Source organism: Thermobia domestica, chromosome 5 (assembly GCF_964235325.1).
Source record: "Thermobia domestica chromosome 5, izTheDome1.hap1.1, whole genome shotgun sequence".
NCBI lineage: Eukaryota > Metazoa > Arthropoda > Insecta > Zygentoma > Lepismatidae > Thermobia > Thermobia domestica.
In genome coordinates, this window is record NC_137458.1 from 268,563,427 (window position 1) to 268,635,515 (window position 72,089).

Here is a 72,089-nt window from a genome sequence, read left to right on the forward strand (position 1 = left end):
CTAAGATTTGAGTGAAAATGAATTTCGCTTGGAAGAACAACAGGGAGACTGCTTCGATGAAGCCAGCAGTAGTAACTAGAATGCAGTGTCTGAAGCTGCTTCTTCGAATAAGAGGAAGGAAACAGATACAGAAGTTTCCAGAAGTAATCAATCAAATGTCTTTATAGCAGATCATGGGACACGTTGGAGTAAAATGGACAGACAGAACAATGCTGGGTGTACTGCCTCACACGACATCCTTCGCGAGAAACCTGTTAGTTATATTATGCGTTACATCATGCGTTACATTTTATGCGTTACATTTTATGCGTTATATTATGCGTTACATTTTATTTTGATGATGTGCTCGGACAAGTTTGTTATTATCAGGTACCTAATGAGAATTTCCTGATGATATTCGTATTAAACACCATTAGATATGCATTTTTTGTCGTCACTTTCTCCGTTATCATATGAGAGAGGTATCAACTTTGGTTATCAACCCTTCATGTTGGAAGGCATGAAGGAATGATTATTACCTGGCTTTGAAGCATTGAGGTATTTATTTTTAAGCAGTGTTTTTATTTACAAAAATGATTCTAAGAAGTCGTTCTGGCGTATTTCTGAGCGGCCTGTATTCAATACTGGGGTAATTTTAAATTATCACTTTACCATCATTCTACTCAAGAGATCACTTACTGCCTCTTAATTGGATATCTGTGAAATCATTGGGCTAGAGGCATCGAAACTTGGCGCTGACAACATCACAGTCCGCTTTCTATCAAAGTGCTGAAAATATGATATCTCCTGAGGACTATTGATGTATTCCAAATGGGGAACCGGCACCTTTATTCTTTGTCGCCGCAGAAAAATAAGCCTTTGTCGCCTTTCTATTTTATTTTATCTGTCCTAGCCAATTGTTCTTATTAGTTCTCTAAAGAACCATCTCTACAATATATGTATTCATGGTCTTGCGTAGCATAGCCTCTAACGCTCTTGCTTTTGGTTCGATTCCCTGTGGTGACACTTGGTCTAAAAAGTGTAAAAGGTTTTTCAGGTCAGACATCCTGAGTGAGGATTTCTGTGTTTTCCTCATTCAGTCAGGCTAAATGCCTGGATGGCGTCTAATAGTCTCAGGCCTTTCTTTCCTTTCTCTCTCGCCAATTTTTCGGGCAGTGTGATCGGCGAGTTGCGTCATCCCTCATATGTATGAAGGCCTAATATGCGCATAAATGCCGAAAGTCCAGATATCTAATTCCTAATCATAATCCTAATCTACATTACACTCGTCTCTTTTCGGACTATTCACCCTTATCGACTCTATACGTACAAGTGTTTCCTATACGAGGGATGCCTCTATCTCATCTTAAATTATGATATTGTACGTCATGGGTCCATTGAAGAGATTAACACTGTGAGATCTGCTAAAACATCATAAGTTTGTTTATTGTTGCAGCAACTATTATAACTATAATTTGTGACAGTTGCCTCATATTCATTTTTATATAATTTTAAACAAATTATTTTAATTCAATTATGCATATGATTAAAACGAGTCTAGCGAATGTCATTTTAAATTTTGTGTGTTAAGAAACAAAGTTAACTGAAGTAGCATTCTTTATTTTCTTTCCCTATCCAAGAGTAAGATGGTTTTTTTATTCCATATACCTGTCGTCGTGGCAAGGACATTTAAACTACTCTTCTTTTGTCCCAATAACAATATTCGCTGAAAGTCTGAAGCCACACAAGACCACACATACAGAGGACTCTTCATGAACCCAAGGAAAGAAACAGAAGAGTTTTTAACATCTCTCTGTGAAAGAGGAGAAAAATATTAAAGTCTGGTCAAACTGAATAGAATCGTAGTTCAAATTAATCTCTATGAATTTGTGAAACACATACCTCCGTCAGGATGTCTCCACGTACAACCTAGATAAAATTTTGACACAGGTTTGTAAGTTGGTCCAAGAGCACGAACCAGACTAAAAGTCTCCAAATGAACTTCCATAAAAATTTTAAATACGATTTGCAAAATTTAAAGAAATCACGTACTTTGGAGAGACGACGCTAGAGCACCGTAAGTGGGCGGATACGGATAAAATAAAATTGAGGACACCAAAATTATCTGACGAATGAGAGAAAAAGGAGGAAATCAAAAACGCAGTTAGAGGCGTGCCCTAAAGATCGGCGAGTTGAGAATTCAAAATTCCAGATCAGTAGCAGTTAGTCGGAGACCGGGAACAAGTGCGATACAAATTCGGTCATACACAAAAATTCCACACACTACCTAGGTACACTCAAGTATATACAACACATATCAACTACAACGATGAGCAGCTAATTTAGAAAACAGCCCAGTGCCGATTTTCGACAGCACTAAAATATAGACATTTATACGTAAATTTTCTTAATCTGAAACGCTAAACTTTGGAAAACTTTGAAGGATTCACATACATTTTGTGTGGGTGAGACATTTTCATATATTTGCAAACATTCCAGACAAGTCAGGAAAACAAGCTTAGAAGTTGATTTCATCCTTCCGGAAAGCACTTAGACTATTCTTAATCATACACCATTAGCTAGCATTTATAATGAACACTTTTTAAAAACACTTCAAGACAAAATAAAATTAATCTGCGTAACATTACACCCGAACTTGAGGCAGTGATGGTGGTGCAGTGTAATATTTGAAAATGCTGGTGTAGGAGGTGCATTGTTGAAGTGATGGATCGACGAAAGCCCTGTTTCGGTGGAAATGGACAGACCAAAGCGCGTCGCCCCTGGCAGTTTGGGAGGAAGGCACAGGAGAAGTCCGAGGAGAGAACTCAGGACCCAAGACATTCGTCACGCAGTCACGAAACAAGGAAACGTAAGAACCTCGGCGCAGTGGCAACTTCGAACGCTAGGACCCACCTAAATTATTTTATTGCGTTGAAAGGCCAATTCTCAGCATTAAATAAAGATGCAAGACGTTCTCTACAGAAATTAAAGCAGAAAATAGTTGATATTTCAAAACATGATTTGATCGCATTGAGAATAGGTGCTTTAATTCGAACTTTAGCTAGCAAAGATTAGAATTGTTACCTTAAAGTAGGCTTACAGTGAACTATAGAGACACTTTCGTAATTTTATTTCTATATATGTTAAGTGATATTAGTGGCCACATCGTTCTCATTCAAGACAGATTAATTTCCATAATTTTTCCTCTTGTCAATTATGATTCATAATTGTGGATAAGTGGATAAAGAAAGAGAAACTGAATGTAAACAAAATGACATGTAGATTTTTAGTAGTTCGAATTGCAAATTTTTGAGAAAAGAAGACAATCTAAGTATTTAATTTAGAATATTTACACCCTTGCATGAGGTGAAATTGCGTCATCTGCGCTATTGACAAGCACTCTTTGAGTGTGAGATAATTAAAAACAAAGCTGGATATATTTTCTAGAAGTGCGATTAGTGTATGGTTTAAAATTGTATAAAATCACTATGTTTATAAAGTTATGCACCTAGGAGTTGGAAACTTAATTAATTTTGTTTCAATATGCTAATAGGAATTTAAAGAACGATCTGCTGTCATGTCTCAATAAAAGTATTTTACGTAGAGAGAGCTCAAAGGTTAATCAGTGATTAAAGAAACATCAATGATCTTACGATCAGTCATTTTTTGTTAGAGGTATGGAATCTGTCAATAAAACGGAACATATATTATATTGTCACGAGGAACACGTTTTGGCTAATAACCATGAAGTAGGCTAAGCAAAGCCGCATATAATATATCATTTTGACCCTCTAAACAATAGAGCGATCGGAAATCTATGCGCATAGATCACATTAATGACGACACCCTACGGCTAGATGCATGTGCTACTGTTGCAACATAAGAAAAATCATGAAAACTAGACACATTTGTCTGAGAGTCTCTTAAAATACGTCTTTGCATTTAACATGAATATTTGAGTATTAATTGTATTCTGTGTATGTATGCATGCCTATATTTATAATTTATTTATATATATTTGTGTCTTGATATTTTTCATATTCGCCAATGTGTGTGTATATGTTATGCATGGTTAAATAACAAGATTACTCGCATTGATATTAAGTATGTATGATATATTCTTGTTGTTTATGTTGATATCTGGTGTAATATTATCTCCCAATCTCAGTTATGATTACAAACGATTAGAAACCAGGCATAGGCTTACTTAGTTTTCTTAGGTCATTCCATTTTTCTTTCAAAAATTTCTCACTAAATCTTAAATCAAAGTCATGACTTATTTCAGCTTATTTCGACTTATTTCACCTTATACACGGATTCTAGATTATTCCACTTATATTTTTTTACGCAGCCTAAATCGTAGGTATTTAAATTCAGATCCCATCAAACTATTAATAAATCTTAAATTCATAATCCTGGAAATGTCATTAGTCATAGAGTATAAGCTGATCAACGTTAATCGTGTGTTTATTATCCAACGTCACGTAACTAAGTATTTCAAATGTAAGATTGTAAATTAACCAATTAACAAAATTATAAGAGCTCATTATGTAAGGATAAACAATCATAAATTTCACCTAGGAGTGGTTATGGATATTGGTTTCATTAGTTTGTTTATGTGTGTCAGGTTGCTTATAATAATTCATGCAAGCTATGAGTCAAGAAAGAAAACAGAAATGTAATTTACTTAAATTGATTTTGGTGCTAAGGCCTTGCCTTATTCTTCATATCTGTTATCACAAAATTCCAGATTCAGTATTAGTTTTCGTCATACTTGATTTTTTATTTAAACATTTGTTTGTTCTCTACTCATTAAAGCTTTTATTATATTGTTAACCTAAATTCGTGAACTTTTTCTTTCATGAACAAATTGTATCCCTAACCTCAGGAATAACATTGGTTTTCAAGGGTCTGTTAGGCTAAACTAATAAGGCAATGTAGGCAATTTTCTAATTCTATCTACCATGGACTGAATTGAACTGATTTTCACGGTTTTCAATCAAAATTTTAAATTCAAGATGTTTGTTCATTTCTTGCATTATTATTATTATTATTATTATTATTATTATCCATTTTTTTATGGAAAGTGAAAATCAGTCTAGTTCGTCCCTACAAATCAGAAATTAGAGCAAAATTCTTTTTCAGAATTTCAGCATGTAAATATATAGAATACAGGTGCGAATAAAATAAATTTTCATTTGCTCTCACGGTTTAGGGGGTCTTATTTCCCTAAAACCCTGGGATACCGCGGGGAGATAGGATTTTCATTACCGTGAAATCAGTCTTCATCGAGTCATAAATCATCTTAGTTTGAAGAACGGAGACTTCAACGGTGGGGCACATGACAAATTGTGGCACCTGGAACACAAACCCAACATCCCACTAATTTTTCTTAAGTTCTACAAAATTTGGCGCTCCGAACAACCTCCCATACATCTCTTTATATTTTTAAATTTTCACAAATATGGCGCTCGAACAAACCATTTCTAATTTTAAATTTTTCACAAATTGCACAATGCATATTCAATGCATCCGATACAAGTTGACATTGTATCTAGTTAGAGTTACACACACTGTTGATTTTAATACCATACTAAATATATCCCATTCTAATCTACAATTTTATTAGCCTTAACAAAAACACCAACAATATAGGGTTATAATCGTGATCTGCATTTAATTACGAGTTCTGAGGAAGTTCAATCTGAAGTTACATAGCACGTAATTCATGAGAATAATGTTTGTACTAAACTCTTACCTGGAAATTTAATATCCAATATGTAGAAAATAACTGATGCTTATCTTTGCCTATTTAATTAGAATATCATATTTCACCTTAATTCATATACTATTTAGAGTTAGCATTTGCATCCTGTACTCTGAAGGTCATCATACAAGTAGAAATTTTAACTAAACAAATGTTTCATTTTATCAATATATATATATATATATACATCTCCAACACCTATAGACAGATGGAACATTTAGAAAGGTTGATAATTATGAAGATAAAGTTCAATAGTGCAAATTAACTTTGAGTTGAGCCTATCTAACTAGATGTGAGGGTTAGAAACTTGGAATGTCATTGTCGTAGAAACTTTAGGTAAGATTCTTCCTGTAAGAAGCTAATCCAGCTAAGATTATTATTACTCACATGCCGAAGACCCAGCTTTGGCAATCTTTTCATCTCTTTCTTAGGTCACTCATAGACACTTCTGCACAGTTTTTTAAAATGTATTTTAGATTACAAATCCAAATCCTTGGACTCACTTTCCATTTAATTGCCGCACTCTAAACGTAAACATTTATGTAGAATGACCTGTAGTAGATAGGTTGATATCATTAACTTTGTCCATTCGTACGTTTCTGTCATCTGCTTTCTGGCTTTCTCAAACCTTTGTTTTCTACATTAGTTTGACATCTGTGGCGCACGCAAAGGAGGTTTCGGAGTTCACACAATCCCTGGAACAAGATATTATGGAAAAAATAAAATACTTGCTATATTAAGTTATAGGCTACAAAAATCACTATTGTCGTGAAAATATATAAGATTGAGTCCTTGAACCCTCACACTTAATGACATTCTGGATACGCCACTGTTTGGCATTATTTAACTGTGTTCATTCACACGTTTGTAGTCTTCCAGTTTTAGTTTGTTCAAACTTATGGTTTCTAGATTCTTAGTACTAGCTCATTTCTGGGAATTAGGAGGCAGCTTTAGCATCCGGGAATCGAAAATGGGGTACCATGCAGCAGAGGTAAGCGTTCTACAACTGAGGCACGGTTCCCCGGTTCTCACGGTTCACGGTTCCCAACAAATATAACTTTTCTCTGATTATAATTCTTCAAACTATGACCTGTCTATTTAAAATTGGAATGCCAATGTCACGAATTTATCTCCGCAATGCACTATTTCCCTATCTTAAGTCCTCTTCTTGCTTGGCTTGGCAAATAGTTGTGTCAATATACTATCTTCATTTCAATGTTTCAAAAGCAAGTTTCTGAATAAGATTGACAGGCGACCGGGTGTGGAACAAAGGAGTTAGGCGAGAGGAATTATGCGGGAGTGACCTTTAACTGTTAACTCTAAAATAAACCAATATTTCTAGTATAATGATACCCATATTTAGTCAGCTCACAAAAAAGGTTTCTTTATGTATTAATCTACAGGCAGGGTATAAATCACCCTGAGTGCCTTCCAGAAAGAAATAAACTTTTCAAATACATCATATAGACATCCACCACTAGCGAGAATATTTTCGCACTTAATGTATTAAGAATCGATAATTCCTTAAGTGTTTTATATATCAAAATATGCATTCTGTGATAACATAACACCTCATTTACATTTTTATGGCCTTAATTTAAATCAATGTGTTCGAGGAAGTAAAATTAGATCAAGCTACTTTAATTTCAGAGCAAAATTAAATAAAAATGATAATGAATGTGTCTGAAAACTTAGCTGACATCTAGTAGCTGCAGCTGAACTTTGATTCAAAGATAGTTTATTACATAGTACTCGTACATTACTGGACATTAAAAATGCAAACCCTAAAAGAAAGTATATGTTTATACACTAAAATCTCGCAATCCCTTTTGTACATAATCTTTTTTTTTTTTTTTGTTGCACTAACGATTAAGACCATTTTGGCGCCAATCAGCGTTAGTGGAGGTGGGTTTGCTATCGCTTAAACTAGATACGGCAATATCTCACACTATCTGTTGTGCAAACGAAAATTTTGCGTGGACAAATATACACAAACGATTCATTAACGATTGAGACCATTTTAGCGCCAATCGGCATTGGTGGAGGTCTGGCGTCTAAACTAAATATGCCAATATCTCACGCTTCCTGTTGTACACAAACAAAACTTTTGCATGGACAAATATGCACAAACGATTTACTAACGATTGAGACTGTTTTGAAGCCAATAGTCGGGGATGTGGGGGGCTGCCGTTAAGACACACCCTCCAAATTAATTTTTAAGTATCTTAAACGCCAGTTTTGCGTGCCTAAAGTGTACAAACTATGCACAAACATTTGAGGCTATTTTGGTGAAATTGGGAAGAAGTGGGACTGTTCAAACGGACGTAATAAAATGTCTAAGAGTGCCTCCACGACACATCACTTGAACCATCCATATCCTCTTCAAACAGCAGGCAGTTGGCAGCCATAGACTCACGGTTCGGTATTGGGCAAGTGTTGATTGACGTGAGTGCGTCTGGATGATCTACCAAGGTCTTATCGTCAAATTCAGCAGCAATTCTAGCATATTTCCGCCCTTGGTAGCAGCTGATTATTAATTTTCCGCGACTTTGGTATCCATGTTGAATATAATTCTACCACAAAGATGAGAATATGACATCAAATCGATCCAGGAAGACCAAACGTTCTTAGTCAAACCACGGATCAAGAACTGTCTCCTATATTTGTGGATGCTATCTCATTCTTGATGTTTTGCAGTTTTAGTGACGAATAATGTATCTAACAAGACGCTACTCTAGAATATTCGTCTTGTCAGCATGTCTATGCACGTACAACACGATAATCCCAAAATTATTAAAGACTTATTCTTATTTTAGATTCAAGTAGCCCGAACCCCAGAGATTAGGAGCGGGTTACAAGAATTTATAATTACGGGTCTTTAAAGCCACTATCCCCAAATAGCTTCTACACGGCGATATAGTCGAATCCTTTTTTAATAATAGCTCATGACCCAAAAGAATATGGAGTAGAAACTTTTGTGTGGTGGTATTAAAATTTCGCGATAAGATAATACTAGTAGCTCTTCAAAGCCTTACTAAGAACACATTCTCATAAGGTAAGAAAGATCGTACATTATACAAGCCAAAAACACCGAATTGTAAAGATATTGTAAAGAAACACCGAGTCATTGTCTCCTCTATACATGGGGTGGTAACTGGACAAACTCATAGCGTGTTAAAAGATATGGCACCAACACGAATATCATCGGGACAGCCATTGCTAGGTTTTTATATGCACTAAATATGTACTTGTATTTAGAAAATTTGTTATATGAATATATTAGTGGCGTACACAGAATTTCTTGAAGAGGTTTAAGCCATTCAGTTTAAGTTCATATATTTATAGGATGAAAGTATAAATGTATATCTTAATATTCAATGAATGTATTTGGTAATATCCTGTTAAGAGGTGGGTTAAACCCGGAACCTCTCTCTGTGTACACCACTGTATCCTATCATATACTTGTAGGATATCAACAAAATTTAGAAATTGTACTAGCAACAAATGCCTGTAAGTACTTATTTTTTAATCTAGGGTTGCACAACAGTAGATTTTGAGCCAAATACGTCTCTTATAACCGAATTTCTGCTTTCCATAAGACTCTGAAATATAATATTTTGGTACATGGAAAAAGAGAAATAACACTCAGCTATACGCTTCAGTTGAACAGCTCACTTGAATTAAAACCCCATCCAACGACGCGTGGGACGAGACATGACTTTTCCTAATACGATATATCATGGAAATATTAAAGCGTTTTCAAAAGTGGACTAAGTAGTGATTTACACATAGCAGAAAGTTTTATATATAATCCGATAGCAAAATGTTGGTTACCCTTGTTCTAGTTAATAATAATTCTCTTTAGGAAACTAAGAATTGTAAAACATTTTGCTAAAAGGTATATGCCTCAAACTCTAATAGGTTCAAATAGTGATATTCTTTTAGAAAATAACAAGTGTACCATTCGAAGATACGTAACCACGATAATATCAATTTGCTGTTGTAAATATTTAAAGAGTTTTGTTTACATTTCCCGGTGTTCGTAAAATAGTTGGATAAATCAGGAACTCATACTGGGTGTTCACCAACAAGAAGGAGCCACATTCTGGGTGGTATTCTGCGTGAGATTCAGAAGGCGACACCAAAGGTTCTGGCAGTCACCTTCGGAAACATTTAATGTCATATTCATTTGTGTTTGGATGCTCAGGGAAGACATTTTCAGCACCTCCTCTGACAATTAAATTTTTATACTTACAGGTTTCACATATAAATGTTTTGTTCCCTCTTGTACGTTTACTTTTTAGAACAAAATCCTTCGAATGGGGCACTTGTATCATCGTTTTCCAAAAGCTCGCAACAAAGAGCGCCTTTGGCAAGCGTGAAACCCCTACCACTGAGTAGGTAAGACATAATCAGACATGATAAACCTTTTTATCATTATGTTTAGTGATTCTATGACTAACTTCATTTTTGTTAAATTAATATGTTAGGATTAGAAATGTGTTATTTATTTAGATATTGTTATGCAGGCCATAAAGTTCTATGGTTTATCATGTCTAATTATGGGGGACGGGTAGCCAAATTGATTCTTATTCATATGTTTTAATATAGAAAGTACGCAAAATTTTATATCATTATCAAATGGCTCATATTCTTTGAGAAGTAAAATTGACTTTTCTGTATTTGCAGTCTGTATTTTAACCTTCTTTCTCAGCACATAGCTCACATTATGTAAACATAGTCACCCACATATTAATTTAAGACCCAAACCAAATCAACTTACACGAGGAACTCAAGGTTCTTTGGCGGCAAACTGATAACGAACTAGTTTTCTGTGCGCGTGATTCCGGAATCGATTCTTGGAAGAAATATTTCTACAATCCGTATACTAGTTCGGATTCAAATTTAATCACTAGATCTAATCTCACAAAGCTTCGCTCCAGTCAATGGGTGTTGAATTGCAATCAATCAATCAAACCAGGAATAGAAACAGTGTTTCTAGCATTAAAGCAAAACGTTACCATTCACCTACGACGAATTTCGTTATAAATATGAAACATTCCAATAAAATTAAGACATAATTATCTAATTACATGGTAATTAGCATAGTTATCGTAAAAAATAACTAATACAGCCTGCAATATCGTGCAAAACTAACAGTTTTGGTAGCTTCTGGATCGAGTTACGATACCTCTACACGACAATGCCATTTTTGGTTTCTATGAGGGAGCAAAAGGAGATGCAAAGGTAAATTTTGGGGTAGAGCTATTTTTCCTATACCGAAAAGGATAGCAATAGATTACTTGACCTACATTATAATAATATGTCTGGGGTCAGTTGGGAGCAGATATTGCGACCAGTAGTATGTAACAGCGTCATGCACTGTAAAGTTACACATAATGCCAAATGTTCGCTCATTAGTCAGTGTGTGGTCTATTTTCCGTTTTGCTCCCACTTTGTTGCAGTAGATGAAAGATAGGGGCATTATAGATAGAATGGTATACCGCAGCGTAATCACCCGCCAATAACGACAAGCTGTGGCATTGGGGCTTTTTTTAATGGGCCGGTAATGGTAACCACACTTACTGCGACTCATACTCAGTATATAAAATCTTATTGCATCTTTATAAAAAAACAATTTCCGTCTACTGAGCACATGTTTGTTTCTGTTTGTTTTTCTGTATCATAAAGTAGCACTATTTTCTATGTATGATTCAAGTTTCACCAATCTATGTTACTTGGGAGTGGGACAGCATGTGAAAATTACGTACTTTCGTCCCTAAAATTTCACGGCGGTGTAGTATATTTAAGCAGTTTCCTTTTTTTTTTATTTCCAAGCATTCTAGTTGAGAAAGCTATAAGTTGATTTGGTTTTGCAAATTTCTGTAGGTCACTATTGAAAACAAAAAGAACACGTGATAAGTAGTATAAAAACAAATTTTTATTTTGGATTTAACTTCTTACGTTTATGCTCCGAGGCTAAGTGACACAATGGTGATGATAATGAACAAAATGGTACAATGAAGAAAGTGGGAAGAAACGTGAGAGTCCCAAGAGAGTTCATGGACACGGTTTTTGTCCACGACAAGTCCCACTTGGCAGGAGCTAGGATCGAACCAGCGACCCCATGCACTAGAAGCAATCGCTTTACCAGTGAGCCACGGTGGCCCACTTAACAAACAGAACCATTAGGGCTGACGAAGTTATATAATGTTATAAGAGACATTAAAGAACAATGTTTGGAAGAGAACTTAACATTTTGTTTTAAAGATAAGTTTTAATTAATTCTCAAGCCGGTTAGTCAGCTCTCCGATTAATAGCTAGTTGACTATATTTATAATATTAAACGAATTAACACTTGTTTTAAAGGCCTTTGTATTGTGGAGAAATTTGAGTACCAGAAAATGATGCCGTCATAAACTAAACACTTATACTTCTATTCTATAATAAAACACATGTAAAAAAAAAATAGTATATCTAGTAGCATTTTAGGGAGCACGATGGTTCAGTGGTAGAGCGCTTACCTCTGGTACGTTGAGTCCCTGGTTCGATACCTGGCCAGGTAAGTTTATGGTGGACAACATTGTACTCGTGGGTTTTCTCAGGATACTCCTACTTTCTCATTCCACCAATTCTTCCATCATCATCATCAACAACAACAACAATAACAACAACAACAACAACAACTTGCTTTAATCATGGTCTCTCTTAGCCTCAAGGGCATATTCGTAGGACGTTAAATTCAAAGATTTCATTCCATTTATCTAGCAGTATTTTCTAAAATATATACTGTATAGTGTATAGTATCTATCTTGCTTTCTGAACTTTGTCATTTTGTATTTTCTTGAAGTTATTCAGTAAAAATAATTGAATAAAAAACGTTGGGTACATGGTCAAATGTTCTAAGAGCAGTGGCGTAACGCAAAAATGTAGCCCCCCCTGAAAGATTATTTTTGGGCTCCCCTTCCCATGCACATTAACTTACCACCATATTATGTCCCTGTAGAAGACAATGGTTCATAAATCATAATTTGCATATTGACCACAGGAATTGTAATTAAAATTAATATTCACCGAAAAAGGCACACGAACTGCTCAATGTCTAAGTTTACTTGAAGCGGTGTAATCTTCTAGCATTTTTTGCTGCAAATTTTTCTATTATTTCAGTTAGATCTATTGCTTCTGCTTTCTCACATTCAACACTTAAAGTACTGAGATTGCTCAAACTTTATTGAGACATGGAAATGCGTAAATAGTTTTTTTTTAATCAAGTTTAATTTTGAAAATGATCGCTCCGCTGTAGAAACAGTTACTGGTAAGGTCAGAAATAACAAAAAAGCTGTGCATACGTCTGGAATACTAGAAGCCAAGGTATAGTTATCTATTAATAGGAGATATGTTAGTTTTCGAATTGTTGTTCAACTATCTCATTGTGTAAAACCAATTTAAAACTTTGAATTTGATATGCAAAACCCTCTGTCAGGTCCTCTTCATAAGTTAAAAAAAAAAGAAAGAAAGAAAGAAAGAAAAGAAAAGAAAAAGCGAATTGGTTTCCGATGTAACTCTTCATCTGAAGCAGAAGACAAGAACTGGGAGGTTAGAGCCTGTCTATTCTACCTGTGCCCTCGGAAAACATGCTAAGAGAAAAGAAGTGAATGACCTCAGCTGTGTTGCCAATTTGTCATTCAGTCGTCTGGCCTTGACAAGTGAAGATCGTAGGCTACTTAGAATGGTTAACAAGACCATGGAAGCGAAGTCCATGGAATAATTCATTGTGGCAACGCTTCCGCACCCAATAATTATAATTGAAAGATCTAGGCCGCAATGACGAATAATGTATCTAACAAGCTTGTCCCTCCGTATGAGCAGCTTGTCCCTCCTCTTTCGAAGGAAGTACGGGAAATCACGGGTGGGACAGCAACGCCAGCAAGGGCACAGTTGAAATAGAAAGGCTCTTATATAATAAGTAGCTCACTTAGTTCTTTCATTGATTCAAATTAATTTGGATTTGTTGTATAATGATGTCTAGAGTATTATTAAATACAGCTACTTAATAATGTCTTTCCAGGTTTGTCAAACGCTCGTCCTGAACTAATTCATCGAAATGTTTCTTGACTCTTGTTCTCAAATGTTATGCCGGAACCCCATTGTTTTCAAGTTCAGTAGCTGACAACACAGCATCTTGGAAATTATTTCTGCAATTAGATAGTGTATCAGTAGCATTCTGAAGAAGGGCTGATGCCTTGTAAAGATCAACGTCGTTGGTCTGAAGAAATTTTGAAATCAAGTTCATAGTTTCAAGTATTTTAGTATGAAGGACAACTTGTAAAACTAATTCAAACTTTTGCAATTGTTTCTTTAAATCATTTGACTCATCTACTTCGTTAGAGTTTTTGGACTGAAGCCTAAGTTTTGTTAAGGCTCTCACAATAACTGAATATGCATAGACCTCTAACGTAAAGCTCTATGAACCAAATCTTGAACACCAACACGTAGTACAAAGTTTCTTTAATGAATGTGAAGACGTTGAAAGCAATTCCCATTTTATAGTGTTATGTAAAAGTTTTGTTTTCCTGAACAGATGATTCAGCGTCATTCCAGACTAAGTTCAAATTATGTGCAGTGCAGTAAACAAACTTAACATTCTTTTGTTTTTTGAATTCCTGTTTTTTAGTCCCTATAAATACCAGACATATTTGCCGCCCCGTCATACCCCTGGCCACATTTTGACAATGGAAGTCCATTTTCCTGCAACATTATCAAAATTTCAGTTTCTAACCCAACAACCGTATGATCGGTAATATTTTTGAATCCTAAGAAACTCTAATTAACTTTGATTAATAAGGGCTTTTCAGATGGATCCCTCAGAATAGTAATATATCGATATGTTTGACTTAATTGGTCCTTCTTAGTAATATCTCGAGAAGTGTCCATAATTATAGAGAAAAAACTGAGCAGATTTTATCTAATTTAGTATGTCGTCTTTTACTTTTTTTGAATAGAAGTTCGATTATTTCATTTTGAAGTTTTGGACTACGATATTTCTCAGACGACTTTGGCCCGCTGATAAGTGGCTCCGAAATAGTTTCATGATTAGCCAATAATTCTATAGCAGATATAAAATTCCCAATATGTGCTTTCCCAATTTCTTCTCTATGACCTCGAAATGCTGGCTTGGACGCTGCTAGTGTAAGAGTAACGTTAACAATACGATAAATGATGTGTTTTTACTTATTTACTTCTTTTTTACTTCAGATTCCATATGCTCATCTATTGTATATTTTCTTTTTTCTGTATAATGATTATAATACATGCATTTAGATTAGATTTGTCTACTTTCATGCTTTAATATTTTCTTTGATAACTCTTGCCAATCATGAATTTTTTTTTTTTTTTTTTTTTTTACTTAATCTAGTTGAAAACCTGGCAAACTACGATCTGCAAACAATCAACATGGTTGGCAATACAAAAATGGTAATTTTGAAACCAGTCTTTGTTGTTTTTTCAGAATTTTTGGAGAATGATCTATTATTCTGTTCTGGATCTTTAGGAAACGGTTCTTGTGATCTACATGGTTCATGATGAACAATGAATTCCTTGGTTTCATTATCTAAATTATCAGGATAGTAAGCACGGTCAAAGGAAAATTCTTTTACATTTGATAATTCTAAATTTAGATCGTTATTAGCGGTAGGAACTGTTTCGGTAACAGTAGGCCCAGTACTATTAATAGTAGCAGTAGTAGTAATAGTACTAGTCATAGTAGTAATAGTAGTAGAAGGTGAAGAATCAGTTTCGATGGGAGTGGTATTCACATTTTCTGATAAAAAGTGAAACAATTTGACCAATTTTGATAAAGATTTTTCAACTTCTTTTCGTTCCTTTCTTTTTTGGGCACCGCTACAATGTTTGTACTTTGACTTAAACGGTTTCATATTTTATAAATACAAAATACTCAGTTCACTAAAAGCAAAACTAAGAAATAACAAAATTAAGAAACACCTGTATAGGCCTATGCGGACTGAAGTTCACTATAACAGATGAAGTATTAAATAAAAATGTAAGAAAGAGCATTGATATACAGTAATCGTTTTACAGCACTTACGGAAAATTTAACTAAACACCACACCAATGTTTATCGATAAACTCGTTCGCTGAGTCAAGTCACCTTTAAGAATTAAAAAAAAAAAAAAAAACTTTATACGAATAACTGACCAACAAGAGTACTTGGTACACATCGTCGTGATAAAGACGCAGTTCACACTCATAATCGAGAAAGAAAAAGAAAGTGTTTGTTGTCGCATTGATTGACATGTTTTCTTAAAGAAACCAAACAATGTAAGTCAAAGTGACCAGAACTTTTACTTTCGAAAACGGGATGCATACGAATCAACGACGGGGGGTGACTTCCACATTGCATTTTGGGAATCAGCAGTGTTTTCAATTTACAAAATACACAAGTAAGAATGATAACACAGCGTTTCTAACTTAAGTATTACCCAACAATACTTTTAACTACTTCAACACTCAGAATTCCCACTCAATTCCCACTTGAACCACAGAACACTCAATTCTCATTTGAATATTCAGAAGTTCTAGGCACGGCTGAACCTTCCCAATGAGTGTTGGTACGGAAGAGTGTAGAATTAGCATTGATCATTTATATTTTGAATAATAATTACGGGACACCTGGGTCATGTTTGCTTAAAAACGGGACATTTAGGCGTCCCGTTTGAGAATCATAAAAAAACGGAACAACGGTTGAAAATAAGGGACTGTCCCGGCTAAAACGGGACGTTTGGTCACCTTGATGTAAGTTATAAAGGCTCTGAACTGAATGAAGTAATAGGACTACGTATTCTTTCTGGTTAAATTTTTGCACCACAAGGAAGACATTTACAGCACGTTGTACAGTGGGCAGCAAAATTATTTAGTGCTAAGATGATTTTTAAACTGATATTGCTAGAATGGATGAATTTTCACCCAGAACACATTTGTATTTTCTGAAGTAAGTAATGTTGTTTAAGAAAATGGATATTCCGTTTTCATCTCCTTTTTGTAGCCCATAGTTCTTGACATTTGCTTCGCAATGGGCTCCAAACTCTGCGGACCCCCCGCACTGCAGATCTCGCGGGCCCCTCAGTTACGCCACAGTCTAACAGTTTTATATTAGTAAAAGCTATCAATATTATCATTGAGTGCGGATCCTGACAATACCTATGATTTGAAATTGTTTCCCTAACAGACTAATCTACCTTCATCATCGACGATACGTTATCTACTTAGTTAGGAATGGAACATAATGGCATCTTCTTCGCTATTTTATGTATATCTTAAAATCACTATTATTATAGACAATAAGATCTCCAACTTATTTTGTATTATGCTTTGGTTTAAATGACCATTAAGCTATTTAAAACTATAAAAATATTAACTTAAAATATTTTAAGCGAATAAGTTGAATGTCATTCTTAAAATTAACGGAAGGATGAGTTTGTAACCTTTAAGACTGAAATAAAGTTATTTTTGTTATTGGTGTGTTGTAAATTTATTTGGACGTAGAGACGCGTGCCATAACAGAATAAAGGAGCTCTTAATGATGTTCTATTATTATTATATCTTTTTTCTTCCTTTGCTGCAAAGCACAGATTACACGAAAGCAAAAGTTGTAAAAATCAACTTCGTGCTGGTCTGTAGCCAACAAACTTGACCAACATTTCCCAATTATTACCAGGATTTGCAGGATTTGTTCTCAGTAATTTGTTTCAAATTTATGATGGGTGCTCGATCACATTTTATTTTGCTTTTAGGCAAAGAAAACAAAAATATAGACTTGTTTTTCTTCTGTTGAAATTTCTTGTCCATTTGTAACTTTTTTGTTTATTTTTAAATACAGATGTCACGTTTGACCTTATTAAAATAAGATATTACGAATAATGTGGTTTTTATGTTTGCAAAATTACCCTTCTTTATACTTTTGTGTGTAATAAATGACGGAAAAATCTTTTGACATTGTACAGTTTATACGCATATACACAATATGCCAATGAGTTGTTAATAAAGGATACACCACAAAAAATCCTGAGAGGTTATAGATAGTAAAAGCTTCGTGAATTGTTTTAATAGTAACAATAATTCCTAAACATGTGTTAGAATAAGGAAAGAAAACTCATGACAATATGTGACCTTTACTGCACATATATATTTGTGAATCAGTAGCAGAGACATTATTGTTAACTGTTGCATTTGTCCGTGCAGCTGAAGACATGATTTGTATTCTATTGGTAAGTAAGAAAATACTAAATTACGCTAGCTAAGTAGTATAAATTTCGTGAACTTCACAGAAACTAAGTTTCTCTTAACGGAATATGCTCTATCACTTGACGATGAAGTGGAAAAAGCTGGTGCCGGTAAGAGAAATGATCCCACTAATCGGTTTTAGACTTCCAAATCTATGCTATGTTTAACTATGAAAAGTCTTATAAGAAGTTGGGTTGTTAGATTTTCAGAGAGAGAGAAAGAAAAAATTTAGGATTTTTAGTAAAGAAAAAAGAAAAGAAAAGAAAAAGACATTCTGAATTTGCATATAACAAATATGTGGTTTCAAACAATAACGTCAGATAATTGTAACTGCAAACTGGGGCAGTTTCATTAAAAGTAATTGTAACTCATAAAACACACAAAAAATTATATTACAATTCCTGATGGGAGCTCATGTGGTTGGGATCCACATTGAAAAAGATAAATGAAATTTTTCAGTTTTACATCCCACAGTTATGCCGGCTAGGCTAAAAGGAGACAGTGATGATGAAAAATGAATGAAATGTTGGAATGAAGAAAGTTGGAGGAAACGGGAAAACCCCGAGACAACCCACGCACACTGTGTTTGTCCACCACAAATCTTACTTCTAGCGGGCTGGGATCGAACCAAGAACCTCATGCACCAGAGATGAACGCTCCACCACTGAGCCACGCGACCCGCTATGATTTCACATAGTAACATCGAATAATTGTAATTGCAAACTGGGTCAGTTTCATTAAAAATAATTGCTACACGTAAACAATATATATATATATATATATATATATATATATATATATATATATATATATATATATATATATATATATATATATATATATATATATATATATATATATATATATATATATATATATATATATATATATATATATATATATTACAATTCCTTATGGGATCTCATTCGGTTCGGATCCACGTTGAGCTGTAAGTCTTCGTATCATGTAACCACAGTGCTGCAAGAACACTAAACTCAAATCATAATCATCAAAGGCATTCTGCCATTATTAGCAGGTGACATGCCGCAACTGAAATGCTTCCATGCTCCTCGGTCTTCCGCTAACTTCTTTGTCTTTAGGTATGATTTTTCTGTTTTGATATCATTTATCAATTGTAGTCTCGTTTTCCCCCTACTTCTCTTTCCTGTCACCTTACCCTCTAGCACGTCCCTCATGATACAGTTCCTTCTTAGCTAGTATCCCAACCAGTTTCTCTTCCTTATCTTAATAATATATAAAATTATTCTTTTGTTCTCCACCATTTCTAACGTCCTCTCATTCATTTTCCACTCGGACCAGGTAATTCACTCCATTCTTCTCCACATTCACATTTCGAAATCTTCCAGTTGTTATTCATTATTTTTGCGTAATGTTCATGTTTCTGCCCTTTATAATACAATACTCACACCAAGCACTTTATGAGTCTTTTTTCTCAGCTCTTTCCTCAAGGTCCCACAAAATAGATTTCTATTCCTCCTAAAGGTTTCTATCGCCATTCCTATCCTTGCTTTTATTTCACGTTCACACTTCATTTCATGACTAATAATACTACCCAGCTAAAGTCAAATGCAATGAACTAAATATATCACAAATCTTTGTTGCATTTAGTTGTATTTTAAGCTCTATATGTTCTCTCTATGTTCAAAAATTGATTGCAGGACACATCGAAATTTACGACTTGGAGTTGTGCTCTTGTTAGTTCATAGTAGCTTCCCTGCCGCAATATATATCATGATGGATCGAAAATGCGATATGATTGAGGCGGTTTGACAGACGAAGACTAAGATGATAAAATCAAATTATTCTTAATCATAAGATTGGGTGCAGGTTAGATAGAAGCTAGACAAGCAACCCCGTGCATTTTGTCTTTCTATACTAAATTACATTGTTGGATTGCATTGTTAACAATTTGTGAGAAATCAGTTCCTCTAATTAACAAAAGCGAATCTGCTTATAAAAAGCATTTTCAAAGTGCCCAGGATTATTATTTCTTCTATTTATTTTTTTAAAAATAGTTTTACGGGAAAGATAAGAACGTATAATGTAAAACATACTACACAAACGTAGAACTTACGGGAAAACGTAAGATCTGGCAACCCTGGGATGGTTGTGTTAATCTGTCTATCAGTTTGTCTGTTGACAAGTATTAGAGCAAAAATGATCAGAGATTGTGATATTTTTGTTTAAAAATAAGGATTCAAAGAAATAAGTTTTCATCTCCTTTCTTAACCCTCTACTAAAACTAGGTGTGGTAGAAATCAACTATCAACTTCTGATTTTAATGTTGGTCCATATAGAGTATGAACGATCAGAGAAAACAAGTATTAATACTCAGCATACCAAGAATAGGTTTTCATCTTAAGTTCTATCGGTCTATTCAAACCGGAAGAAGTAAAAATTAACGATTTCTAGTTTCAATAGCGATCGACACAAAGCTTTATAGCTGCGCACATGGTAAAATGTAATCTTTCCGTTTAAAGTCCCACGCTTATGTCCTTTAGGCCAAGGGAGACGGTGAGTAAGGCAAGAGAAATGATATTGAAATAATTGGTGGAATGAGAATATAAGAGGAAACGATAGTATCCTGAGAAAACTCACGGACACAATGTTGTCAACCACAAATTTACTTGGTTGGGTTTCGAACCAGCGACTCCACACACTTGAGCTACTGTGGCTACCTGCGCTCATAGTGTTGCTACTGTTTTCAGTGAAGTTAAATGGATCAGAATTGTGCTGCAAGGTGTTGCTACTATCGATAGTAAAGCAGTAGGGTCATTTCACGGAGAGGGGAGGGAAGTTTGTCCATTGACATAACGGTTTCATGTTTCTTAGTATATTAGTATACGATATAATAAAATCATGCGTTTCTCAAAATCAGAGGGAGGTATGATTACCTTTCCCCTGCCCTTCTCAAATGTAGTAGTAAAGGTAAATGATCCAGATCTAGAGTTTCAGTTTTCATTGTATTCCAACAGAGGGGTTATATATGTCTTAACAACAACGGGTAGTCATATATGTAGCATGCTATAGTGATTTTTAAACACCATTCAATTGTTACTATTTATAATTAAGTTAGAATGAGGTACATATTTGAATTTCAAAGTGTGTAACTTTGCATTCATTGAAGCGATTTATTCTTTGTATGCACTATGGAAGTTTACTGGTGAATACAGAAACAAACATAATCAATTTTAAGTTACTTAGTTGGATTGAACTTTCGGTGCCCTTTTCATCATCGAGGCTGTATAAGACGTGAATTTACAATTTAAATGTAATGCGAACCATCGTAATACTTTCAAAATTTTCAAGGTTCTCCAACCAAGAATTGAATTCGGGACGTCGTGCTTCAAAGGCTAGCCAGTACACCAGCGAGATGGTCACAATACATGTTCAGTTAAAGAAGTCAGCAACTACAATTACGTGTATGATACTTATAAAGGAGATTCAAATTTTGAAGTATTTTCCATTCAAACTTGATTGCATTGCAGGGGCGGATCCAAGGAGGGGGCAATCGCCGAAGACTTACTTATTTTATATATAAATAAAACCCATCCCAGAGTTTGGAGCTCTTAAAAGTAGCTCTAAGTTCCAGTATTACAGCCCACCGCCCCCCAGAAGTCCGTCCTGGATCGGTCCTGGAACCCAGAGATGTAGTTTTGACTTCTATTGTCCCGAATATCCATAGATACTTACCGCACTCACTGTGTATTTGTGTAGATCATGTTATATGTGTCTTGGAAACATAATAATCAGTATCTATAAGAAAGAAAATCCAAGGATTCAGTCATTACTAATACGAGGGCTATCCAGAAAGTAGATTACGTTTTGGAATAAAAAATAAACAAAGTATAGGAAACAAATTTTATTATATACAGATGAAAGCCACACACAAATACTACTTTTCGACATAGTCACCATTCAAATTAAGGCATTTATCGTAGCGATGTACGAGCTTGGAAATTCCTTCGTCGAAAAATTCGGCCGCCTGCGACTTCAACCACTTCGTTACCTCTTCTTGCAGCTGTTCGTCGTCATCAAAACGCTGCATAGCCAGCCACTTCTTCATTGCTGGGAATAGGTGGAAGTCGCTCGGTGCCAGGTCGGGACTGTACGGCGGATGAGGAAACAACTCCCACTGAAAAGATTCAAGAACTTCACGCGTGACATTTGCCGTGTGGGGCCGGGCGTTGTCGTGAATCAACAAGATCTTAGAGCTCAACATTCCTCTGCGCTTGTTTTGAATTGCTCTTCTGAGGTTTTGCAGAGTTTGGCAATACCTTTGAGCGTTTATTGTAGTGCCTCTTTCCAGGAAGTCCACCAAAATCACACATTTTCTGTCCCAAAAAACAGTCGCCATCATCTTCCTTGCCGACATTGTTTGCATGCATTTCTTGGGTTTTTGGGGAGAACCTGTGTGCCCCCACTGCATTGATTGCAATTTCGTTTCACAGTTCACGTGTTTCACCCATGTTTCGTCACCAGTAACGATGCGATCGAGTAAAGAGTCACCATCCTTATTGTAGGCGTCCAAAAAGTGCAACGCTGCAGCCATTCGCTGATTTTTGTGGTCCTCTGTCAAGATTTTTGGAATCCATCTTGCACAAAACTTGTGGTAACCAAGCTTTTCGCTGATGATTTCGTGCAACAAACTTCGCGAAATTTGTGGAAAACTCAAAGAAAGTTCCGTTATTGTGAACTTTCGATTTTCACGGACTTTAACATCGACTTTTTCGACAAGTTCGGCAGTCACTTTGCTGGGTCTCCCACTTCGATCTTCGTCGTGAACATTGGTTCGGCCATTTTTAAATCTTATGACCCACTGTCGCACTCCACCTTCAGTGATAATGTTGTCCCCATACACTTCACACAGCTGCCGATAGATTTCTATCGGTTTACAGTTTTTTGCTGTCAGAAACCTTATTACTGCACGCACCTCGCAGCTCGCGGGATTTTCAATTAACACAGACATTTCAAACCGTCACAGTATCTTAACGGAGCACAGCACGAACCTCTCACTAGCACGGCTAGATGCCGACTGAGCTGCGCAATGCTCTGACCCCAAGATGGCCGCGCTAGCCCCGCCCCTAGCGGACACAGACGAAAACGTAATCTACTTTCTGGATAGCCCTCGTACTTCAAAATATTTAACGGTATTAATGAAGTATCCGTGCTATTTTTATTTTTTTTATCTGGCTTGTAATTAAGAGGTAAAATAAGTTACCGAGGAATGTAATCAATTTAAATTTTTGCGAATTTAAAATTTAATCATTTAAATTTTTCAGAAGTTAATTTTTAAAGTTAATAATTAAAATTTTAAAAAAAAATATGGTAACAATTGAAAAATTAACCTTTTTAACTTTTTCTCAGAAACCACTTGGAATGATTTTTTTAAGTATCGTAATTTTACTGTTTATCAATGATTAGTTTTCTTTGAATACACTAACTTTTCATAAGAGTAGATTAATTTTTGCCTCAAGTGGCCTTAACTTTAGTCATTTCACAACTTAAAACAATTCTCATTGCATAGTAGTGGAAGTTATAAATTTTAATTTTAATCAATTTTAATATTGAAGTTAATTTTTAATTTTAACTGTTACTTTTCTCTAACGTTAATTTTTAATTGAATTATATTTTCATTAATTTTTAATTTTAACCGCGTTAATTTTCTCTAATTTTTAATTCAATTTTAATTTTAAAGTTTTAATTTTTAATCCATAGTGCATTAATTTTTTAAATTAATTTTTTCAACTATGCTTCTTACTCATTGATATACAAATGGGGAGTATTCTTCTTTTTCTTTTTGAAATGAAGACTAATTTTTTTTTTCACAGATTATTTTTCTTTTAAGTCTAACTAAATGCCACTTGTTTCATCAAAATACATTTGAATTATATACACATTTATTATTACTTAATTTAAATTTGAGTTATAAATATCAAAATTACACTCCCCTAGAATTTAATTTTCATGAATCAAGATTCCTTTAAATATATTTAAAAAAAGAAATCACTAAAACAAATCGATTTAAATTTCAGTTTGTTTCAAAGAATATAAAGCGCTGCTTCTCTATATGTCATGAGACTAGAAAATACTCAATACCATTAAGTTAATGTATTGGTTCGGTCCAATAGGAAACAGTCTTCTATAACGCAATCAATGAATGAAGTGAAGTCATGTGCACGATGTCACAAACTCCGTACATATTCAGAAAGAGGATGGGGTGTCCAATCCGCCAGGAAGCACAGTATTTTTAGACAAGGTAGTGTGAAAATGCACGAAGGAGAACACTTCCTTTATGAGTTGAAAGTGAGACATTTTGCACATCTACCCAGGAGGAACATCAACAATAGTGCATTTGGGTTAGGAGTGTTGAATAAATACCACCATATCCCCATCAGTTTATGGAATTTCGTGCCGATGACATAACATTGAGAAATAAACCGCAACGTTTCCTACCAAAATTATGTTCTGATCAGTTCATCAGAGGCACCATGGAAGCGGACCTTGGAAAATTGTTTGTTTAGCTACAGTTGACTGTAGTATAGAATTAAGAATACATCACACTACTAACTGTCAGTGGTTCGGCGCAATTGGTAACATGAGAAAGATAATTTTTTTGGAGAGGGATTTGAAAGTGGCATACATAGTTTGACCATTTCAATTGCACCAACCCAATACAAATAAATCAATCAATCAAAGGAGAAAAGTCAAACACTACTACTGTTGGATGGTATTGAAACAAAAACGAGGTTTATATCCTCATATATAATACTAAAGAAAAAAAGTGGAAGATGAAAAGTTATCTGTTTCGCATTTGGTGACTGGATTTAAATCCCAAGGGTGATAGCCAGCTTTTTTCTTTCTGTTTTCCCTCAGTCTATTTAGTTTACAAAGAGAATCTGGGTAAGAATTTAACTTTTGAATATAAGTGACCCAATAATACCTCCCATATTTTAAAGGTTAATAAAACAAAAAGTATTGCAGATAAGAAGTTGTTTATTCAAAAATATAAAATGTATTGAAAACAGTTTGTAATTAATTTGCTCCGATTTGAATTACTCTGTTTTATTGTGTGCTGAAGTGTGTTAAGTATCTCGCACGAAATCTCAATATGGGTGAAACGTCTCGTTGTAGAACATTAAAATGCATCTGTAAGGGGAGAAATTGTTGTTGATGCGTTTAACACATTAATGATAGACGACGAAGGCACAGATTATAAGAATATTGAAAGTGATTTCGGCGATGACTCATTGTTACCATGAGGAGCGAAGCTGATATCAGAACGAAGTTCACCGGTCGTTGATCACCACGAAATCTGTAGTTCGTCATATGTTCCATCACCACCAAAGAAAACGTGTACAAACTTCCGGTACAATTACTTGGCCGATGCATAGAAGATCTCATGCAAGCAGCCCAGAGGCATGAAGCCTTCCCAGTTGTGCTTTCTTGGATTAACGACTGACATGTGACTGTATCTGAAGACCATTCTAAAAATTAAAAAGACACCCACAACGTCTTGCAGACGCTGACATAACTTACAAGCACGATTTAATAATGCTGTACCTGAGCTTTTCATCGCAATGAGACAACACCGTGCAATTATACAAGACCGCACCATACGGATCTGGGTAATGAATATCAAGAAAGAATTTGATCCACATAACAAGTTATAATTCACATCATTCAAATCATGATCAAATTCTTCAAACAAAAAAAGAATGTTTAGCAGAGGATTACACATGAAGTTAGCACGGGAGTTGATATTGGTGCCACAGCTATTCACACAACCACCGCAGACGTTGTTAATAAAATTAAGTCTTTCATTACAGAGCACGAGTTCACTTCAGATCAAATCATTAATGGAGATAAGTCCAGACTTGATGAAGAATTAAGTTCTGGCAGAACTCTTATCACTAAGGGCAGCAATATGATCTTTGATGCCATAGCTTCAATTGCCGCCACGATGCATTCATATATGATTATGTTGGTGATTGGAATTGATGACATACTGCTTCCACACATGTATATTCTTGTTTCAGAACCCAGTGGTCACTTTCCAGCGAGCGTGGTCGCTGTATTTCTAATGTTAAAATTTTTTAAGTAGATAACGATTATGTCCAAACGCGGTTTTGCATTTTTTATTGGAACAAATCTTGTAGTACGATTTGCAGGGTAAGAACTGTGTTTACTCCCGGACCGGAAACAAGGATAAACTTTATACGCCACAGTTCCTGACGGTGTTTATAGGTAGTTCTATAGTTCCTGACGGTAGTTCTATAGAAAGCAGATTCGTGAGAAATGCACAGATCTTGTATAACCTGCTGATATGTTATTCTTTCATACATTCTTTTCAAGAACACTGTTAAATGGGGACGCGGTGGCTCAGTGATAGAGCGCTCACCTTCAGTACTTGGGTTTCTGGTTCGATCCCAGCTCGCGCCGTGTGGACTTTGTGGTGGACAAACACCGTGCTCTTGGGTTTTCTCGGGGTTCTCCCATTTCCTCCCACTTTCTTCATTTCATTCATTTCTCATAATCACAATCTTCTTTAGCCTAACCGGCATAACCGTGGTACGTAAAACTTAAAGATTTCATTTCATTTTCAACACTGTTAAGTTCATCACCGCATTAAATGTGGCAACGCGAGATCTTACTCCTTCTTTAGTCATTTGTTCATTATCAGTTTTCTGCAAGGCAATTCAAAAACATGATGCGCTTTGCGTTCTTCAAATATGGCTATTCCAATGAACATCCCTGGCCATTCAAAACGCCTTCCGAATGTTATTTCGAAACAGTACTCAGAGGAATGTTGCAAAGACGCGTGTGACAAGCTTAATTTCATCCTGTGTGCTCGCTGTGATAAATGTTTATGTGTTGGCCACTCATTCTTTATCGACATTTGCGTCAACTGCAGCTAAACTAAAACGGATGAGCATTGTTTTATATTCGTTTCCTCTATTGGTCTTCTCTCGTGTGCGATATTCGCGCACGAAAACCGTCCACTTTCTTCACACACATATAATCAGTCTTCTCTTTTATCTTTTTGGTGTCCAAATTGCTAATGTGTTGCGCTTTTTCTGATATGAATTTTCTGTTGAGTTGGAAACACTCTGATTCAGATGACAGCCTTGTTTATGGGGTTTTCCATAGTCCTTGCTGTCCCTCTTATGGTTGGTAGGTTAATTTTGGTTTGCTTACTTTCACTGTTAGCAAAGTGTTCAGTTTCACCGTCATTACTGCTTTCTCTCATTTCGACGACATTCAAAGTTTTTTCTTCCTTAGCTCCGCTCCCTATGGTTCATTATTATTATTATTAAGTATTCTGCTTTTCGGTAGGTCCTGGGACTAATGAGGATTTTTTTTTCAATTTTAGATTTTGGCCTGGAAATGTTTCTTCCACTTTTGTCGATCTTCGGTTTCCTCTTTTAACTCCTAATATTTTCTCCTATTCTTCAAATCATCGATTAGCTGTGTTCTTCTTCCTTTTCCTCGCTTCCCTTCCATCTTTCCTTTTATGGCGGTGTGAAGAACACAATTTCTTCGCAAAATGTGTCCAATCCAATTGGCCTTTCTATGAAGGATGGTGGCTAGAAGTGTCCTCTTTTCTTCTATCCGTTTTAAAACATCTTCGTTTGTTGCTTTCTCTCTGTCCATTTTATCTTCTCCATCTTCCTCCAACACCACATTTCAAAGCTCTCCAAATATTTCTTCTCTAACTTCCGTAATGTCCAAATTTCTGAACCATACAGTCCAATGCTGCATAGAATATTAAATTTTGGTAATCTCCAAGTTTTTCATGCTCAATCAGACGCCGTATGTTTGCATCGGATTTAGGTGAAAACTTTGAGGACCTTTATCTGTCAGTGTGTCAACCAGATACTTTCGAGGATGTAGTCAGATAGTGGCAATTATTTGAAGGGCGTAATATGCCTATTTTCTCTACTGGTATATTCTATAGCACTTACGACCTACCTGGATCTCCGGTGAAGATGTGGTTCTGTCTTGAATGAGAGTCGAAACCTCAAATAAGATTTACTGATCTTAAAGCATTATTTAATCATAATTTTATCAAGCATTTATTATTTTTGTTTAGCTAAGAAATGACTGTAGAACATTCTCTTTACAGATTGCAACTTTGGTAGCGTCAACGGCATGCTCTGGTGTCGCTGACCACCATCATCCAAATGCAGTAGCACCTATAATTCCTGCACCAGTGGCACCAGTTCGAGCTCCATTGCCTGTTACGCCTGAATATCCTGAGGTAATAGCCCTATTACTTTCAGACTCTCTAATTATTCATTAATTATTTGCAAAATATCAAAATAATAGAAATTAACTGAAAGAAAAGTCTAATCAATCACTATTGAATTTATTAAGAACAACTAACACTATTATAATACATATATTGAGAGTTTATATATCCATTTTAGTCCTATACTCCATTTTTGTGCTAGTTTCCCGTCAATGCGAACTTAATGTCAGTATTAATTAGGAAATGATAATCTTCCGTTAGATGCTGTAGTAGACTTCTTTGAGTGTGTTGTGCGTTGGTTGGAATAACCAATAGAAGTATCTCAAAATTTGTGTTTCGAAGTTAACACTCGTACCTTAAATTATTTTATGAGAGCTACTGATCGCTGTAAGAATCTAGGCGATTGAGGATTCATTCCTTAAATTAATTTACGAGATCTACCGATCGCTGTAAGAATCTGTGAGAATCATATGCGAGTGAGGCTTCATTCCTCCAATGATTTTACGAGAGTTACCGATCGCAGTAAGAATCCGCAAGAATCATAGGCGATTAAGGCTTCATTCCTTAAATTAATTTACGAGATCTACCGATCGCTGTAAGAATCTGTGAGAATCATATGCGAGTGAGGCTTCATTCCTTAAATGATTTTACGAGAGTTACCGATCGCAGTAAGAATCCGTAAGAATCATAGGCGATGAAGGCTTCATTCCGTAAATGATTTTACGAGATCTACCGATCTCTGTAAGAATCATAGGCGATTGAGGACTCATTACTTAAAATATTTTACGAGATCTACCGATTGCTGTAAGAATCATCGGCAATGGAGTCTTCCCTCTAAGATATTGAGTTGATGAGAAGGCTTAGCGATCGGTAGATCTCGTAAAATCATTTAAGGTATCGATATTAACTTTCGAAACGCACATTTTGAGATACGCGTATTGGTTATTCCAAAGACGATTAGTCTACTAGCTGATGAAACACACGGCGTTGGTCGAGTAAACTATAAGAAGTTGTAGCTATTTTAACTGTTTTATATATATTTTTGGCCTGCTTAAAAGTAGAATGCTCGAAAACTCTGGAATTCGTTTCGAATTATTTTCAATGAGGAGATTATGTATCAAGTTTCATCTTCCCTAACTTGAGGGACTCCTAAGATACTATATCGTTTAGGAGAATTAAAATATTATAGAAATTTCCCTCTCCTCCCATTAGAAGTGAAATTTTCTTTATCGCTTGGTTAAGTATATGCAACTGTTGTTTCTAAATGAGGGGTTTATGTACTGAGTTTTATCTCCCAAGTTTGAGGAGCTCCTGAGATTTGCTATAGCATAATTCTCTAATCGTCTGCCCATTAGAATCACTTTTAACCAAAGTTACATTATAGAAAGTTCGAGGTAGATACTATCTATGTTCAAATATTTACTTCAGATTTTCGATCCGAATTCAATTCCTGGCTGGAGCTCATGTGTCTTCGGATCCCATCTTAAGCGGTAGGTTCATGCTTCATATAGCCCTACTATTGAAATGGACACTGAACCTCAAATCAACCAACCCAAACTGTTCAGCCGTTTCTTTTGATGATGAGATACAATAATTTGAGCTCCTCTGCCCCCTTCCTTAAGATACATACAAAAAACTCTAAGTAGCCTAAGATCTCTTATAGCCTATGATCTCTTCCTTACAGTCATCTTAAGTATCTCAAGCCAAAGCAGGGATTAAACAAATAAAAAATTCTGCTTTATATATAAGATTTACATTCATACTTCAAAAATATATTTTCCTTTCTTTAGGCCTATCCAGCATATTCTTTCTCCTATGATGTGGCCGATCCAGTGACAGGTGACGTGAAGAGTCAGGCAGAAACACGAGATGGAGATGTCGTCCAAGGTGTTTACAGTTTGGTAGATGCTGATGGAACAACAAGAACTGTCCGATACACCGCTGATGCCATTCATGGGTTCCAAGCTACTGTCGAGAGGTCAGGAGAGCCTGTTGCTCCAGCTCCTGCTGCATCTCACCCTGCTCCTGTAGTAGCTCCTGCACCCTTTCATTACAATCATCCTTTGGCTGCTCTACCATCTAATATAGCTACTCACCATCATGTAGCTCCAGTACGCTCAGTTCCTCATCCTCTAGTAGCACCTGAATATCAACCAGCTCGTATTGCTGAACATGGTACTCCAGTCATTCCTAATTCTGCCAGGTACTCAGGATATATTCCACCTAATCCAGGATATTTGGGAGCACCTTTCCGCTCTCCTTATTCGTTGTTCGGAGGTTACAACTATCCTTATCTTTACTAAATGGTGAACCAAGATCTTACAAACGCTATCAACAGAAAGGTGATATTTTTCTTGCAATGAGTACGGTATGAATAAAGACAATGCTCGCAAAGTATATTATAGTATTTTTATTTAAATCTACAGTAGACAGACTGACTTATATTAAGTATTATTTAAATTACAGAATCTTAATCTACTATCTATATTATAAAAGAGAACGTACAAAACCTTTGTTCCCTCATCACGCTAATACGGCTGAACCAATTTCTTTTATTTTTGGGGGGTTATTAGGATTTGGACCCTAGATGGTTTTTATCATATCACTTTAATTTTTAATTACCAGTGTCTTGAGATAATTGACCATTCAAGTGTCCATACGTACAAATCCTTTGTTATTAGTTCATCATAGGTATAAAAATAAACGTATTTATATGCAACCCGCATGACCGTGTCACTCGGCGGGTTAACATAAATGACAGGCGTTTTAATGTTAACATTTACTGCAATTTGAAAGCGAAAAAGTAAAAATTATCTAAGTAACAAAGTTTATTGCGTTCCGGGGTGACCGCAGCGAAGCGGGTCACTCGGCGGGTTAACATAAATGACAGGCGCTATAATGTTAACATTTACTGCAATTTGAAAGCGAAAAAGTAAAAATTATCTAAGTAACAAAGTTTATTGCGTTCCGGGGTGACCGCAGCGAAGCGGGGTGAACGCTGCTAGTATATATATAAAATTGAAAATCACTATGTTTGTGACTCTAAATCTCCAGAACCGCCCGACCGATCTCCATCAAATTTAAAACATGGATGAGGTTCGAGACTGGGCTGGTTTTAGGCTATTCACTTTGATGGTAGAACTGAGGGGCGGAGGAGGAGGAGGTGGAGGTGGTATAGAAAAATAAATAAAACTTAACTCCCGAAACACTCAACCGATTCTGATCAAATTTTCAACATAGATGAGGTTCAGACCTGGGCTCGTTTTTGTGATTTAAGTTTGACGAAGCAACTTAGGGGAGGAGAAGAAGGGGGAGATATATAAAAATCAATTTATATAAGACTGAAAGTACTATTTTTGTAACTTAATAACTCTTGAGCTATCTGATCAATTTCAATCAAATTTTCAAGATACATGAGATTCGGATCTGGAAACATTTTTGTAATTTCATTTTAACGGTAGATCCTAGGGGAGGGGGACGTATAAATAAAAACTAATAAAACCTAATAATTTTTGAACCACAAAAACAATCTCGATCAAATTTTCAACATATATGAGGGTTGGGTCTTGGATGTTTTTTATCGTTTTACTTTGACGAACCAATCTAGGGGTGGGGGAGTGAGAAATATATGTAAAAAAAATATAATTAAAATGACTGCCTTTGTGACTTCATTACTGTTGAACCACCAGACCAATCTCAATCAAATTTTCAACATACATGAGTTTAGGGGGCATCGATTACTTTAGGCTATTAACTTTGACGATGCAACGTTGGGGAAGGGGAAGGGGAGAGAAATTTAAATATGATCAAAAATGACCGATATTAGTGTTGAATCTATAGTTTTCTTGGTCGATGAGAGAAACAGTGACACTTCTGATGCTGTTTCAATCCAAATTCAACCTGATAGTTGGGGATGGGGAGGATACAACGTAGGGGAGGGGATAAAGATTTAAAAATGATCGAAAATGACTAATTTTAGTGTTGAATCCATAGTTTTAGGAGTAGCTGAGATTAACTTCTGACACCGTGTGCCGCAGCACGGTGGAGGAAGAAGGGGAGCTATATATAATAATAATAATCGAAAATGACCAATATTAGTGTCTAATCCATAGTTTTCTGGATCATTCAGATGAACAGTGACATTTCCGATCCAGTTTAAATCCAAAATCAGCCCCGCCACTTGGGGGAGAGGGGGAAAAGATATTTAAAAGTGATTGAAAATGGCAACTATCTGTGTCTAATTTATAGTTTTCTGGGTCGCTTAGATGAACAGTGGTACTTTCGATCCCGTTTAAATTCAAATTCAACCCGGCGAGGAGGAAGAGATATTTAAAAATGATTGAAAATGGCCGATATTAGTGCTAAATCCACATTTTAGGGGCGCTGAGATGAACGGTGACACTTCCTATGCAATGGATCGCAACATTGGGGAGGGATATATATATATATATATATATATATATATATATGTGTGTGTGTGTGTGTGTGTGTGTGAACCAAAATGACCAATATTAGTGTCGAATCCATGGTTTTCGGGGCCGCCAAGATGATCAATGATCTTTCCGATACTGGTTAAATCGATGCCATTTAAAACGAAAACAGCATATTTCACGGGTACTACACACATGAGATACGGAGTTGTGCGTTTAAATTTTCATTTCAACGCAGCGAAGCGGGTAATATATGCTAGTACTAGATATTTCTAACTATTTTTCTTGCTTAAAACAAAACTATTATCAATATCAACCTCACTTCGTTACCTTCCTCAAGAATCTTTATTCTCTATTATAACAAGACAGAGTGCCTTATTATAGGAGGAAGGTTAATTGAAGTAGATAGATGGTATTAAGTGACTTCAAAAGAAGGAAGTACTTAATTCAACCCTTTTATACATACATGTTTTGGGTATGTTCACACACAACTTCGAAACTGTACACGATTTTAATGATTTTTTTTGTTTGTTTGTTTGAAAGAATATGCATACGTTTTCGTTGATCTCATTTAAATTTCTTTAAGACCTTATAGCAATCTATAGAGATAGACTACGAAACATCTCAATGGATGCTGGATTTGTTATGACAAAGTAACGTGCTTCTAGGCAACGTCGTATTCATTGGAGTGATTAGGGTTGCATAACAGAACAGGGTGAAAGATGTCGCTCATGGGAGAAATAGTAAGAAGTGATTACCCTTCTTAGTTTTCTATGTCCTATACACACATATATATAAATAAACTAAAATAATTTTTCTGTTCTACATATGTTTCATTATTAGTTATATGGGGCTTCCAAAGAAAAAAAATAAGTGAATTTATTGACCGCGTTTATAGCGACAAATCCCAGTCACGACTTCTCTTCAGTTTCATTTAAAAGTAGGAAAGACTGGAAAACAGATATACACCCTCCATTCCGAAAGAAACCGAACTTTTGAAAACAAATAGTACCACTAGTGCCATCTGTTGTAATATTCTACCGGTAGATGGCGTAGTCCCTCATTGACAACTGGTATAAATGTCATGACATTTGGATGCACGGCAACAAAGTTATTGCGTTTCAACTGTCAGTGTGTTGTGTACATCGGTCGGAAAATGAGTTTCAAACAACGAGCTGAAATTTAGTTTTGTGTTAAACAGGGTAAAACTTTTAGTGAAACGCACCAAATGCTACAAAATGCATATGGTGATGAGTGTCTATAACGTACGCAAGTTTACGAGTGGTTCAGGCGATTCAAATCGGGTAGAGAGACGCTGGATGATGACGAAAGATCAGGCCGTCCCAGAACCGGATTATCGGAAGAAAACATCGAAAAAGTGCGTGAATTCATCAAACATAACAAAAAATCGTCACAGACAGTCACTGGAGAGTTTTAATGAAGCGTTTGCTGGCAAGAATTCGTCGTATTCGGCCCGAATATCGCGAAATCGGCAGTTGGACTCTTTTGGACGATAATGCATCACATCGTTCGCGACTTGTAACTGAATTTTTGGTCAAAAATCACATTATTCGGTTGCATCATCCGTCCTATTCACCAGATCTCGCTCCGTGCGATTTCTATCTGTTCCCGAAACTGCATTTGGCGATGAAAGGAAAGTGGCACGCATCGATTGATGCCATTGAGAAGGCGACGACCGCCGTCCTAAAGACCATTCCAATAAAGGACATGGAGAAGTCGTTTGACAACTTGTTGGAGCGTGCAAATATGTGTATCGATGCAGAAGGGTACTACATTGATTAATAAAAATGATTTGTTCCAAAATGTACATTGCTTTTTTGTTTTTTTAAGAAGTTCGGTTTCTTTTGGAATGGAGGGTGTATGAAAGTCGAGAAGGAGGTAGAAGAAAAAAGAAGAAGAAGAAGAAGCATAAAAGGGTAGGAAGAGGGTTGGAAAGGTTTGGAAAGCATTTTACGTCCGTAGATGTTATATATATTAGGGTGGAGTGAAAAAGAGGCCAAAAATTTTTTTTTCGAAATTCGATTTTGGATAGGGGGCAAAAGTTGCATCATATCGTAGTACTTTGCCATGCAAAATTTCAATTCTCTAAAATAATTTTTAGCCGGGGCTCAATGGGCCTTAAGTTTGATAGAATGAGTGAAAAGAGCCCACATTTTTATTTTATTAAATTCGAATTCGGATATAGGGCAAACGTTGCACCATATTGTAGCACTTTACCACCGGAAATTTCAATTCTCTAAAATAGTCTTTAGCAGGAGTGCAATGGGCCTTAAGTTTGATAGGTTTTGTAAATAAATACACGTTTATTGTTCATTTGTATAATTATTAGGGAGCTCTTCGCTTGAAGGAGACTGTAATTTGAAGGTATTATGATTTGTTGTCGTGTCCAGGTAGATTTCTAAAGCTATCGAAGTTCATATTGCATGTTACAGGCTACATCAACCCAGAACTCACCACATGGAGGTGGCTACCATCGAGTTCCATCCCACTTACCCACAAGTATTAGATTGAATGTTTCATAAATTTCATTCACGTCTTCAAGCAAAATACTGCGACTTTATCTAAAAAGTAGTCATGTATTTTCTTAAGTTAAATTTGGAACGAATAAAGAAATCTCTCCTGGCTCACATACTGACGAAGAACCTTCACTAAGTATTTTCACTAATCTTTCCACTGCTTGCGTATAACATGGAAACTCAGGGATATCAATATTTGTACTTTCTCAAGAACAAATTTTCGCAATTTGTCATCTGTGATATGAGTCAATATTGGCGGTTCTGTTGTTACACCCATTTTAGTTTATCATTTCTGTGTAATTACTAGCCTCGAAATTTAACACTGGCACTTGGAAGGAACGAGCTTCACGTTTACATTGTTTTCTGGATTGGAGGATTTTATCGGTAGCAAGGATTCGCGTAGCTGACCTGAGGCTAGCCACCAATTATGGCAATAAGAATATTTTCAGAATTCGCATAGAATGCATTTCTGGAAATTACTTTATTGACAAAAGTCTTGTATGGTTCTTGCAAACATCTCGAAAGTCTTATGGTCAAGAACAAATGTTTAGCTCCGTGTTTGGCAAGAGGTTTCAGTTTTATGCTGAACCACACTGGTACATATACTTTTACTATGAATTTAACGAGAGTGTAGAGCTTCTCTGAAGAATTTGACATTGATATATATAGACGCGAGAGTCTACAAGCCATTATTAACTAGTGAGTATGCGCAAGTTTCCTAGGTTTCTTATCTGTTAGGTTTTTATCACAGCCTCCTCTTACGACAGATTGACATATTTCATACAAATATCTTTGATCATAACTGAGATGACGCACGTTTAGGTATGTAGGGAGTTCTGAAGAAATCTTTCCGAAGCTGCACACTGGATTCGTCTCACAATTCACCAATGATCTACCAATAGGACCAGACAAAGTACCAGTAGTCACATCATCGATTCTTTCAGTAAATGATTAAGTAGTAGTTCAACGATGTGCAATAAACGTATGCTTCACTGCAAGGGTCTCTCTAAATGGTTTTCGAGCACTCTAATCATCATCCTTTTGACCCAACATTAGTATTAGTACCATTGCAGCCGATAGCTACCATATCTCATAGGTCCACATTATTTTATTGTAATACCCGGCAGATGGAACTAGCAGTATTCTTTGCTAATGCTGAAACTCTCAAAGAAGCATGGCTGAGAAATTTATTACCCGATTCTTCAAGGACATAATAATGATCTTTCCTCTTCATATCTCTATGACTTCCGGAGCCGGACATTGCGAGTGTTTGGTATTTCTTCCCGTCAAAATAGATGGTACAAGGTTCCTCTTTATTAACATTCACTTCAGTTCTTACACTTTTACGATTTTTCGCAATCTCTCTTTGTATTTTACTTCTATCAATTATGTTTTGCAGCTGATCTGGACTTACAATATTAAAATCTTCCAAAACTTCAGTAGCAATAGCTACAATTTTTCTTACAGTCATGCCGGTTTTCTCCTTCACTTTTGCTAATGCCGAGAGGAATTTTCTCATTACCGTGCATCTAATCTGTGATTGCTTTCTTGTCTTTAAAGCATACTTCGAACTAAAATCAGGATCTCCTCCAGCTTTAGTGTGTTTTTTATTGCCTTTGTTTCTTGTTTCCAAAGATGACGAGGAGTGTAAAGATTCAATAATGTAACTGGTACTGTTTTGGTTGAAAGTTTGACCGCTAGTTGCTTTTTGGCTTTCCTTTCTTCTCTTTTCTTTGTCCAAGAAACATCAATGCCACCGATTACCGTTTTTCTACTTATCCTTTGGTTTGATAAAAATACTCTCTCCGATTCAGGCATTTTGAGTGTCCTGTGCAACGACACGCCGTGAAATCTAAACACTTGCAAGCTGCTATATCAAATGGTTTGTTGCCCTGCTTCTTCAATTCTCGTAATTTATTTCTTCTTTCATGCTCCCTCTTACTGCCAATTTTAAAAATATTTTCAGTTTCCTGTGGTAACTGTTGATCATTATTGATACACAGCCGAGCGAAACAACAAGAATTGAAACACGTTACCAAATGTCTTCCACCTTTTCTGCTACCTTCGTGGAAACCAAATTCTCTGCTGGTTCTTTACTTCCGCCCCCTTCAGCTGCTGACGCGTAAATAAATAACATGCCATAACGTCTTCGTAAGTTGGAAGCGTTCTCCAGTCGCGACCTTTGGCACTACAAAACATCTCTTGTGCTCTTCACATATTCTACCTGGTTGATTTTGCCATCTTTCTTCTTTATAGCACAAAACAAAAACACCAGATGTTAGGCTGTAATACAGTTGTAGATAACAAAGCCATCAGTAGCTACAAAAGCGCAAAACTAATCAAATCACTAACGTAGCAACACGGCCGCTAACCAGACATGTACCCCGAGCACAGGTACAGTACAACACACTAATAACAATCGTCAAGCTGCCAAACAGTCGCACAAGACTTTAGTACCTGCACGAGCGCGCGCCCTGATTTCGTTCTGTACCCTCTTATCTCAACCCACCAAACTATTATACTAATGACTTAGTACTGCCAACAAGTTCATTATACTAGAAAACGACTGTTACTAAAAAGCAAAAAAAAAAAACTTCTTTATAGCACACTAGCAAATTGCTTATAGTTGATCACTTTCGTCTAATTATTCCCAAATTTCAGGGCCATTGCGCCCCGGCTAAAAATAATTTTAGTGAATTAAAAGTTAGTATTGTTATCTACTGATACAGGATGCATCTTTTGCACCCTATCTACACTAAAACTTACAGTCTGCTTCCAGCGAAGATCTGCCAAATAGTTACATAGTAAGTGGAAATTGATTTACAAAATCGCAAACTTAAGGCCCCTTGCGCCCCGGCTAAAAATTATTTCAGAGAGCTGAAATTTTCTATGGTAAAGTATTACGATATGTTGCAACTTTTGCCCCCTATCCAAATTCGCATTTCGAAAAATTTTTGTTTCGCTCCACCCTAATATATATATATACGAGGGTCATTTAACTCGAAGTGTCAACATACAGTAGTTGTGAAATGGAATGTAGTGAATCACTCACCTCAAGAAGTTTACAGTCCTTCGATGTAGTCTCCGCCAGCCTGTTGAACCTTTCGCCAGATGTCTGGTGACCGTTGAATACCTGTCAAAGCTCCACTTTGTGAGAGGGTGTTGACAGTGCTCCCTAAGGCATGAATAATGCTGGGAGTGTCTCTGAAACGTTTGCTCCTGACAGGTTCTTTCATTTTTGGGAAAATATCAAAATTGCAGTGGATCATATCCGGGGAGTATGGCGGGTTCTCCAGTACCTCCCAACCCCATCGTCGTAACAGAGTCTGTACTGGATTGGCTGTATGGCATCTGGCATTGTCGAACAGGAGAATTGGTCCAGACTCCAGGAGGTGTGGACGTTTGCGTCGCAATGCTGGTGGTTAATGGTGACTGAGGTATGAAGCATAGTATGCAGCATTGACGGTAACGCCTGGTGGAACTTGATGTGAAAGGCTAATACCTTTGTGATCGTATGACATTATCATCATCACCTTCACGTTTGCTGACTCTTGCCTAAGTTTTTCGCGGTAGTGAAGATTCTGGGTGGCGCCATTCACTCGATTGACGTTTCAATTCAGGCTCGTAGTATCTTCCCCGCGTTTCATCACTTGCAATAATGCGGTGCAAGAAGTCATCACCTTCCTCATTGTAACATTGAAGGTGTAGGCGCGCACATTCTCACTTATTCCACTTTTGAACATCGGTCAGAGCATGGAGTATCTATCTGGGTGCAATTTTAAACACGCTAAGATCTTGTGCTAGCATGAGGAACACTGATCCGGAAGAAATGTTCAGCTCCTGTGCCAATTCACTACAAGTCCAGCGCAGATTACCGTCAAGCAGTGTTCTTAGTCTTGCAAGATGAATTTCGTCCGTAGCCGTTCGCATATGCCCTCCACCGTGCATTTTGTCTGTTGACTCTCGTCCTGCCTGAAATGCTGCAACCCATCTCGCCGCTGTCCGATACGGTAGAGCACCTTCACCACAGGGTCTCTGTGAATCGTCCTCGTGCCACCTGGAATTTGATATACACACGCAGTTCTGCCCGCGTGAACATTGCGTAAGGCAGTATTTCACACAACAACCACTTTAACAATGTCTATTCCCCACACATACCGTAATATGAGACCGCAGCAGCGTTGAACTGACTCGTACACATCCACGGAACACACTACGTTCGTCATTTGTCTCCTGCCCACACGAAACTCCAATCGTAGCAGTGTTGCGAGTTCGAGTTAAATGACCCTCGTATGATATATATATATATATATATATATATATATATATATATATATATATATATATATATATATATATATATATATATATATATATATATATATATATATATACAGGGTGACCGCGTAACTATGTTACAAAATTTAAGGGATGATTCCTGACACAGAAACAAGAAAAAAAGTTCAAATAAACTTTTGTCCAACGTACATAATTTCGAAGCTACAAGGTGCCGAAAGCGTGGGAAAATGACATTCAAAGCTCTATAGCTCGACTATGGTGAATGATAGAACTAGTGCGGCATGGTCACGTCAAAGACACCGAAGCTGCTGTATTCAAAAATGCTTAGGTCGAGATCGTGCAATTCGTGCACAAGGGATTCCCCAAAGGAGCGTAGGGATTCCCGGATAATCTGTCAAGAAAGATGGGTCGAAAAGGATACGGATGAATAGCTGTCAAAACTGCTAGCAATAATGCGTCTGTACTAAGTCGATATCTCGCACAAACACAAAATGGTGAACAGTTTTATACGTGCCATGTGTGGTTGCATAACGCGCACTAAATAAGACATGAAAGGAAACGAATGGAAAATGTGAATAATTTGGTACAAATCGTAAATACATTATATTAAGCTGTCCTATCATTGAACAATCGCTTTTAATAAAAGGTAATAGTCATGAAACGTACTAAAATGTTGTAAAAGGATCACACTATTAAAGTATTTCTTCCATGTATTGTTGTCATTGAAAACAAATAAACAAAACTGAGCGAAACAACCATAATGCAAAAGAGGTTGTTTCCTAAAAAAAAAAAAAAAAAGTCACAAGAATGGGAATAATGTCTTCAATCAACATTTTTCAGCAGGATTGAATGCAGCCAAGAACATCATCAATTACCTGTAAACGAGACAAATCTCCCAATTATCCTACAATAGGTGATGGACATGGCGTTCCTCTACTTCAACACAGGCGTTACAGCGTCGCAGTAAGTTCTGACGCATCCGCTGTAACAACCCAGGATATGTTCTTATAGTATCACAGGCAGCGAGTACTCGTGCTAATAGTTCTTCTGCGTTGTTTATAGGCGTTTCATAGACAAGTGTTTTGACATGACCCCACAAGAAAAAATCAAGTGAAAGTAAATTTGGGGAACGTGCAGGCCAATTACAAGGACCGCCTCTTCCAATCCATCTGTCACGAAACGTTTGATTCAAATACTCTCGCGTACTAGCTGAAAAGTGAACTGGGGCGCCATTATGTTGAAACCACATCCGTTGACGAACACCGAGAGGGACATCCTCTAATAACTCTGGAAGTATGTCTCGCAGGAATCTCGTATACACTGGTGCAGTTAATCGTGATGGTAGTAAATATGGACCTATTATATGATCACTGATAATACCCGCCCACTTATTTATGGCGAATCGGTCTTGGTGGCCCCTTTCCACAATTACATAAGGATTTTCGTCTGCCCATACATGACTATTGTGACTAATAAATATCCCGTCTTTCGTAAAACAAGCTTCGTCGGTGAAAAGCAAGTAGGAAGCCAACTGCGGATCAATTACAGAGCGTTGGAGAAACCACTCACAAATCCGAACGCGAGGTTGAAAGTCAGTTGGACGTAAGGCCTGAACCCTCTGCGGGTGATAGGGATGTAACTGTTGCTCGTGTACTACTTTCGAAACAGTATCTTATGCTACTCCCCTTTCACGTGCTACTTTCCGGGTACTTACTGTTGGGTCTTGGGCAAACCATCAAGCACTTGTTCTTCAAAGTCCGGAGTCCTTGTGGTTCTTCGTTTTCCTTGGTCGTAGTATTGAGGTTGTAAATTCCCCGTGTCTCGTAAGCGTTGAAAAAGTCTGGCAAACATAGTATGGGCTGGACGTCTTCTTTGTGGATACTTCAGTCGATATAACCTATCAGCTACTCGACTGTTGCCATTTGCTTGACCGTATACAAATATCATGTCCGCAAGTTCTGCTATCGAATACTCCATTTGATCTCACATTCGAACAAGCAAAGCACAAACTGCACTAACGAACTCGTACGCTACGAACAAACCACATGAAGAATGACCTTCCACCTTCCACAACGCCTTCTAGTAGGGTTATCTTATACAGTACTTTCCTTACCTTCGATTGTTTTCTACGACAGAAGGAAGAACAAATGCTTGTGATCGAACCTGCAAACTGTGGCGTACTTCGGGTGATAACAGCGTCTATGAAAACAAAATATCTTCTAAACGATAACAATATGACGAAATGATAAGCATTCTAGACAAAAATCTCGGAATCAGTCCTGCAAAAGATCGGAAGCAGCGTCTCTAAAACAAACGTGCTGATAAATTGTTTTTCCTTGTTCTTTTTCAATGTTCGGGTAACGCACATTACGGCTAATGATAAGAAACGGATATTTTACTGTTGTTCTCTGGCAGTGGTCAAATTAACATGGGATGGCGGAAAAATTCTCTTGTAAATCCTCGGCTCGTATCATCAAATAAAATAAGATTTCTGCCTGGATGAAAGCACCCATATCCCCCGGTTTTTTCCCTTAGTTTTACTTGCTTTCAATGACAAAACTACATGTAAGAAAACATTGTTAGTGTGATGTTTGTACAACATTTTAGTACGTTTCATGATTATTCCCTTTATTAAACGCGTCTATAAGTACAATAAACAGGACAGTGTACTATCATGTATTTACCATTTGTAAAAAATTATTCACATTTTCCATTCATGTTTCCTTTCATGTCTTATTTAGTGCGCGTTATGCAACCACACATGGCACGTATAAAACTGTTCACCATTTTGTGTTTGTGCGAGATATCGACTTAGTACAGACGCATTATTGCTAGCAGTTTTGACAGCTATTCATCCGTATCCTTTTCGACCCATCTTTCTTGACAGATTATCCGGGAATCCCTACGCTCCTTTGGGGAATCCCTTGTGCACGAATTGCACGATCTCGACCTAAGCATTTTTGAATACAGCAGCTTCGGTGTCTTTGACGTGACCATGCCGCATTAGCTCTATCATTCACCATAGTCGAGCTATAGAGCTTTGAATGTCATTTTCCCACGCTTTCGGCACCTTGTAGCTTCGAAATTATGTACGTTGGACAAAAGTTTATTTGAACTTTTTTTCTTGTTTCCGTGTCAGGAATCATCCCTTAAATTTTGTAACATAGTCACGCGGTCACCCTGTATATATATATATATATATATATATATATATATATAATCATCAAATGTGGTGTGAGTGGATGATGGAGTGAATGATTGTCTTAGTTTAAGTAGAAAGTTACATTTTAGTATAAATTGATAAATTTTATATGGGTATGTACCTTAAAACATGTGGTTATGTCACCTTCATGACCTAGGTATCGGTATATCATATCGAATATGTGGATATTGCGAGAAATGTACGTATTTTGTCATACTATCTATGGCTTTGCTGTAGTAGTATTGGTGTATTATGTTAAAATATTTTGCGCCTGTACATTACTGGTAACCTGAATGGAGTGTGTTTTATCTTCGCCGTTGTCTTACATGCTAATGTTTCCTATATTCTTGACTGACATCTATCACAGGTCATTAATCTTTGCGAATCGATTCTAACGTACTTTGTTGTCACAGATTTCTTACTTTTCGTGCCAAAGTACGCTGTTCAGGTGTTACACCGTCGTTTCTGTGATTTGGAGGGAATGCAGGATTTTATTTAATGTTGCAATCCTAAGACAGTGCATTTTATAGCTCTCGGGAACAGTTCGAGATATTGATTCCATACAAACGCCATTGGAATTGCAGCGCTACAGGAAGACTTTTCTGTTCACATTTCTTCTCTCGCTCCTTTCTACGGCTACTCTAACATGTGTCCTTTTTAGGTGAATCCTGTGCCAAGACCATAAGTCACTGGATGCTGTATCACTGGATATTGTACATGCTGAAGTTTACTCCCTACTGTACATTAGTCCCTTCTGCAGTTTTATTGTTGTACATTTGTTCGTTTCTCTGTAGGGACCCCATAATTTCTCTACTTAACACTCATACAGTGGCGTATTTAGGGGGGGCTTCCTGGCTTAAGCCCCCCCGAAATCTTACTTACTATAGTAAAGTATACGAAATATCTTGCAGAATTTTCACATTTTCAGGCAAAGCCCCTATCGAAACAAAATCGTAAGTACGCCACTGCACTCATATCTCCCTTACTTGGCAACACTGATAAGTGATAATACACCTCTTGCTTATTTTCCTTCACGTTTTATGCCAATTATTTTAATGTCATAAAATAGTATATATTCTATTTGAAAATCTATAAGTTTGTGTTGGGATGGCAATACAGCTTGTGTGACAGTAATGCCGTGTTGTTGATTACGTGACCCTCTTCCATAGGTATCAGATTACCTGCAAAAAAATTTTATTTTCTGTTTTTTCCGTCGTTTTGGGAGTATAGCTCGGCACAGCCTCACCCGGTTACTGCTTGATATATGCGTTAGACTTAGCGGGTGAACAAGGCATTTCCGCACCGAGTGACTATCACTACCACGATTAGCAATCCCTAGTTATTGTACCAATTTTCATAAATATCTACAGTAGATGTCACGGTTCGCATACATCCCTTGTTAGTTTCTTCTTATTAATCGCAAGTAGCTTGCAGATGATGGAATATTTCTGTCTGACCTGTCGTTGTCAAGCATCAAAAGCATTAATTTTACTCAAATAATTGCTTCATTTCACATTAACATTTTACTTCATGAAAACTATCGGGATGGTTGGGGATACTGCGGCATGGTATGCAACAAATATAATACTTCCCTCAAAAAAACCTTTGACTTGTAATAGTAAAATCTCATATTTTACTACAAGCTGTATTTTTAGTTAGTACACTTGCAAGATATGACTGTTTTAAAGTTTAACGCGTACTTCAGCAGTGAGGCAATAAGAGACGTGAACCTTAACGTGGGATTTACATGAAACACCCACCGAGAAACAAACTTGTGTTTCCCTCGCAGAAGGCTGGAGGGTTTAGGGATCGCTTTTGCGGTCTAATGGAAAGCGTTGGAACTTGAGAAAACAGAGGCATTTTTCAGAAAAGGGAGATAAGGTCTAATCCCAATCAATGAATATAGATGGCTCTTATTATCATCTTCAGAATCCAATCACTGACCGAAGAAAGGCAAAAAAATTATCATCATCATTATCATTATGGATAAAATGGATGTGTGTAGGTTTGAATTCTCCCTCTCGTCGGTGTAAGTAAAGGATTTTGAGCACAGTTCAATAACGAAAATGATATCTCGATACAACCGCACCGGTGGAAAAGCATTTAAGAACACAATAGCAAATTAAAATTATGATACAATATTTTTGCCTATGGCCATGGGTCGTCTCGAACAGATTATACAAACTGTACAAAAACAAACAGTATCCATGTTAAAAGCATGTAGTGTAACAACAAGCAGCCACGTAAACTTTTTTAGATCAGTGAGCAACGAAAGTGTTCGTCCGGCCAGAACTGAAGTGTTTGTACGCATATAATTTGCATTCAACTCAGTGATAAAAGCAAGAGCGAAACACAAATATTTCATTACACTATCTATATATTTACTAAACATAGAAATTAAGTTATTTCACATTCGAAGCATACGAAAACGTACAAATAAAATAAACTAAACATATTTCACGCCAAAAAAAGTATTCGTCTACAAAGAAACTGCAAACATTATTCATCTGCAATGGCTTAGATTGTCGTCCCCAAAATTTTAATACTTTGTGGGTCCACCTTTTTCGCCGTATGACCTCCTGCAACCTCTTTGGCATTGATCTAACTAAATTTTCTGTTGTTGCCCTGGTAATTTTTCTCCATTCCGTCAACAATGCGTTTTTAAGATCAGTTTAATTTGAAATGTGGTGTTTTCGTATGTTTGTTTCCAGAGTGTGCCATAGATTCTCAATTGGATTTATGCCTGGTGATTGTGGAGGGGTTTCCATCCACTTCGGATTATTGTATAAGAGCCACACCTTCATATTCAGGGCAGTGTGTTTCGGGTCGTTATCTTGGGTGAATATGTAATCCCCTACTAGGCCCATTTGCTCAACACTCGTGGGAAGAGTTTTCTTCAAGATGTTGATATATGCTATGTGATCCATTATTCCCTCAATGAAACACAATTCCTCAACCCCGTTCGCACTCATACACTCCCATACAAGTACTGACCCGCCCCCATGTTTCACTGTAGCTGTAAGATTATTTTCCTCCAGCTCACAATTCTTCTTTCTCCATACCAGAACTCGTCCATCCGATTGAAACAAATTAAATTTGCTTTCATCAGTGAAAACCACCTTTTTCCACAAGTCGAATGTCTCGTTTCTGTGTGATTTTGCATACTCCTGACGCTTCTTTCTGTTGGTTTTGCTGATATATGGTTTTCTGCGGGCAGTTCGGGCTCTATATCCAGCTTCATGGAGGACGTTTCCCACAGTTTGACCTGACACTTTTTTCCAGACTCTTGTTCAAGCTCTGCAGCTATCACAGGTGCACTCATTTTCGCAGTTGTCTTAACTTTACGTAAGATGAGACGTCTATCTTGCTGCGTTAGTTGTGATGGATGCCCAGATCTCGGTAGATTTTTGTATGTTTTTGTCTTTTTAAACTTGTATATAAAGCTTTTAATGGTGGTAATAGGCCGACCAATCATATCACTGATCTCACTAAAGGATTTACCCTTACCAAACAATCGTATCATTATTCGTCTTTCCTCTTCACTTGTTTCTTTTGATTTTCGGCCCATTTTGTCTTCTCCTGGTTGATTTCTCTTAGTTGTTCACTCCAACAGCAGCAGCACACACACACACTTCGACTAGAGTTCACTAACTGACACAAACGTCTGCAAATAGTACCAAAAGACACGCGTTACGTAGAATGTGTTGCTTCAGGTAGATACAAGACGAATACTTTTTTTTGCAGTAAATGTGACTTCTCTCTGCTTTATTGTAACCTGTAGAAAACGAAAGACAAGGTTTCATTTCTTTCTTTATTTATTTTATGCTGGGAAATGTAGACGAACCTACGACAATATTATTGTGCGATAGACTCTTCATTCCTTTAATAATATATGATTCGATTTATATTGTGTGCGCTTTGAGACGAATATATTTTTTTCTTGCTAAGTGTAAGGTTGCCGGTCGCACAGATGCAGCGTATTTTTCTTGGATGTGATATTTTACACTACCTTTAGATCTTGGCATAGCTGAGTGATGAACTTTTACTGGCGGTTAGGTGTCGTCCAATTGACGTCCCACATATGCTCGCTGAGGCTTTGATACGAATATATGAATATTTAGAAAACAAAGCTAAACTGTACTTTCCGAGTAGAGCACATTGGGTTGTCCTTGCGGTACGAGGACAGTGTAATCCTTCTGAAAGGCGGAGTCCCTTAAAGAATCTGTTAGCTATGTGTAAAAGTTCTTGCGTGTCCTGGACCCTAAAGTGTACATTGGTCTCCAGAATCTCGATATCTTTGCTTGGATGTATAACAACGAAGCACACGCATCTGAACGTTTCCCCCTCAAAATTATACAGAAATTGACCGTACTGGTGGGAGGAAGAACCTTTTACGAGATCGGATTGTTCTGATTTGAGGCAATTATTACATATTAATGTATGTGGTTTCCCGTTTCTGAAATAAGCCTATAAGGTGTTTAAAAATTGAAATTTCTGATGAAATATGGACATTGAGATCTGGGGTACTAGATCTCGCCATTCAATGTAGGACTGAGTACTAAAGAACAATAAAAGTTTGATGAAACCATAAAGATCCTTTGGCATATTCCCTATGCATCCTAATGTAATGAAGACAAAATCCAGAAACTTTATAAGAAATTCTCCGTTTGTCTGTGGTGAAAAATTAAAGCAGCACCGTATAACAACAATGTACTGTATTTAGCCCAGCAGTGTTAGCAATAATAAGTAAAACTAACCAATGAAAATACTACAGCACCCCACGATATAATTAAACTGTTTTCAAACATTTCTTTTTAGCTTTTCGATCATTAAAAGAACCAAAAAGAAAGGCACAAGAGAGAAACTTATAATTTCTAGCGGATTATGAATTTGGCACCTATAAGCTCGATTACATAAAAGTCAGCCTCAAATCAAGAGACAAAACATTTGATAATTTTTAAACAAAAGATCCGATAGAATCTGTATCAGTAGTGAGCATAGTGATTTTTTTTAAGTGGTACTCAAAGATGAAAACTCAGTTCAGATAGGCTTAGTAGTTCGGGAGATATAGAGAAAAATAGCAGGTAACGGCCACCACACAAAACTTTCTCACTCAAAATCCTTAAACTAAATCATGTTTTGCTGCAATTATTAGTGAAACATTTTAATGTGAAATACGAACAAAATTATAAGAAGCTTTTGGAAAACTTCGCCGAAAACAAAAGTAATCTCCAAAAGTAAATTTACCCTTGTAGATTTTTCCATAAGAAATGACTCACGCCATATGCTAAAAATATTATTGAAATATTTGCTTACAATTAAGAACAAAATCGCTTGATCGTATTTTACCAGACTGTCAAAAAAACTCACCCTAAGAATAAACTATCCCGCCTAATTTTTTTCGGGACAAGTGAGTTACGCCATACTGTCAGGTTTCGCTGTAATATTTATTTATGAAATATGAAGAAAACGCCTGAGTCATTTTTGAGAAGATCGAGAAACAAAAGCTAACTCCGAGAGTAAACTACCCATTTTTGATTTTTCTCAGAGAAATGACTTATATCATCGTATGGGATTATTATTGAAAAGTTCATTTATGAAATATAAACAAAATCATTTGCGTCATTTTTCAGAAAATCGCAGGAATAAACCCTCTTCCTAACAGCATTGTAGCAAGTACTGCACTGTAGCAGTTCTGTGTGCTGGTGGCAAATTTTAGAACTAAAGCAAATGCAGGCACAAGTCCTAAACTAGAAGTTTCAGCTTCTCTTCCTTCTGAAACTCAATCACGTGACTGGAGATTGTAGCGCCGGCACTCAAAGCAGTTCGGATAGCACGAACTACTGAAAACAAGAATCAATCAATCATTCAGAGCGCGTGGGTTTGACACAATTAGAGTACGTTTTTATTATCTTGGCACGCTTCCCGCCTAAATAATGGATCTGTCTGCAACGCGTTCTTGCAACGCCACGGTTAAGTTGTGAGTTACAATACGCTAGGAAACACAGCAAAACACCACACCACTCACAAATCACTATAACACACTTGTTCTCATGTGGCAACTAAGCACATCAACTATCATCCAAATAGCAACGACCTCATTTGATGGGCTGGCTGACAACTAACGTCACCTACACGACAAAGCCAATAAGACCTCTATTGGACTAAAACGTTCAAGTGGGTGCTAGAAGAAAATCTTTAAAAGCCAACCAAGTGCAATGGCGGGCGGGAAGTGTGCCAAGATAAAACAAACGTACTTTAGCTACTGCTCGTGGCAGACGATACGATTAGTTACGACTGCAGCCGGCAGAGTCGCCGATATCATTTTCGTTGCATTGTGGGAGCGATTTGAATTTCAATTAGATATATAGAGAATGGTACATCAGGGTGATCAGTGCTACAGAAAACATAAAACTTAGGACTTGGGCTGTTTAAAATTTACAAACGCTACCCATATTGTACTGCTGTATATTCAGTTAAGATGGAGAATGGACAACTTTTTCAGGCAATGGCAAGAACTTTAAAAAAAAATATCTTATTGCTATTAGCATCTTGCACATCAAAATTTCGCACAACTTAACGTATATGATTTTACTGTGTAATACAGCCTTTAGAATATAGAAACGTTTTTAAATTACAAGGAAATATTTTTCCCAGAGTGGATAAGAATGGTTCTACATTTTTTCACGATTCTTTTCTCGATCTTAATGTTGATGGTAAATGAGCTAGAGCATTAACTTCTGTTTTAGTTCATCGTTAACCATTGTTATGGTTGGCATAGCGCCTAGGCACGCGAATGTCACACGCATTGAAATCAACCACAGATGCAAATAAGTTGAAGTTTACAGCATGTAAACGCATTTTTTTTTCGGTAATTCTGGCATTGTCCCAAAATGCAATAAAATGAAAAAAATTGAGTCTTTATCTTCAGTTTAATGCTTTGGTGAAAATAATCGTTAAATATTTCATGGCGTCATTTGAAGATTGAACACCATGGAAGAAAATGGTTTCCATTTTTTTTCTTAAGTATCTTGCTTCTAGTTTTAGTTCAGCACGTTTATCAGGGTTGACAACTATTAAAAGTTAAAAAAACGGATACTTTGACGTGATTCTTTCATTTTAAAAATAAATCATTGTTACTGGAAACTAACAAAATTTCCTTTCCAAGTCAAGATTATTATATCAATGAATAAAACTATAACAATAACAATAACAATATAAACATTAGTTTTAAGTTATATTTATTTACGTACTATTCTTTGTATAGGAAAAATAGGTTTAAGGAAAATACTTGAAAGACATTTTGAGCCACTTTCCCCCCTTAAAATATTAATTTCAACCAAAGTGTAACGATAAAAATACTGGCCAATCCAAGCCGAAACTATTTTCTACAATTGATTTTAAAAGGTTCATGACACGCTATATTTTCTAGATAAATTTTAAACCTCTCATTCTCCTTTTAAATGAATTGACATAATAAAAAACGGCTAGAGTCAAGTACTAACTATGGTCCAAAATTCTCTTCGAATGGTACAGAATTTTTTCCGTAATGATGAGACAAATCATGTTGATTCTAATGTGGAGGAAAATAATTATGGTAATTGACCAATTCCCTCATCCTTAGAAGCAGAATTTTTGAAAATGCTGGGACACGTTTCAACTTAGTTTTAATGAGAAGTTTATGTACTGAGGTTCCTCCAACTATTAGGAATGGGCACGAGTCGAGCAAGAACTCCGAGTCAAGCTGGTCTTATCGAATTTCGAGTAGAGTCAAAAGTGATTTTCTCGAGTGGAGTCGAGTTTGATAAATGGTTCGCTTGTTCAGCTTGTTTTAACTCGTTTTGAAATCATGGCTTGATTAGACTAGAAAGCGAAAACCATGAGAAATGTAAGAAGTAATGTGGAATACTTGTACGAGGGTTACTATGAAAGTTTTGAGATATGCATTGTTGTGGCACACTATTTGAATTCCAACAATTGCGTTCGGTAGTGGTATCCAGAATGAAGAAGCGAAACAAGTTTAACTCGATCGCTTATCGGCGTGGCCGTATCGCCCTCACTTGTTTGTTGGTGTGAGCAGTATTCGTCTGTCTAAAATGGAGATCGAAAGGGAACATTTTTGGGCAATGATCCTTTACGATTTCAAAAGTGGTTTGAATGAGACACAAAACCTTGATCGCTTGCAGGGGGCATTTGAGGACCTTGCTCCTTCCCGCGCTACAATTTTTCGGTGGTTTGGTGAATTCAGAAGAGGCCAGACATCTCTTAAAGATGAAGAGAGAGCTGAACGTCCGGCAACAGCTGTGTCAGATGAAAACATTGTCGCTGTGGAACAAATGATTCGAGAAAATCCTCGAACAACTTTCAAGGACATTGAATCTACAGTGAACATTGGATCGCCAGCAGTAACAAAAATTCTTCATGATCATCTTCGGCTCAATAAGGTTTCATCTCGTTGGGTGCCTCACACGTTGACTGAACAGCAGAAGTGCATGCGTATGGAATGGTGTGAAGAAATGCTTGCAAGATTTAATGGAGGCAATTCTCAACGCGTCTCTGACATTGTTACTGGTGATGAGACTTGGATCTATCAATTTGACCCTGAAAATAAACACCAGTCTACAGTTTGGATCTTTCCAGACGAAAATCCACCCACGAAAGTGAAGCGACCGGGAAGTGTGGGGAAGAAGATGTTCGCAACTTTCTTCTCCAAATCTGGCCATGTTGCAACTGTTCTAGTTGAAGAACAAAGGACTGTTACTGCTCAGTGGTACACACTGTTTGCCTAAAAAAAGTATTCCAGAAGCTTAGGGAACGGCGTCCAAGAACTGGATTGCATGGGATCCTGCTTCATCATGACAACGCGTCTGCACACACGGCCAACATCACAATTCAGTTTTTAGAATCTACGGAGGTCAAACTTATGACTCATCCGCCGTATAACCCTAACCTGGCCCCGTGTGATTTTTTTATGTTCCCCAGGATCAAAGATCGCATGCGTGGGAAGAGATTTTGCAGCCCTGAAGAAGCTGTAGTGGCTTACGAGAATGAACTTTCAACACTTGAAGAAAAAGACTGGCAACACTGCTTCCAAAATTGGTTTTCGAGGATGCAAAAGTGTGTACAGTGTAATGGTGAATACTTTGAGAAAATGTAAGTGTTAAATTGATTTTAAGTATGTAAGTTATTTCACATCTCAAAACTTTCGTAGTGACCCTCGTAGTGTTACTCACGAGAGGGGACACTTCTAGCATCTCGTCTCGTCTCGATAACCAGACAACAATAGATTTTTATAACAAGACAGCCTCAAATGTGAGTCCAGGCAGAAGCAAAACCCGGGTAGTGATGTCAACCGACTCAGCTCGGTTCAACTGAGCAAACAGCTTGAGTCGACTCTTCTCAATTGAGGTGATGGATTGAAAAGGCTCGGTTGGGATGAGCCATTAACTCGGCTCGGCACGGTTGGTATAGTAGCTTAATCGGCTTATCCGGGCGACAACCGTAAACCCGGGCTATAACTTTCAACAGTTTGTGGTTGGAGCCCAAATACTTGCTTCTTCGGAACTCAAACCTTCAACCTCATGAACAATGTCCCTTGCCTCTTAGACTTCACGACTACCGAGGTTGGCAGTCAACTAGTTTTTAGTATTCAGATACAAAGAGTAGTATCATTGATAATAGGCTAATTATATTGCCTATGTAGGATACTTAAAGAAAGTACTTGAAACTACATACAGGATTTGGCTCGTTTTGGTTCGACTTGACTCGAAACTCAATCCGAATTCCACTCGAGTTTCCTCTTGAGTTGGATAAGATGTTTCGAGCAGAGTTCACGAGTCGAGCTGAAAGATGTCTGTTTCATATCGAGTCGAGTTTCGAAGAAAACTAGGTCGAACTCGCTCGTGTCCATCCATACCAAGTATGTTGAGTGGTACCTTAGATACTCAATTGATGCTCCATATTTGACAAATTTTAAATCCCTTCCCTATCTTCAGATATGTACTTCAACGAAAGTGACATGATATAACGCGATTTAGATTTATTCAGCGGGTATAAATTTTGAAACACCTCTCTTTCTGTAGATACGTATTTCAATGAAAATGATATGATAAAAACCTGGCCAGAGCCAAGTGCTAACTCAAGTGCATGGGGATCACTTCGAGCATCTCTTATAATTCCATGACATTAAAGTTTAGCTTCGAGTTAATTTTAGTTGTTTGAAGTGGTTTATGGAAAATAAAATACTGCAAGTTATGAACTGCATAGTTACTTTCTGAACACCCTGTATAAGGGACAAACTAACTAAGAAATATACAAATATCCAGCTTTACGTACCCACAAAATGAGCGTATACCTGGATTTTTGTCGGAAAGTATGTTGAATGGACCCTCGTATCATGACGTGCTTAGTGTATGGTTGGTGTTAGATTGTAAAAGCTGGTATCCCAAACATTGAGATCTTTCAACATGACAGAGCTCCAAAACACTATACTTGGCAAATACGTATCTGATATGCGTCATAGCTTTGCATTGGCAGAGGATCTGACAAGTGTTCGATTCCTTTACCTTGGTCACCACGAAATCTTGACCTTACAATCCAATAAAGTTCTCTGGAGTTTCATCAAGAGTGAATTCTAAAGCAGAGATAACACACAATGAATACGTTGCGAGTAGTTGCTTAAGATGTCTTCCAGAACAGAACGCAGGAATATTTCTGCGAAACATCTGCCAGTACTTTGCGCAGAATTCAGATGTGCTACGATAAAGACGGTCTCCAAACCGCTGTCCTGGACAAATGAAGTGTCAGGTACGTGATAATGTCTATATATCAATAACAACTATTGTAGTATAGGAAAAAGATATTACGCCCACTTTATGACCAACCTGTATAAAGGTCCAATTGTATAGCGCGTACATTTGGTGCGAAAGTGTTGTTGTCTATCCCAGGTATATGAAGTGAACAAGATCATACCTATGAATTTTCAAGGGATTTTCCCTCTTCTTCTACTTTCTCATAAAAAAATAGCCATCAATTGCATTCATCATCATCCTTAGTTATTTTGGAAAATTGCACTAAATACGAGTCTCTGTTTAATGTGAGATAGTTGGAAACCCTATCGTTTATGATGCTTTTGTTGGTTATGACAAGCAGAAGGAAGAAAAGACATTGACAGGAACAACGCCAGCAAAGAGAATGACTGATGTAAGAATCTTACTAATACAAGAAGTTTGATATTACTAATAGAAAAGAAATACTTTGACATTCGCTTAGTGTTACTTCCTTCATGTATGCTTACAGAAATGATTACTTTTCGGATCTTTATAGGTGAATAACGATATTAATTAGATTAAATCAAATGACCGTCCTAACATATAGAATCCAGCGTACGAGAGCAGGAGGGATTTTATGAGTTACTGCATAATTGCAGCAATTGGTAATGATTTACAGGAGAAAAGGTCCTCCGCATTTCTACGACCAACTAAGATAGGTAAGTAATACTATTTAATGCCTAGTTTACTATATCCAAAGTTATTTAAAGTTACACTTTGGCTCGGTGGTTCAATGCCAATCGTATAAATAAGATTTTCTAGTCTTATGTAGTCAAGTTTGTAAAAGACTCGTCTCAGCTAGATTTTGAAAGAATTCTTTCTCGACTCGGCTCAGAAACTTTCTCTTCTCGTCTTGCAAATTTATGACCTCATGTTTTCTTAATTTCACCTAGAAACAATCAGAATCCTTCCGCGTCACGAGAGGGCCGCGGAGAGTGTGATATAACAACATTCAAAATATGTTTATTATTATTGGAGTATATTATGTAATGTAAATGGCCTGAAACAAAGAGATGCGTTGTCGCCATTATTATTCAACTTTGTCCTGGGATACGTTATAAGGAAAATCAAAGATAGCAACTAGGCCCTTCAGTTGAACGGTGTACACCAGGTTATGGCATATGCTGATGATGTAAGTTTAATAGGAGAGATAGGAGAACAACAGAAAGAAATGCAGAGATCTTATTAGACGCTTGCAGGGACATGGATTTAGAAGTAAATGCAGAGGTTACTAAATGCATGGGAGTTCATCGTGATCGTAATGCGGCAAATTATGGTTGCATTAAAGTATCGAATAATACTTTTGATAGAGTGGGTACTTTCAAATATCTAGGATCAATATTAACAGACAAAAAACCACATTCATGAAGAAATTAAATGTCGACTGAAAGCAGGGAATTTGTGTTAGTATTCGGTTCAAAATCTCTTGTCGTCCCGAATTCTGTAGAGGAATTTGAAACTTAAAATATATAAAACTATAATCATGCCTATTGTTCTGTATAGTTGCGAAACATGTTCGCTTACTCTGAGAGAAAGACATAGACTGAAAGTATTTGAGAACAAGATCCTGAGACGAATATTCGGACCCAAGAGAAACGGGAATGGGAAATGGCGAAAACTTCATAACGAGGAACTATATATTTTATACAGTTTACCAAACATTGTTAGGGTGAGCAGGTCATGTAGCAAGGATGGAAAAAAGTAGAAACAGTTTCAAATTCTTAACTGGAAAACCAATCGGAAAACGACTATTAGGAAGACCTAGGCGCTGATGGGAGGACAATATTAAGATGAATCCCGCGGAAATAGGAATACAAAGTAGGAACTTGATCCAGTTGGCCAGTGATAGAAGTCAGTGAGAGCTTTTGTGAACGTGCCATTGAAACTCCGGGTTCCATAGTCCATAGAATTAGTTAGTATATTATGTAATGACTCATATATTTAGACTGTGATACACAATTCTTTGTCATCAAATTTTTATTTATTTATTTATTTTTTACCATGAATCATTTAACACCAAAGCAGTGTTAGAGTTCTAAAAGTTGAGTGAAGTAGTGTTACCTACGAAACTCCTGAAATTTTGTAATCTCGTCTCGAAAACGAGACGCAAATTGTCCTTCTCTCGTCTTGTCTCGAATTTAAAAAGTTACTTCTGGTCTTATGACAACACTACATACGAACCTGCAGTGGACAGTGTTGCCAGATCTACTGATTTTGCAGGAGATCTCCTGCTTTTTCTGCGTTCTACTGATCTACTACGAAGAAAACGAAAAGTGAACAATCTCCTGCTTTTTCCTTACTTCGAGAAGTTGAAGATTATTAGTTTTGAATTTTCAATGTTTCCTCACATAAAAAGATGAAATGTCTCTGTTATAATACACAGTTCTGTAGAGCGTAAAGTTATAGAGCTTTACTATATATAATATGAATGCAAAGACTACAACTGTACGTCATCTTCTATAATATTCGTCTATATTCTGACTTTCTGTAAGATTTACAAGTAAGTGTTGTTTAGATTGTGACTTGGGTTGAAAGAGTGGCTTAGATCATTTCTCCACGATCGTCAGCAAGAAATCGTCTTACGCCACGATCACGTGTGACTGTACCATATATAGCTACGTTATCGCTACGTGCATGAAAAGACATTTTCCCACTCCACTTTGCTCTTTCACTACGTTTTACTTCACATACGTGTGTATCAAATAATATTAATATAAATCGGGGTTTTCCCTTTTATTTGCTCAACGTAGTTAATCGGAAATGAAATCTGGACTGCTTGTTTTGACTACTGCCCCTTACTAATGGCAAATTTTATTGCCTCACCCGGATTTACATTCAAACGCCACCACTGTCTGTATGTGTCTATTGCTTTCTCCTGTTTTTTTTATCTTCGAATCTCCTGCTTTTCCAACTGATTGATCTGGCAACACTGGCAGTGGATAACATACCACACAGCAAACATATACTGGGATCTTTGTGGGATAAACCGGACGACTTTTGGATATCCAATTGCTGGGACATTTCATTGAAATCCAAGGGGGATACCGTGGATATTTCCATTATCTTAAAGTTTCTATTCCATGATAGGCACATCTTACTGACATCCAAGGAAAATTATGTAAATATTTCCGTTATCCTTTATATTCTGATTGTGACAGGCACATCTCATTGACATTCAAGGAAAACCACGTGAATGTTTCCATTATTCTTAAAAATTTTACTATGACAGACACGTTCCATTAAAATCCAAAGGAAATATTGATTTTTTCCATTATCCTTGAAGGTCCTGTAATTGAAAGTCACATCTCATTGACATTTAGGGAAATCTACGTGAATATTTCCATTATCTTTAAAGATTCTACTGTGACAGACATATTACATTGACATCAAACGAAAACCATGCGAATATTTCCATTGTCCTTAAAGATTCTACTGTGGCAGACACATTTCATTGAAATCCAAGAGACAGCCAGTTGATATTTTAATTATCCTTAAAGATATAATGCGAGCCCAAATGTTCCTTGATCAATGCGGTATCTATGGGGAGCCCAAAGAATTTCTTGTGGATTTGTAGTGCTATATGGGATCATGATTGGGTTTCTCGTGCCCTCTTCCACATTCTTCTTGCATTTATTATGCATTTATTTTAGCCTAAAATACATTAAATTAAGGATTCTATGTATAAAGTTGTTATAAAAATTAAAATAATAATAATTTCTCCTTTCCTTACCTAAACATGGGCGTTAGTTCAGAAAAGAAGCGAATACCATAATTCCAGTTCAATGCTGAATCCTACTCATACTCAACAGTACCGTGCGAGCGGGGTGACAGCCCCAGGCGTCGAAGTAAGGGGGCGCAAAGTGCGGGATAGAAAAGATATATATAAAATGGAAGGAAAAGGTAATAAAAAATGCTCAAAATCAAGGAAAAGCAGAGTTCATTTTTGAAAAATTTATTGCCTTTCGCGCCAACCATGGTGACGTGCTTCGCGGCTGGTCTGCCGACTTCACTCATATGTAAAGAGGAGGGCGCCGTCATATACTCCCCTGATTTTCCACGGCACGGCATTGATACTCAACAAGAATTGAAATGAGATTAGTGTGCATTTTCTGTCCTAACGTAAGTTTCTTCATCCTATGTTCTAATGGTTTCTCTTTCTAAAATTTAATAAAATAACTTATTTCAGCTATACCTAGTCCTTTATTTATAACAATTATTAATTCTACGCGTAATTTTACATTGTCTTCCATTTTATTTTAATGTAATTATATTATTTTTAATACGTATACATGCAGAAATATTTTGACCATTATATATTGAAGAAATCTTATGGTGAGATTTTGTCCTGGTGAGGTTCTGATCCGTTGAGATTTCATCCCACTATTTTTGTCTGACCGTGAGAAAATTTTTGCCCTCGAGGTTTCCCCAGGCTAGATTGTGGTAAGCGAAATTCTGTCTGTAGGGTGTCTACTGTAAGTTATTTTTTTTAAAACCTAAACCAACATAGCAGTGGTTCGAATTCCACTTTAAACTGTGAAGTCGATCTTCTCCACTTACAAACTCAATTTAGGCTTTCTGTTACCATACAAAGCCTGTTATCTGCCTGTCGCTATAGTAATATTTCCTCTTATTTTTAGGGTTCTGTGTGATAAAGTAGAAACTAACAATAATAATACTAGTTACAAACTTCTAAAAATATATAACTTGGGATATTTTTTAATGTCTCAACAGAGCCACATCGGGACTCTGGACAAAATCTCCAGAATCTGGACGGATGGCAACCCTAGGCATGATTTGTTTCTTGCGGGAAATCACAGAAAATAACTGATACAATGATTGCTTCAGACGAAGTTTCCGTAAACATTTATAACAATCAATTTCCTTTAAATATAACTCAACAGTTTGAGATAATTTTTAATTCAAAATTTGTGGAAAGAGAGTTTAAAGAACTGGAGTTTTTTTTTTTTTTAGATCAAGCAGTAAGACTTGTAAGATATCTTTTTAGTCCGTCCGTTCATCTGTTAGTTTGCACAACAGTTATTGAACGTGTGAGAATTTGTTCTTCCCGTTGTTATTATTTCTCCTCCTGTTTCCCTGTTTCCTATTTCTCGGATGGCTTTTGTAACTCGTCTGGGCTATCACCAGCGACAATTCTGCCATTTTATTGGCCAAGGTAGAGAGGTCACTTTGTGAAGGATTTTGCTCTTGGTGGGGAATGGTCTTAGGTTTCTGGCTTGGGGTTTGAAATTCTTGAGGGTTGAGTTGAGGAATTGCCATGGAGGGATTATTTTGTTGTTGATATCCAGGTATATAGGTGTTCATTGGTTGTGTAACAGGTTGCATTTGTACAGGATAAATGGTGGATCTTTTGTTCTTCATTCGTTTCCAGTAATAACTGCCTTATTGCTCGAAGTTTACGTAAAAAGTACGAGTCTATTGGCTTGTCCATTCCCTGTTGTACCTCGAACATCCTGTTCTGCTTTATACGATGGAACCTTTGTCCTACATAAAGCTGCTAACTTAGATTTTAGATTGTCATATGTCATTGTATCAAATTGATTTTGATGTTTAAGCTGTAATACTAGATCTAGTGCCGTGTCTTGTAAATATATTGGTAGAATTTCCTTTTTCTTAGCTGGTGACCATGCTTGCATTGCTGCCACATGGTCGAATAGCATAAAAAACCTGTCCGGATCCTCGTGCACGTGTCCCGCATACTTCGTTAAATGTGGCATATTAAAGGATAAATTCGATGCACCCTCTGTCATATTTGTATTATTCTCTCCTGATCTGTATATCCGTTCATCTGACCTAGTTTCCGGCATAAATCGCACTTAAGGAAAGGTAAGAGAGGGAGGGATTATGTCAAATTTAGTTGAATTATGATACTAACCACGTCAGTGTTTAGACAAAAAGTTAAGAAAAAGAGCGCCCTGTACAAAACTCCGATGCCTACACCATGTAATGTTTTGGTAGAGTCAAATGATAGACCGGGTGTCTTTTCCCCTTCACCAAGTTTTATTACAAAATATATAATAAATACAAGTGTCTCTAATTCAATGTCGTTTCCTCAATGACCAAGTGAAGGAATACTAAATGTTTTGCCGGGTGCCCCTTCCACTCATGGCAGTTTCCAGAACACTTTGGCAGGTTGTAGGTTAGGCTTGGATTATAAGTTTAAGATGGATCTCTAGCCCAGTGCGGCATAGGGTAAGGAAGAGGTGCTCCTAGTCCACAGCGACATAGGAAGATAAAGGTTAGGCGATCAGTTGGTCGACTGATGCTGGGTCCCTCGCTGGGCCTTCTTTTATTTGTCCTCCTCGGGTCCTTCCGTGAGGTCCGTCTGCTTTCGGCGTTCCTCGGTGTCCTTCCGTGTTGGCTTGCTGTCTGCTATGTTGTTTATTAATAATAGCACGTGTTGAGTTGACACATGCGTCTGTCGTGATGTGGGGATCCTTGCAATATTGTATTTTTCCTTCCTTCAATAGATAGCTAGAGCGATTATTTCGGTCGAATTCGTTAACGAAGTGAATTCGTTTACACCTTAACGGATAACGGTGACTATCCTATACATGGAAATATTTCGGGTGAACCTCTCTCGATTCTCTTTACCAGAGTTTCTTTATAAATATAGTATACAGTAACTTAGTTATTGTTATTTTCTTTTTCAGATAATCGGAGGAAACACAATAATTCGTATCAGAATGTATTGGAAAATGATAACAACTCCTCTTATTATGCTGGTATGTTCATTCAACTTTTATTTCTTTTCTCATAAAAGCCTTATAGGAATATGTATATTTATAAAGCTCAATGCTTTCATATTTATTCACAGCTCTTCAACAGCTATGCGTAAATGCAGGGTTTCCCAAAAGTAGATATACATCCCTCCATTGATCAAGTATAACATTGTAGCTTATAGGTTTATTTGCTTCGGCTGTTCCGAGCTTAAGGTGTAAGCAAAAGGACATTAAGAACAAATAATAAAGAAACTATGTCTACCTGATGGATAGCAATAAGAAATTATATAAAAAGCAATGAGTTGATCAGTACGGGACTGTATACCTACTTTTGAGCCACCCTGTATAGAAGTACCTATGAATCGTTCTCTTTTCCTCATATGTATTCGTTTTGAAAAGGAACACTAAAGGAAATTTAACTTTAGTGGTGCCCAGCGCCGTGAATTAGATTTTCTTCTGGGGACAAGCATTGATACGCGTATTTGGGCCCCCTAGAAAAGTTGTTTTTAAAAATTCTTGGGCCTCCTCTTTCCATCTTTCTCTTATTCTTTATGGACCGCCGAAGCCTGTGGGCCTTCTAGCAAGGGAAGGTCTGCGGGACCGTTAGTTATGGCCCTGGGCCAGTTCGATACATGGTGAATTAATTAAGGGGACAATATTGACAAATCTGAAAGCCATATGAATAAATATTATTTCTAGGGCCTCTAATAGTAGACATTTTTTACTGAAATGCACCCACGCTTCATTTTTGTTTTATTCGCCTTTTGTGCGCTGTTTTGTTTATGCAATGTAATGAACCTGTTTGATGCTTCATTTATAACTTCATGTTCGTATCGTAAATGAAGTAAGAAAATTTTGTCTTCAAATGGGGCCCCCTCTAACGGCAGGGAGCTTCTCTGGGGGGCAGTTGCCTCTCCTGCCCCCCCACAAGTTACGGCCTTGGTAATGATCTTCCGCTTTTACTAAAAATGTTGAAAATTTACAGGAGAAAGGAAGTAAGAAATAGTAATTTCGAGTTTTTATGTGATCTTTAAGTGTGTAAGGCTAGGAGTAAAGTAATGTTTAATGTGAGAAATTATATGTAGAAGTTGGTCCTACTACTTGCTAGATGAAGGTTTTGATGCTGGGGGAGTATGGCAGTTGTACAGCATGGTGAATCGGTGTGTTGGATATTTCTGTGTTGTGCTTTACTGAATAAAGAGGAACTATTGAATTTCTGGGAGGCACACGGATTAATGAATTTGAGAACACGGTGGAGAAAGTATGGGAATGAAGTGAAAATAAACAAGTGTTATCGTTTCCATTGTATTTGGTCTAGGAATTAATTCGTGCGGGTGGACAAGAGATGGCGCAACGAACGGAGCGTCCCACAGTTCCGTGTATCCACACATGTGTTGCAAACCCCTGTCATCGCGTATCGTTCGTAGTATAGGGCAGTGGATTAAAGCGTCAACAACACCAGTTTGTAGTTAAGTGAACATGGCGCAATTTGTGCCTGATAAAGTGTTTTTGCGGGGTGTCCTGCTGCATTACTTTAACATGCAGAAAAGTGCGACTAAAAGTCATCGTATTTTGGTGGAAGTGTATGGTGACCATGCTCTAGCTGAGCGAACGTGTCAGAAGTGGTTTGCACGGTTTAGAAGTGGTGATTTCGGCTTGGCAGACCAAGAGCGAGCTGGACAGCCAAAAAAATTTCAAGACGAAGAATTGACAGCATTGCTCGAGCAGGATTCGTGTCAAACGCAGGAACAACTTGCAGCAGCATTAGGCGTTGATCAAACAACAGTCTCCAAACGCTTGAAAGCCATGGGAATGATTCAAAAGATGTCACATTGGGTTCCACATGAATTGAAAGACAGGGACGTTGAAAGACGAAAAACCATTTGCGAATTGCTGCTTCAACGACAGAGCAGAAAGGGGTTTCTGCATCGAATTATTACGGGTGATGAGAAGTGGATCCATTACGAGAACCCTAAACGAAAAAAGGCCTGGGTGAAACCAGGTGAACTAGGTCCATCACAACCAAAACGAGATATTCACTGTGCAAAGGTTATGCTGTGCATATGGTGGGATATGAAAGGTGTGGTGTACTATGAGCTGCTGCAACCGGGTGAAACTATGAATGGAGAACGTTATCGACGACAATTAATGCGTTTGAAGCAAGCTCTGGCCAGAACACGACCAGAATGGGAGAACAGACATGATAAACTTATTGTTCAACATGATAACGCTCGCCCACATGTCGCAAAACCGGTCAAAACCTATTAAGAAAATGTCGGATGGGAAGTTTTACCCCACCCGCCGTATTCACCAGATGTTGCTCCTTCGGCCTACTACTTGTTCGATTGCATGAACGATTTGATTGGACAGCGGGGTACTTCTTCAGAAGATATCGAAACATGGGTCTCTGACTGGATCGCTTCCAAGGATGAGGACTTCTTTCGCCACGGAATCCGTACATTGCCTGACAGATGGGCGAAAGTGGTGGCTAGAGATGGACAATATTTTTCTTAAGGTATTTATGTATTTTGTGTTTGTACTACAGCTTCAATGTGTGCGTACCAACCGCACGAATTAATTCCTAGACCAAATAGCAAAATGTATGTGGAAAAAGACAGCAACGAAGGGAACATTTTTCAAAATGTCAGTGTTGCCTGAAGGTAAGCGAAAGGTAACTTTACCTAACCTACCTAACATTTTTTAATTATTAAACTGCTTTTAGGTAGGTTTGAAGCTGAAGAAGCACATCTAAAGTTAAACCAACAGAACGTTCAACCCAATTCAATGAACCAATTAATAAAAATCATATGCCTTTCAGTTTCCACTGAATGCATTTTGTGAAATTCATAAATATACAGAAGCTATATAATGGAAGAAGATAGCAACTAACGAAGGGCTCCTCAATTAACATGATGAAAGCTATTCATTTCGTCAACTTTCATTCACGTTATATCACTAACAAGCATAAGCAAAGCTTGTGCCTATACACACTGCAATAAAATTGATTCTTCTAATAATTGCCATTTACTGCACATCAATAGACACATTAACAACAACTCGTCATATCTTTTAAGTTCTTCTTGATCTAATACAGGTCGTGTTAACTTCTCGGACATACTAGTACATTCTTCTTTCATAACCTACAATAGTTCAATTCAAAACAATTGAAATTCAAAAGATGGCGGCTTAAACTGCAAATGTAATTGGTTATCTGCTAAAAATTGGTGTATCTACAACGATAATAGTAAACCTTTCTAATATGTCTAGCATTACTAGGGAATTTGTGGTGTCCCATAAAAAACGCAAAATTTGAAATGCCCGCTATTTCTGTCTTAATGCATTGGCAACACTGAACGTTACACGATTTTCATTTATTGTCTTTGTGTTTTGTGCTCACGGAGTGCCGAATAGGGCATGATCGTCGTCTGTTTTCTGTAAGGGTAGGAATGGAAAGAGGTTCCCTGGCCGGGCGATTTCTCGCAACAGTGACATGAATTGGCCATCCAGATCGTGTGATTTGACACCATGTGAGTTCTTTCTGTGATGGTATCGTAAAATCTCGTGTTTACGCCAACAAACCACGATCACTTCCAGAGCTCAAGGCCGATATTCAGCATGTAATTTCAGAACTAGAAATGTAAGTATGCCTAAAAGTATAGAAAAATTCATCGGAAGAACCAGTGTGTGCCTGCAGAGTCGTGGAGGGCATTTGGGTAATATCATATTTGAGGGCATTTGAGTAGATAGCATACACTACAAAAATATGTAATATATAAATTACTTTATCAATAAATTTGTACGTTATTATGCACTCAGAAGTTGTGTTCTTTGTGTGACACGATCACCAAACAAGGAAGAACTACATCCAGTAGAAGTAACTACCAAGATAATAATAATAATAATAATAATAATAATAATAATAATAATAATAATAATAATAATAATAATAATAATAATAATAATAATAATCAATTAGACATTTGAAGATACATTTCACGCGTAGTTTTCGAGTAATCGAGCAAATGGACTTTTTTTTATGGCGTTTTAAAAATTCCACCGTTTGTTTCTGATCTGATCGAACTAATGGTATCGATTGCTGTTTGATGTATCCTACACCATATTCGTAAAAGAAAAGAAAACAATGAACAGATCGAAATACAGCAAATACAGTTATATGGTGATTAACAGGTAGGCTCAGAACTTTGTCACTGGGAATATCATTAATAGGTGTACCATTCTGAGGTGCGAATAAGAAGATGCTTTCCAACGAAGAAAAAGACTTTTCGCAAAATTTCGATTACTGGTTTCCAATTTAACGTTAGAGAAATTTTAAAACTTCAGTCTAGGCTTTTGTTTCAAAAGAAAATATATACCGAAAGAAATTCAAACTTAGGCCATTCTACATATTTTTCAGAATCATATTTTCATATTTGATTGAATCACTAAACTATTATATACAGGAAAGTTACAATAGTTTTATCTTTATTCTTTATTATTATTATTATTATTTATTTAGTCACTTTTTTTTCAGAAATAGAGTTAATTACGTTGGTACATCAAGCCCAGCAAACATCACCATAATGATGCATAGATTAGAAAATATGTCATGTAAAAACGTTTCCATCATTATATGCTATATTCCTGGTTATTGCGTTTTTGAAAATGTTTGAGTATTTTCTATTTAATACAAACAACATATTTAAGGGAGGAAACACAATGTAAATAGATTACGGTGACAGTTTTTTCCGTTAAATTATTTTGTTTCATGCAAGTAATTTGAAGAACCAATAACATTAGTTTCATTACTAAAAATGAAATGAAATCTTTTAGTTTTACGTCCCACGATTATGCCAGTTAGGCTAAAGAAGATGGTGATTATGACAAATGAATGCAATGGTGAAATGAATAAAGTCGGAGAAAACGGGAGAACCCCGAGAAAAGTCACGCACACGGTGTTTGTTCACCACAAAGTCCGAGCTGCGATCAAATCATAGACCCAACACACCACAGGTGAACGTTCTATTACTGAGCCACCGCGGCCTTTGTTGTTAGGAAAATAAACAATAACTGATGAAATCTCAAGCTATAGATATCTATATCACAAAAAATGTAATTTAAAAGGTATCTACCGACAGTTATAGAGTGAAAAGCATGTATGTACAGTCACCTGCAAAAGTATCTACCCTCTAAGTGCTCTAATTCCATTACTTGGGATCCAGATAACTTGGAATTGTGAAAAGGCCTGGACAAATTCAACCCAACTTACATTAACTTTTCTCGGCACTGACAGCAGTTGATAGCACTGAATCAGGTCTTTATGCAAGGAAAATTGCGAGAAATTACGCACGAAACAGTTCTCCATTCTAAGATGAATCTGTATGGTACAGCGTTTTGTCTAATGAACACCATATATTATTCACAATATTGCTGTGTATGGAATGTATTATTTCGTTATATACTGTATGTTCAGAGAAATAAAAATAATGACCACGGACGAATCAGAAAATATTTTAAAGTAGATGAAAATATCAAAAATAGAACTACTGCTGGAAATAAGTTTGTAAATGATTGTCTCCATTGATAGAACTTCTCCACTTCTCCTCATTCTAAGATCTTCTTTCTTTCTGGAGAGAAGAAAATCTTGCTCGTCACACTGAGTATGCACTGAAATTGAAATTGAAATTACAACATTTGAAAAAGTTTGAGCCTGGCTGGGATTTGAACCCGGGTCTACCGAAGTTAAATGCGCTAACCACTTAACTTCCATGTATTGTTAAATCTGTTAAAAAAAACAAACAAAGAGTATTATTATTACAAAATACGCTCAACATCTTAGCTATTCCTGGCATAACTATTGCATGGATCCGAATAACTCAAGTACATCCACAAATCTTCATTTATCATATTTTACCGAAATACGTCATGACTTTTCCGACAACTTCACACTTTAAATGTTGTTAATACGCGAAGTTTATTGATCTCAACACTTATTCACTTACTCTATTATGATCATCAACACCTTTAGGGTACTTGCCGTAGATATTAAAAGGTTAAATGTATCCAGGCTTGCTGTTGCGTGCAAGTAAACAAATAAAAAGCAAAAAAAAAAAAAAACAACAACAACAGGATGATATTTCCCTTCTCAATGGCGCAGTAGATCAGTGGTTAGAGCATTGTACTTCTATTCAGCTGACTCGGATTCAAATTCCCGCGAGGATAAAACTTTTTCAAATGCTTCAATTTCAATTTCAATGCATACTCAGTGTGACGAACAAGATCTTCTCCTCTCCAGAAAGAAAAAGATGTTGGAAATAGGAGTATTGGAGAAGTTCTGTCAATGGAGACAATGATTCATAAACTTATTTCCAGCAGTTGTTCTAGATTTGATGTTTTCATCTCTTTTCAAGCATTTTCTGATTCATACATGGCCTGTGTTTTTATTTCCTGGGAGCGGAAGTATCTTTAGGATACTTTCCGCAGATATACAAACCTGAAATGTAATATCCAGGCTTGTGGTAGCGTACTAGTGACAAACAAATAAAAAACAACATATTGAAATTTCCCTCCACTAACACCTTACAATGAAGTGTGTTGATTCTTCAACAAAAAGATGTGCTTCAATCAGGAACTTATAATAATAATAATAATAATAATAATAATAATAATAATAATAATAATAATAATAATAATAATAATAATAATAATAATAATAATAATAATAATAATAAAGGAATAACAGAATTACAATACCAATTACGTAAACAATACCTTCCAAAAAGATTAAAACATAGTTGCAACGACGGGATTCGAAATCGAGTCTCTGCGAGTCTTTACTACTCTGCCACAAGCTCCTCATACAATTATAAGAAAATAAACTAGTACTTACGGAAGATAAAAATAGAACTCTATTTCTACACGTGTTGATACAATTCAAATAATGCGAAAAAATGTGTGCCACCGTTTCTTCTTTGGAAATCAGAAGTTAAGGTAAAGAAGAATTGTAATGTAAATCTTTACCATCGTTGAAAACGATGAAGTTGCCTAAACTTAAAGAACGTTTCATAATATTATCCTCATTGAGGAACGTCTATATAACTTGTTTCTGAGTTAAAGAAGGAAACCTCGAGTAAGTCATTGTGACACTCACATTAGGAACGTCTTCTTATACGAGGATTAGTATCTTTTTACCGATTTTAACTAGGTAATAGTTTGGATGAAAGATGAAGTGACGCGGTAGGTAAGTGTTTAGTGCATTGAACTTCCATTCGGCGGATCCGGTTCAAATCCCGGCCAGAATCAAATGTTTCAATTTCAATGTCAATTTTAATGCATGCTCAGAGTGACGAGCAAGATCTCCTCTCCAGAAAGAAAAAAAGTGTTGGAATGAGGAGAATTGGGGGTCTGTCAATGAAGGCAATCATTTATAAACCTATTTCCAGCAGTTGTTCTAGATTTGATATTTTCATCTTTTTTTAAAAGCATTTTCTGATTCATCCGTGGACACTATTTTTATTTCTCTGAACATACAGTATATAACGAAATAATACATTACATACACAGCAATATTGAGATAATGGTGTTCATTGGACAGCACTATCCGAACCATAGAGATTCATCTTAGAATAGAGAGCTGTTTCGTTAGTTACATACATCACAATATTACCTGCATAAACACCTTGCTCAGTGCTACCAACTGCTGTCAGTGCCGAGAAAAGTTTCGTGTAAGTTGGTTTGCATCTGTCCAGGCGTTCTCACAGCTGCAAATCACCTGAATCCCAAGTAATGGAATTAGAGTACTTAGGAGCAGAGATACTTTTGCTGATGGCTGAATTCTGTTTACAACAATAAAATATTTTACTTCTTTCTTTCTTGTCATATCCAGTCAATGAACATAGGAATAATACTATGTTTATTGCAGCAGTAGCAATCTTGTTTTAAATCCTTCAGATTTAAACAGCAATCCTTCTGATCACAACATGGATGTACTCAGGGAGTGCGTCGGGAGTCCGAACTACCTCACCTCGAAATCCCGAATTTTCTGTCAGTTTAGTTTAATTTTAGAGGAGATTTTACAAATTTTTATCCTAATATTGAATTTGAAATCCGGCAAAACTTCGATCCCTCTCCGAAATAAATTACTGAAAAAAAGCTTAATTATTTTGGATAGAATAATTAGTAGTACTTTGTAAGTATATACTTTGGTAAGATTTTATCTTGATTTAAATTTAAGTATTAAAATATGTTTTGTCTTCTAGTGGAGTTAATATTCATAAATCAGGAAAAAGAACACCATAAATTAATAAAATCGTAGAGTAGAAAATAAAATAGATATCTAAGAGAAAGTCCGTTATTATTTCTTTTTATTTGAATTTTATGTAACTAAAAATGAAAGATTTTGCTTAATATAACTAGTGTAAAAACGATTTGAATTGTGCGTGATACGTATATCCAAATAGGGAGCCGCGGTGGCTCAGTGGTAGAGCGTTCACCTCTGGTGCTTGGGGTCCCGGGTTCGATCCCAGCCCCCGCCAAGTGAACTTTGTGGTGGACAAACACCGTGTGCGTGGTTTTCTCGGGGTTCTCCCGTTTCCTCCCACTTTCTTCATTCCACCATTCCATTCATTACTCATGATCACCGTCTCCTTTAGTCTAACCGGCATAACCGCGGGACGTAAAACTCAAAGATTTCATTTCATTTTTGTATATCCAAATTCATAGACAAAGCGATTTATCTAAACAAAAAAAAAACTTTTTGTTTGAGAACTCATGCCTCAAAACACAGTCTACCTAAAGATAAAATAATGGTGTTTAAGAACGACAATAAGATGAATATTTCAAGAGAGACGAATTTAAATGGCTGTAATTGAATATTGTGATTGTTAATAACGATATAGATACTTATGAACCTGCACACTCTACATAGCACATAATTCTCATATGAGCATTAATATCCTTGTCATTCCTTATAACATCTGTACATGTCCCTTTACAGACACAAGTGAAAGCCGTCTTGATCAAAAGCGGCAAGGGGTATCATAAAGGGGAGATTTTATTTCAATATCTCGCACCGTTTGCAAGATTGAGCCTGTACTTCCCGTTGAAGTTTTTAATTCATATATGATAAATGTTTCCTTTCTTCTTGCATGCAATATGTAATAGGCAAATACATTACACACACAATTAATTATAAAGTCAGTGATATATCGTGTTCATTGGGCAAAACACTCTAAACAATAAAGATTCATCTTAGACTAGAGAAATGGTTATCCTTCTTATTATCACTTGACCATGAAACAAACGCTGGAGAGATATGCTAACCCAGATACAAATGAGTAATGTTGGAATGTATAACTCGTAGGATATGATGCTTTACTTTTTAAAATTTCGATACTTCCATAGTACGTCTAAAAATGTACTAAAGAAATAACGGGCATTTTTACAATATTCAATTAGAACCGAAAGATATACACAAAATTTGTAATCGATCAGTGAAAACGGTATCTTTCTAGAGCTTGTGGTTTCCGAGATATCATTGTGAAAAAATTGGCTACAAACATATAAATGTCCACAAACATATAAACTTTTCTTGAAAACAAACGTATAAACCTATTATTTTAATATATATAGAAACAGAACAATGATGGATGGGTCGCAAACTTTGACATGAAACGTCATTATACAGGTGGAAAGTATGTGTGAGCATACTGATGCAATTACAAAAAAAAAAAAAAAAAAAGAAAAAAAGTTTCTCTCCTCTGCTGTGTGTGTGTCAAACATTGCACTGAATGACAACTACAAGATTTATGAGAATCAGAATCACAGGAAAGATAAGATATATGTTTCTCTTATGAGAAATCATTAAAGTTTATTCGTCCTGTAAAACTTGTTATATAGAATAAAAGATTTACCGCTAAGTCCAAACAGTGTTTTGTTAATTCTTTTTGTATAGGCTATATTCAGAAACCATGTATGAGAAAACAAATAAACATGAAATTGTATTTGTGGAACCACGAAATATTTAAAACATGGTATCCTGAATAAGAAATATAACACGGAGACTCAAACAGATGAATATTAAATTGCAAACAGTGAATATCATTAACCAACTATAAAATTCTGCAGTAATGCAGCAGAAATGATATTTCAGCTGCTTCTGTGTCTCCAGGTCACCGAATCTGAGAAGCAAGATCCAGACTCGGTGACAGATAACCCATAGCTCGAAACAATTAATGAAAATGGTTCAAGGTAGCACATAATTTCTACCTTAATCTCTGTCAAAGAAGATGAGAAGCTACTTCTTATATGTTTTATATCTATAATCAAGAATTAATTGAGTGCAATCATACTGATATAAGTATGATATAACAAAATTATATTTATCATGACACGCAATGTGAACAAATACTCCAAGTTATACTACTCTCTTTCCCCCTAGAAAATTTAGTTGTTCTATCTGGTATAAAGGGCCATTGACTCAAAATTTGATCAAAGCTCATATGTGAGTTTATGCCAAACAACATCATGTCTACAGGTTTTTCCCGGGGCTCTTCCACATTGTAGTTACACCAATTTTTCAGTGATCATCCATTTTCATTGGCCATCCGTTTCCTTTAGCCTAATGGAATAACCGCGGGGCTTTAAATTAAGCATTTAGTATTTAATATTTGATATCATTTTGTTAAATAATAATGTATTAATATATTAATTACAATGTATTATCTTTTGATGATTTCAGTATATTGCCGTAATCAGCAACATAGAAGTGGAGAAGATAGCAGCAATTCTGAAAAAGTCTTCAATATGCAGTGTTCCACTTTCTCCTTGGATGCAGTCAATTTGTCCCAATAATAATTTAGACCTATATGTTGCCAGTAGTTCTATAAACAAAGTGAAAAGAAATATATATAGAACAACGAACTATGATAAAGATTACACTAATAGTGCAATGAATACGAATACATTTCTTACACCAGGATACAAATTTCCACAGGACAGTTTTGCTGGTTTGAGTAGTCTAACTGCACTTCGAACTAAAGAGAATGAAGTTCAAGTTAATTCTACAAATAGTGAGGTGGTAAATGCTTCTCATAATATTATTAACGAAAAGCAAACTCCTTTTAAGGCTAGTGTTATTATCACTAGACAAGAACCAAACTATCCCGATCAAGGGAAAGCTGCTACCAGTACATTAAATCAACAATTAGTACCGTATTTTGTAGGGAGCATTTTTCCATCCATAAATCAAAAGCTCATTAGACAAAACTTTCCACAAATTCTACCCGTGAAGAAATCTAAACTAGCCCAACGTAATCAAAGAATAATAATCAATTATAATTCTTTGATTCCATCAGTTTTTTCTAGTAAGCAGTCAAAGCTTAGTAATCACGAAGATGAATCTAATTCTAATATTAATAATTCATTAGTTGCTAGTTCTCTTGGTGTTTCAGTAGCTCCAATAACGTCAAGTGTATCTTTCAGCGAAAATTCAGCTGAAAATATTACGCCACCAATTCTTGTTGATTTACAGACAAATTTCCTTTCAGCTACCTCTGAAAAGGAACAGACTATTTTGAATATACCAAGTACATCTTCGACTCGTCAGACCGAGAATAGCGTACATGGCAATATGACTAAGGTTCACTCACTAGATACTAGTACAGTAACAACACCTATTTCTCTCAAAGATACCGATACATTGGGCACAAATTCTATAGCAGACGATATTATATATGG

General features: G+C 36.5%; 2 protein-coding genes across 2 annotated transcripts; one reads left to right on the top strand and one right to left on the bottom strand.

Moving 5' to 3' along the window:
• Nucleotides 1-6,716: 6,716 nt before the first annotated feature.
• Nucleotides 6,717-30,622, top strand: LOC145685522 (uncharacterized). The gene is made up of 3 exons (XM_081757919.1): nucleotides 6,717-6,737; nucleotides 28,194-28,328; nucleotides 30,110-30,622. Exons 1-3 carry the CDS (start codon nucleotides 6,717-6,719, stop codon nucleotides 30,620-30,622), a joined length of 669 nt encoding a protein of 222 aa, XP_081614045.1.
• A 15,172-nt stretch (nucleotides 30,623-45,794) lies between these two features.
• Nucleotides 45,795-46,355, bottom strand: LOC145685523 (uncharacterized). Its single transcript, XM_081757920.1, has one exon. The coding sequence runs from the start codon at nucleotides 46,353-46,355 to the stop codon at nucleotides 45,795-45,797; it is 561 nt and encodes a 186-aa protein (XP_081614046.1).
• Between the last annotated feature and the right edge of the window lie 25,734 nt (nucleotides 46,356-72,089).

Bases quoted from the DNA above. Each gene is read 5' to 3' on its own strand.
- LOC145685522 (XM_081757919.1), top strand. From the start codon at position 6,717: ATGGGGTACCATGCAGCAGAG. The intron at 6,738-28,193 runs GTAAGCGTTCTA...TTCTCTTTACAG, and splicing joins TGGGGTACCATGCAGCAGAG to ATTGCAACTTTGGTAGCGTC. The intron at 28,329-30,109 runs GTAATAGCCCTA...TCCTTTCTTTAG, and splicing joins TTACGCCTGAATATCCTGAG to GCCTATCCAGCATATTCTTT.
- LOC145685523 (XM_081757920.1), bottom strand. From the start codon at position 46,355: ATGGGCCGAAAATCAAAAGAAACAAGTGAAGAGGAAAGACGAATAATG.